The following is a 72,089-nucleotide window of genomic DNA, read 5'->3' on the forward strand; positions in this document are numbered from 1 at the left end:
CGCCTCTATTCATGTGAGAACTGACTGAATCTTCATAAGCAGACAGTGAGTCAGACCATAGAGTTAATGAATAAACCCAAGACAGTTATTCCAGCAGCAGTTAAATTAATTCAAGAAATCCAGATTGGAGGCTCCATGAACGCACCCCTTCATTGCAATATTGGTGTCGCATATAAAGACGATACTGCACAGGCCATTATTGTCCTGTAGTCATTCTGTATAAAACAGCATGATGATTTTCTCTAAGATAACTAGATATGCTAGAGAGGATATAAGTGCTCTATAGTTCACCGTTTAGCTTTTACACAGACACACACACACACACACACACACACACACACACACAGACAATACACATTCAATGTTTCTGCAGTATTTAGTACTAATCACTGCCTGTGTTTAAGGATTCAATGATATTTATTTGTCCTATTCAAGATATGTAATTGTAAACAGTACCCATATCTTGAATAGGACAAGTAAAGATAATTGAATCCTTGAACACAGGCAGTGGTTTGTACTGTGTGTGTGTGTGTGTGTTTAAATCTATCTGACTCAGATAATCCCATCCCATGCTGTATATATAATCCATGAATCCAGAAAGGTAAACTATGACTACAACTCACCATGCGGTACAGTATATCATCAGCAAAAAAGCCCAGCTAAATGGTGAACTATAGAGCACTGACTAAACTCTATAAGTATGATGTTCGCTATTTCAGTGTGACCCTTGCGGCTGGTGAATGACAAATCACACACACACCCAAAAAATTGTGCAGGCAAGAAAAGTGCCACACAGGCAGGTGAATGAAAGCAATGGAATGATGGATTGGATTGGAGGATCCCCGGTCTTGTAAACCTTTCTGCTCTCTCCAGCATGTGCAAGGTGTTGATAAGAGACATCATCCCACCGGCTCATTAATCAAGTGTGAACGCACAGGAAACCTGACGCTTTTTTACTCCTCTGCCCCCGACCCCCCCCCCCCCCCCCCACGCGCGCTTCTATATTGAAAGGAAACAAACTGGACTCCAGCAGCACTCTTTTAAAATCGCTCCTCCAGCACATTTCCGTTTTGAGACACACATACACACACACACACACACACACACACGCAAACAGACTCATACCCTCCCCTCCTCTCTCTCACTCACTCTCTCACTCTTTCTCTCTCTCTGCCTCCCCTTCAATCTCTCTCTCCCTTTCAATTACTTATGCTCATGCGGCGGTAACCTCTCTCTCTCTCTTTCTCAATCTCTCTCTCTACCTCCCCTTCAATTTCTCGCTCTGCCTTTCAATCACTTATGCTCATATACAGTGATAATCGTGTCATTTTGGCTTTCAGCACTCTCTGCCCTCCTCACCTCAAAGCGACTCTGCCCATGTTCCCTGCTGTCCTGCTGCTCTCATAACGTCCTCATGTGTGACTTGTGTCCCGCTTGCATTTCTTGACTGCACTCTCTGTATAGATTCCTCAGCATAAAGGATCCCAACCAGATGAGAACAGCTGACACCCGTCTCACACTCAGTGGCACTCCATGGAAAGGGAGGGTTGATCAGTTTATTTACATTCACTACATGTCAAAACTCTTAATTTATCACGCACATTTGAAGGCCTTTATAGGCGGGCCACAGCCAACATTGTGTGATCATTCATTACACTTCATGATGTCATCTGAAAACTCAGAAAGAAGCTGACCAATCACACAATGCAGATTAATTGGGGGTGGAGGGGGGGTGGGGGGTAGTGGGTGAGCCTGTGGCGCGAGCAGCAGCTATAAAGGAGTAACTCTCCCAGAGGACCACACCAACTAACTCAAACGATGAGGAAGAACTCTCCCGCTGTGAGCAGCTCTGCTGGGGAGGTGAGAGTGTTGACCGGAGAGCTCAAGTGAGTGTCACGCATTTATGTGGTCACACGCAGGTCACACACCTCTGCGCAGGTGTTCAGGCATAAACACACTCCAAATACCGCCAGTGTTTAATCCCAGTCCATCGTGTTCTTCAAGTATCTTGTGTCACAGAATAGTAAACATGGGAGGAACTGAATTAAGCGAGTTTGCTTTTACATGTACAAGTACTTGAAGCATTTATGTATGTTTTTCAGTGAACCAGATTGAGACTTAGGTAATGAGACATGTTATGAATTACCGGTAGTATACTCTGGGTAGCTATGGTCATGTGTATATTCACTGTACAAAGCACACTTTGATACCACACAGGTTATGACTTTTCAAGCGGATGGACTTAATTTAATCTCAGTATACATTCTTTTTAAATATGTTCAAACCTTTATAGGCAAATATAAACGCAGATAACGAAGGCTTTCCACCGTATTCCCTGGCAACTTCACTTTTAATACACAAAGTTGGCTTTGTCTTCGAACCGTGCACTGTCTGTGCTCACTTGAGAAACATCGCATCATCTCCAATTATGGTGCATTATACTGTAGGTAACATCGGCTCCAAGAGAGAAAAACAATGTTTATATACACAGACAGAACTATACACACGTGTGGGTGGATGTTTGACTCCCACCCACTACAGACAACAAAATATCTAATGAGAAGCACTTCACATCGTCACCTTGTATTCTTTACTGGTCCTACCGTATGTCTGCTGAAAAAATAGATCACCCAAATCAAAAGAGCTGTATATAATGGTCACTGTTACTATACCAACACATATACACTGAATAGTTTAGATTTACACTTTTGAGAGGACAGAGAGTAATACTTCATAATTCTGGACCACCCAGAAACAGAAACATAACATTCAAGGTCTGTCCATCGTTGAAGAGTAAGTCAAGAACTGTTTCAAGACGAAACAAGTGTGACAAACAACTGCACTCTCTCTCTTTTTCTCTCTTATTCTTTCATTCCTTCATCTTTCTCCCGCTTATTCTCTCTGTCTCTCCCCAGTATCACGGCATGGGAGTAGAAGTCTGTTTTCGCGATACCTTGGGGTCCTTCAGTTTTCTGTCTCTGTCAGTGTTGCTGTGGTGAAAAGACGTACGTGCACGTTCACAGCAACCGGCCTCTAAGCCTCCAGCAAGGCTCCTCACGAGGGTCCAATAAAGACATGTCCTCTGGTCCAAAATGAAACATCAAATAAATAAGGATGAGTTTATGTCTCCGGTTGTATATTTTTCTCCCCTCACTCCTTTGTAAATACCATGTTGATACTCAGATATGATGACAGAACAAGTGTGCCCTGACCCTCCTCTCTCTCCAGGACCAGCTTGTTGAAGGACAGCCTTCTCCCCGGGTGGTTTTATAGGCCGGGGTGAGCCAGCGCCAGGGTCAGGCTTGACACTAGGACCCAGAAGCTGGCGCACTTGCTGGCGGACCCGTCCTCCGGTCGACCCTCGGATCTGCTCTGGCCATCATAGCCGTCGCTGGGCTGCAGCATCACCTGCAAAGACAAAGGTGAAGAAAGCACTTAGGCGCGACTCGAGCTCTGTTCTGCTTTAGTCTGCTCTAATTCACCAAGATAGGACGGACACTCCTTCCTGGAGAGCACACTGGATGAAAACACTGGAGGTGTTGAAGCATCAAATGTTTTGATATGCAAAGTACTGTATTTTGTAAGTAAGTAAGTACTGTAAGTTGTAGCATTGGTGCACTGTATGTATACTCTGTTTTGACACAGTGTTAGCAGGGTAGCAGAAGATAGTTCCAGTGAATTTGTCCGCTGAAACATTTCATTCAACAAACATTTCCAAGACAAGCCTGGAAATAACTGCACAACGGTTGTCAGTTAGCATCTTTAATATTTCATAACTTAAAACAGGTAATGTGTACATAAAATGTGGCTTCTGGTCTGTCCCCTTTAATTTTTAGATAGGGCTGTTTGTGTCAAAAATGTTCTATTTCCTTTATTAGAAAGGACCATGTAGCCATTAAGCGTGGCAAACAGCAGACAGGTATATAATGTGCAGTGCATTACGGAGAGGAGCAGAGCTCGGGCATCATCATCTGGATACTGCAGGCTGCCCCCCAGAGAGAGAGCGTGGTTACATTCACAGTGAAATGGTCTTATTATGCCCTTTCCATAAAATTGTTAGCATTGAATGTTTGTTTTTCTATTTTCACTTATTCATGTAACACCTAGCAAGCCATTTGCCCACAAATAACTGCAGCCTCCTCAATTTGTGGAGGCACCGTTTTCCCAGCGCAGCAATATAGAGGACATCACCAGAAACACGAAGCATTCCCCGGGCCTTTCCTTACCTGATCTTTGCAAATGTAGCCTTTGGAGAGATCACACTTTGGTCCATTTACCTGTGCACAGAGAAAGCGTAGTAATATGTAATCTAGCAGCCTCTTATCTTCTTGTAACAGTATCTCCAACACAACCAAGCGAGCCACATCAACACAGAGCTAAATGCTGGAAGGAGAATACCGTGGTTTATCATATTGGCTGTGCTCAGATGTTTTTCTAGTGATTGTATGTATAGCAAAGCTTGCTTTCCAATGTGTGTCCAAAGACAGTAATGGTTAAATGACAGTTGCCAAAAAAGCAATCGGTTGCTTGACAATGCAGCAAACACATCCGCAACTAAAAGCCAATTAATTAGCAGGGGCAGTGATGTGTGGCGGCAGCCTGTTGACATGAGTCCTGATCTTTGTCCACAGCCAATATCCACGCTCGCGCACGCATGCACGCACGCACACACACACACACACACACACACACACACACACACACACACACACACACACACACATTATATATATATATATATAGTGTGTGTGTGTGTGTGTGTGTGTGTGTGTGTGTGTGTGTGTGTGTGTGCGTGCGTGCGTGTGTGCGCGTGGATATTGGCTGTGTGTGTGTGCCTGAACACACTGCTATATATAATATATATATATATATATAATACTATACATAACTATATAAGTATACATATACTGTATATACTTATTATATATATACTTATATATATTATATGTGATATATATATATATATATATATATATACTGTATACAGTATATATCACACACATATAATATATACAGTATATATATATACATATATACACACACACACACACACACACACAGCATATACTTACTGTAGCATGGCCTTAGTTAAAGCGTACAGTATAGACAGTGAAAACCTTTCACTATTGATCAGCGCTTGGCCAATCCTTAACATATAGCTGAGCCTCCCAGAGCTGATTATTGCGTAACCCAAGGTTTGCTGATTTTTGTCCACAATCAATTATATTCAATTGAGCTGAAAATCAACATGGGGTGCCGGTAGTCTAGAGTACTCAAGCACACACTGTGAAAGGGCAAGGATAATTCTCTCGCACAATAGCCTGCTTACATAATGCATGAACCAACATGCCACTGCATGAAAGCACAGTACACAGTGTTATTCCCCAGATTCTCAGAAATATGTAGTAGGATCAAAGGACAACGGCTTTATGAATTCAAATCAGATTTCTGCAGAAATAAAGACACAAAACAAAGCTATCTGTACTGTGAGCCCGACACTGGCCTAGCGAGTAAGTTCATAATTTCCTTAGGCACTTTTAAACAAGCAGACAACAACAATAGGTTTTTTACCTGCATATACAATCTACTAAACTGTCAGTAATATCGGTAATGTCAGACTAATGTTTTTATACTTCCAGTCATTACATGAGAACAAACGTAGCTGGTAGCTGAGGTGCAGGGAAATGGACTGGAATAGAAACTCAGCTGGAGCGTCCTCCTGCCAATCATTCTATCTGGAATAGAAACTCAGCTGGAGCGTCCTCCTGCCAATCATTCTATCTGCCCACGCGCCTCATTTATCAAGCGGCACTTTGGTTTACATATGAAGTCTGAGACAGTCTGTCTGTTCCCTCAGTAGCAAACCAGATACTCCCTATAAGATATCATCCCTGCTAACTGGACGCGTGTGTGGTCCTCAGTGGCTATCTGAGATTTACATGGCCAGACAGGCCAATCTTTTGCCAAGAGGACTCAGACCAGTACTCCTCCAATTAATCTACGATGGAAGTTTGACAAGTTTTAATTGCCAGCCATAGTTGCCAGAGAATGCGGGGCCGCCCAAAATGTCCCCACTGGCTCTGTCTCTAATTATAAACTTCCTGCTTGAGTAATCACACGTCTTATTGTTTCCTAATTACCATTTTTACAATAAATTAAGCATCTCGCTGCAGCGGAGAGCCACAGAGCGCAGCATCAATACTGACACACACACAGAACCTTGGAGAAAGCAATTCCGCCTCGGCCCCCGCACCCCCCCCCCTCTCTGCTATTGTTATCAGCCAAGCTTGTTCATTAATTCTCAGCCTCACACCATTTTAAGGTATTAATTTGCTGTCTTTACCACAAAGTGGGTCTGTGTACGGGCAGACAGTCGGCGCAGGGAGAGAGAGATGGCCACTTAATACGTTTGAAAGCTTGTCATTGCTCACTGTTCAACATGTTAATGTTGAACGGTGAGCAATACTGCCATAAGCAATACATATCATTTCATGCTATCAAAGCCTTGAATGAAACATGGCGACATGAATACCTCTACGATAATCAAGGCATCGACCAACACCAAGCCTGCTATCTGGTACAAGCGTAATGATGGACTGTTGTGCCTAATTCAGTCAAGCCTGATAACTGGGTCTCAGAGATAGGTCAAAAACACCATTAGTCTTGCACTGAAGCGAGGCACCTGTGGATTTATGTGTGTGCAACAGAGCAATGCCTTCAGTGGTGGGGAAAAAACTGTACCCCAACTGTAGCTAACAGAGTACCGAACTAGGATCACACAGGATAAAGTGCTTTTTTGTGGCAGAGGGTGTTCATAAAACATTTTTGCCTTTTTTGAGAAAATGCAACGGTGCCTTTCATTTCTAAAGAATCTGAAAGACAATATTTCAACCAAATGTTATAATCTATCTTGCATCGTGGAGTATGAGTGATCCCCATGACCAGAATGGATTGCTGTAGGGACTACAGATGGAAATTAGCAGCTTGCTATAATCTGGCGTATTTACGATCACACTTATGTTTTTGTCCATTAATATGCACTATCCCTATATTAAATAAAATATATATATATTTTTTTTTTTTTTTTTGAGGTTAGAGATTGTGGGTTCGTCCAGACACACCACATTCTTGTTATGCACAATCTGACACAGCAGAGATCGGGACAGGTTTGATTGGGGGTAAATGTTGTGAAACCTGTTGCACCCAGGGGATCTGAGGTGCTCCTCCAGCCTTCCCCTGGACCCCTGGCTGGACGTTGCTGGGGCTGTCGGAGGGCTCCGAGGTGCCCCGCGTCACCTCTGACCCAGGCTTTGTGGACGGGGTGGAGGGGACGGACTCAGGTTTGTGGAACATGCTGTCTGCTCCATATCCAAAGGCTTGAATGGCATTTCCTGTAGGGAATAAGGATATAATGTCATTTCCTGTAGGGAATAAGGATATATAAAGTCCTTTATTCTCAATGGTGCCGGGGGAGCTAGCTAGCCAACAGACAGCTCTAAGTCAATCTCTTGGTCCTCTGCCCAGATTCTGGTGTGTGATCTATCAGTGAATCTGTCTTTGCTTTGTTGGTTAGATCGCTCCTCCTCTCCAAACTAGTTCAAAGTAGATTTGTCAGTCGATGATATAACTTAGAGCTTGCCTATACTGTTTTCTGTAGCACTACTCTAAGCCCATCATACTGTACATCACCTGCATCTTAACGGAGCAGGGGCGGCTATGATTAAAACATTTTAAACAGGACCCAGATCACTAGGGGGGCACAATTTGAAATGGGCTCCCAAATCTATGCTTAAATCTCTCCTTAAATCTATGCCTGACTACGAGCTTAACAACGTTCGCTCTACCATCTATTGATTTATTACAGAAACTAGGCTTCTGCATCATCTTAGAGGTCCTATGAGGATGCAGTGAAGAATGCAGTAAACACTGTTTACCCACAAACAGTTTTGTCCTTGACTAAAAATGACCCTCGTAAAAACTTTTCATGCTGTGAAACACAGTTCTGCTCAATTTGCAGCAGCGGTTTTGACCAAATGGTGGCATAATATCTGCACTCAAGTTGATGAGGCCTATTTGTTTGCCAGTTACTCCACACCAGAGACACAACAGAGGGATGGAATCCTTTAAAAGCAAATAAATTAGCTCATGGAGAGAGAGAGAGAGGGAGGGAGAGAGAGGGAGTGACCTAGCGGAGAACTATAGGGAGAGAGGGGGAGCGAAGGGGGGTTAGAGTGGTTGCGGGAGATGGGTGACAAATCCATCTCTTGTCAGCTCTGCAGACGGGTGCGGGGTGAACCAGGAGGACAGAGTACATTTTCACTTCAACCGGTCGTCCATTTAAAACACTGTGCTTGTTGCTTTCTGTTCAGGCGGAAAGAAGGCATGTAATTGCTTGGCAACCACCTCCATTATGAGGTCACTGCGCAGAGATGACTTTGAATAGATTTATGTGACTGATCAGATTCAGACCACTCAAACAAAGGAGAAATGACATTGTACTTTCCCACCAATGACAAATGAGAGGGAGGAGAAATACACATGCATAATCACACACACACGCATAATGTTAGTCCTGCAGTTCAGATTCTTAGTTTCACTGGACACTCATGCATTGGTTACAGATGTAGGATGCATAATAATAATGTGAGGAATGTGAAGCTTGAATGAAAATGCTTTAATTTCCACACGTGAAATAAGGAAGGACTAGCGAGGCAGGGATGTAGTGATTTGCATCTGGTTGTTTGGGTGCTGGTATAGCCAACATCAACCAACGAATAAATCTCTAAAGTTGGCTAGAGGGCTCCAGCGGAACATACTTTACTGCACCCGGTGTGTTCCACTCCATGATTTAGCTCATTGCCGACAGCGATTCCATTTTTTAATGACTTCACATTTTAACCCATGGGCATATCCTATTGCTGTTACCTTCAGGGTAACCAGAATCTGATTTTGCCTTTCATAAAATCGAAGGTATACATTGTATTCCTATGGACTGTTGATATACTCCCCCATGCTATTAGAAGAAAAGCCCTATCTACAGCAGTTAATCTGCTGTTCCCCCTGACTGCAAAGAGGACAGGCTGCATTTTGTGTTATTTTTCAAGACGCCTCTTCAGCTACAAGCCTCATCCTTCATGTTGCGGACTCAGCTAAAAACTGCACTCCAGCAATCTATTGAAATAGTCGGAGAGCATTACCCACCGAATGGGAGCATGTTAAAGGCAATGGTGTCTTGTACCTCTGATGACACTGACTGCACGCTTCATGGCAATAGCGTGGTGGCGGCTGGTCTTTTTACTGCTAAATGGTGTGGGGATGTTTGAGTTTACCACCCTTTCATAATTCCCTTGTACTGAATCCGTCTTTGCGTGCCTTTGCTATATGAGTGGCATTAAACATACTACATCTAAAACTGAACAGGATTTTTTGTTTTAGATACAGTACCAGCCAAAAGGAGAGATATTGAGAAGGGATGAGAATTTCTAAGGTAATATCTAACATTAATTCAGACTTGATCTGTCGACAAGGAGGGTATCTTGCTTTGTGTTATCGTGCCTACTGTACACACTGATTTATGGGCTGTGAGGGGAATGAGAGGTTGAACCAACAGCACGGCTGAGATCACTACAAGATCAGCCGTTCAGCAGAATTGGCGCACTGCACTGCAATCTCTGCAAGGCGCCGGGGTCTGGCTTCAAAGGGAGAACATGCAGCGAGTTCTTCGGTAGCGGTGAGCAGCTACCACACCGTTGCATCACAGGACGCATTGTAAATATTGAACGACCGCCGGGCCCGAGTCATACACCGAAAACACATTTCAAACGCTCGCACAGCGCCTCCCCGCACGGCACTTACTCAGGCAGGTGTTGTCGGTGAAGTAGCGCAGGAAGCCCTCGCACTCCTCTTCCTGGTTGCCGCTGCCTTTGCAGGTGCACCACGGGGACACGGTCCAGTTGCTGTGGCTGCCGTCTGCGTAATTAGGGGTCATGTCCGTCCCTTCAGAAATGGGGGTTACAGACATGACACACAACAGTCTCAGGGCGCTAATGGAAAATAATGGACTACATTTACTATAAACAGCACACCTGCGCTGGCCTGCGGTCTTATTAAACTGCCCACGTGGGCCAGACTGAACCGTGGAGGCGCAGGGAGAGAGATGGACCTGCGGAGGGTGGTGCATTGCTGACTGATTATTTTAGATGTGAAGTATCCATTCTCATATGGGTATGGAACATAACAGAGAGACCTCGCATCATACAATATTTACAACGATCGAACATTTTCAGCAGGATTCAAGGACCGTCAGCTTTCACCGCGGAAAACCTGTCAGTCAGGGTAATTAGTAAAAGGCTCGTATTGGGGAGGATGCAACGCCCACATGCCTTGTGTGAAGGACTGCATTGTTCAAGTTGAATAAGACCTCCATCATGGTGTACATGACTACACAGTACACAAAGTACACAGAGTCCTTTAATGCTAGCTGTAACAGTGATATAAGACTGTGATCTAAGACTGTGAAATAACCACAGATGGTTATTATGTTTTAACTGAGTAAACCCAGTTTTTCTCCTCCATCACTGTAGTGCCGGTGCTGGTGGAGGCGTAGACGTGGGAGGTACAGTACACACCTCCCAAAGCCCCTCACTTCTGTTGTACTTACCTATCATACCAGCGTAGGAGGCCAGGCAGGCCTGGTAGTTGTCCTCGTTAGGGCAGCTGCTCACTGTGTGCTGAGTCACCAGGCAGTTCATGTGAAAATCAGCCAGTCTGGACCTACACAGCACATACACAACAAGCCACCAGAGTGGATCAGCACACAGACACGCATTTTTGGCAACTCTGTTTCTCTGACAAAGCTGTCAACTGTGGCCAGCATGCTAATTTTGTGGTTACGAGTACAGGTGTCTTGCATAGCAACCGACGTGGTAATGTCTGAAAAGTGCTCCGGCATTGTCTTTAGTTTTTTACTTCATAGCTTTTGAGATAGATTTATTCATTACATTTCTGTCAGGACCAAATGATTGCATCTCTCGTTTGGCAGCTGTATGTGCTTATACAGGCCAGCTTGAACATTACCCAACTCAGCTCCCATAGGAAGGAGCTGAAAAAAGTGATAGTGTTGTTGTTTATGTGTGTCTCTGATAAGCTTGATGAGCTTGAAGTCAGTGTTCCTATCCATGGGCTAGCATCAGGTGTGTGCAGAGTTCTGTTTTTATGTGTCACCACTGCCCACTAAGAGCGAACGGTTCACCCTCCCAAGAGAGACCAACACTCAGCTCTCTTGTGCTCTCTCCCTTCCGCCACGTCCGTGACTTACTCATACTGACCTTCCCTGACCCCCTGTGCCTAGACTGGAGGTCAGAGGCAACTGCCCTGAGTGAGCGTGCCTGTATGCTAATAGTGCCAAGTCTAGCAGCAGGGCTACAGGCATTTTAACTGACTGGAAGCGGTAGTTCCAGTAGCATAATCTTTGGGCAAATGTGATTTTGGGAAGGGAGACTTGGGAAGGGAGTTGAGATAAGCGAGGTGTTGTTTTGTAATGCAATGTGCCTCTCTCTCTCTGTTGCAGTGGCTCTGTCACCACAGAATGAACGATCTGAATAGAAGGCTGCTTGTTATCTTTCTCTGTCCCTTTCTGCCGGCTTCTGAACGAGGAGTCGCAGAGGCTAGGGATTTGTCTGAGGGAGAATGATGAGGTAACACTCTCTGCAGCACACCAGCTCCTAGTCTCAGCTTCTAGTCCCAGCTCCTAGTCCCAGTTCCTAATTACAGCTCTTAGCCCCATCTCCTAGTCCCAGTTCCTAATTATAGCTCTTAGCCCCAGCTCCTAGCCCCAGCTCCTAGCCCAAGCTCCTAGCCCCAGTTCCTAGCCCCAGCTCCTAGCCCCAGGTCCTAGTCCCAGTTTCTAGCCTCAGCTCCTAGTCCCAGCTCCTAGTCCCAGCTCCTAGCCTCAGCTCCTAGTCCCAGGTCCTAGCCTTAGCTCCTAGTCCCAGCTCCTAGTCCCAGCTCCTAGCCTCAGCTCCTAGTCCCAGCTCCTAGTCCCAGCTCCTAGCCTCAGCTCCTAGTCCCAGCTCCTAGCCTCAGCTCCTAGCCTCAGCTCCTAGTCCCAGCTCCTAGCCTCAGCTCCTAGTCCCAGCTCCTAGCCTCAGCTCCTAGTCCCAGCTCCTAGCATCAGCTCCTAGCCTTAGCTCCTAGCCTTAGCTCCTAGCCTTAGCTCCTAGCCTTAGCTCCTAGTCCCAGCTCCTAGCCCCAGCTCCTAGCATCAGCTCCTAGCCTTAGCTCCTAGCCTTAGCTCCTAGCCTTAGCTCCTAGCCTTAGCTCCTAGTCCCAGCTCCTAGCCTCAGCTCCTAGTGTCAGCTCCTAGTCCCAGCTCCTAGTCACAGCTCTTAGCCCCAGCTCCTAGTGTCAGCTCCTAGTCCCAGCTCCTAGCCTCAGCTCCTCGCCTCAGCTCCTCGCCTCAGCTCCTAGCCCCAGCTCCTGGCCTCAGCTCCTTGTCCCAGCTCCTAGCCTCAGCTCCTAGCCTCAGCTCCTAGTCCCAGCTCCTAGCCTTAGCTCCTAGCCTTAGCTCCTAGTCCCAGCTCCTTGTCCCAGCTCCTAGTCCCAGCTCCTAGTCCCAGCTCCTAGCCTCAGCTCCTAGTCCCAGCTCCTAGCCCCTGTGGAAACATTATACTTTAAAACTTTATTATCATAAAAATCACAATCATCCATATCTGTTCTCTGTTATAAACCAGGCAGGGCTTCATGTGGCAGTACTGTGTTAAAAGGGTAAATCTGTTGTTGAAAGTTTTAATTTACATTGACATTTACAATTGGAAACACGTAAGTCACAGTAAGTCCCTTACCTCTTTGGGCCAATAAATTCCCAAATATGGACATGGTGTCGCATGTTGTGCAACTATTTGTTGATTGGTTAGGAAGACCACTCATGGTCAGCTTCGCACCAAAATACCTACTATAGTATAAAGGAAATGTCTTGGTATCTAAGATTAAGTGAGTTCACCCTTTATTGAATGCATGACAAATAAAGGATTCAAAGACGAAAGGGTTTTTAAACAAAAGTAACCATTTGGCCACAACACCCCAGCCCCTAGCCCTGGATCCAAGTCCCGGCTCCTAGCCCCAGCTCCTCGCCTCAGCTCCTCGCCCCAGCTCCTAGCCTCAGCTCCTAGCCTCAGCTCCTAGCCTCAGCTCCTAGTCCCAGCTCCTAGCCTCAGCTCCTAGCCCCAGCTCCTAGTCCCAGCTCCTAGTCCCAGCTCCTAGCCTCAGCTCCTAGCCCCAGCTCCTAGCCTCAGCTCCTAGCCTCAGCTCCTAGTCCCAGCTCCTAGCCCCAGCTCCTCGCCTCAGCTCCTAGCCTCAGCTCCTAGCCTCAGCTCCTAGCCCCAGCTCCTAGCCTCAGCTCCTAGCCTCAGCTCCTAGCCCCAGCTCCTAGCCTCAGCTCCTAGCCTCAGCTCCTAGTCCCAGCTCCTAGCCTCAGCTCCTAGTCCCAGCTCCTAACCCCAGCTCTTCAGCTTCTAGCCCCAGCTCCTAGTCCCGGATCCTAGCCCCAGAGCCAGCTCTGGCAAAGCTCCACTCAAGCTCACTTCATTACTCCAGCTCCATCTCCATCTGTACACTAGACACACACACACATGCACACACACACACACACACACACACACACACACACACACACACACACACACACAAACAAACACACACCCTCTCTCTCTGCCTCTAGCTCTCCCCCCCACACACACACACACCTGGGAGGTAGAAAATGCATTTTCCCCTCCATCACTTGATGAGAGGATAATGGACAGAAAAGAAAGTCGAGGAGGTAAGGAAAGCAAGCTGCGCGTCTCTGTTCTAGGTTTGTCCTTCAGTCAAATCCCTGGGTCCACTTGTGCAAGGCCTGACACTTTGTACAAGAACATTTTCACTCAGTGTATAGCGACTGGACACATGGAGCGACCACGACCACCGAGTTTCTTTTCCCAGAAAGCCTCCCCGACAATGACAGTTTAAAAACAGTAATTTAAAGTTAAAGAGTTGTCCAGATTGTTTGGACAATAGTCTTCCAGCGTCAAGATGCAGCACGTTTCAAGACTTCCATTATCCCCAGGCGAGAAAGGGCTGGTGAAATTACAGGCTGTCGAGCACACAGAGTTGTATGGCCATTTCAGGCACTCTGGGCCCTGGAAGGGGGGGGGGGGCACGGAGCCCCCCAGCGAGGTACACTCCTTTCATAAGTCTGATGCTCTAAACACAGTGATTGGCCCGGGGTTGAGTGCCCGTCTGTTTCGCTCATAGAAAACTAATAGCTTTTACATGGGAATGTTCTTGCCCCCTGCGTACGACAAACCAATGGCTGTCAAGAAACCATTTCCTCGTGAAAGATAATGGGGAAATTCATCAGAGTTATCACACTTTTAAGTCATTTGCTGCAGCAATTGCCTCTCTGCATTAAAAAAATAAAACGTCTTAGACAAAATTATTTTTCATTAAAAACTTAATCTGTCCCTCCTTTCATCTTAGTACTGTATATAGGAGTTTATGAGTTCTTGGTTTTGGTAAAATTGGACATTGTTGCTGTTCTTTGAAATCATCCCTCAATATCAGAGAATCACTCATGAAATATATCAGACAGTGGAGCTCTTTAGCTTCCCTCCTAATCAGCAGAGCTGGGCCTAGAACAATCCACCATACAATGATTGGAAGTGACAATAGATAAAAACAAAAGACATTCCTACAGGGCGTTCTCTACAAATCGTCTCTAATTGTCATCGAAACGTCAAGAATTTCATTTTTGCAGTAATGGCCTTGTGGCGGCATGGAGCACACTTCTTTGTCCTTCTGTCAATTGATTGGTTTTAGAAGTTGAATCATATCATAGCCGTCAACAAAAGAGGGTTGGACAATAACTATCATTCACGCTGCATTCATCTGACATGGCACAGGCTACAACAGAATCTACTGTGCTATTATTAACTGCACAACCACAATCTTATAATGCTGACAACAGAACAAACTGTAAATGGATAAGTCAAAATAGGAAACCATGGATCTATAATGGAATGTGGGAGAGAAACAGACATCGTATTATGACTGCGCCCATATTTCATGCAGACCCTGAACCCCATGGCATCATATTTCTCAAATGTGCCTCATATTGGTGTTTCAAATATTACACATATTGTCACGTTGGTCACGTTTCTTGGGAGACAATGCTAAACAATGAAATCACAGGTGGAGGGCTCAAATCTTCCCTATTTGGCTGTTTTCCAGGAAGAGTTCAGGGTGCAGTCTAGCACATTCTACAGCAGCAGGCTTTTAGCTTCAAGATTAGTTCCGATACTTCTGGCTTAAAGCCTCTCTTTCTATTCAATCAAAGTAGCCTGACTACAGCTTGGGGCAACTGTCCTTTTGAAGGACCATCAAAAGGGCCCATTTATTTGGAAACACAAGGCTATTTCATTACAGAGTTGTTGAGATACTCACTCTGACCAAAAGGCCATATGGGTACATGGCATTCAATCAATAATGAGGCTGTATTTTGATCGTCTGTCTGCTCACTAAAACACTGTGACAAACTCTCACACTGAAGTAATGAGGCCAACCCTTTCAGTAATCTTCATTTAATTGATCCTTTTTAATTTGCCACTCCACTTCTTGACATTTGATTAAACATGACCTTGTTTGGTGACCAGGATATCAAAGGCAAATCAGTGTTTGCCCCTGTGATGGGAATTATTGAATTACTGGAGCAGACGACTGTTAATATACAAAGCTTGATTTCAATGACACTAGCTCCCGGTTGATTTGATCTCATGGGAACATTCTCTCTGGCCTTTACTCTCAGCTAGGTGAGAAAGGGTCTACAGCAGAGCATCCACATGGGGTAGAGGGGGTTACTCCCCCACCTCAGCTGTGTCGTCTGGTCCGAACGTTTATTGTAACTGCTTTCCCGAGGCTCCCCCTGTAACGCCCATTCCATGACATCAAATGGTGTTTTTAGCCTATCAGATTCAATGTCTGGTTTCCAGTCCGAGAGTTTGAATAAAATGGTGTGTTGAAGATACCCAGGTGTGCTTTGCTAGAAACCTGCGTGTTTCTCTCGAAAGACCCGTTTTGCAAATCGTATTGGAATAAAGAAACCAGTTTTTGTACTTTTTATAGGAGCCTTGGCACATTGGCTCGTTATTTCCTGTTTAGAATAGCAGATAAAAATATTGATAACACCCCCACCTCCCTCTCTCTCCCTCCATCTCTCTCTCCCCATTTTACACATCTATCACGCTCTCTCTCTCTCTCTCTCTCACACACACACACACACTTTCTCTCTTCATTATAGACATCTATTAGATGTTATGCCATTGCTGTGAAGGCGAAATCACCTGTCACACATTGCAGCAACATTATTTATTGAGGTTAATTAGATTATTCAGGGTTATCTAAACACCCTTAATACAGCATAAGAACTAAGGTGAACTGAGCTCCCAAGCTACAGTAGACTAAATCTAATAATCTGTACCTCATATACAGTACAACATAGACATACAAGAGATAAGGGATTGGCTATTACAGGTAATTAAAAAAATCCTTCAGCCGTGATACAACAGTGAAAGGAAACATCACGTCATGTCTTTCATGAGAGTCCTGAAGTAATCAGAGCCCAGCCTTAATCACTACATACGCCACAAGTGAACCACTGTTAAAAGTGTTTGTATTAACAATAGACGGCAGAGCTCCCCATGACATGACTGGGAGCTAGACAGGAAGACGGTGATCCAATGGATTGAAATGATCTGAGCAGCTTTCCCTCCAGATCTAGCTACCATTCCATTCATCCGTACCGCGCCTTTCTTTCAGCGGTGATCTGATTGGAGCAGGTAGCTACGGCATGCCGGGCTGGGCTTTGCCGGCATGGGTATGCGATAGTCCTCCGTTCAGGGGGAGGAGGAACCCTAGTTGGAGGCCTTTCTCCACGCCACTCATCTCGGGGGAAGGAGACAGCGTGACGCCGACCTGAGTCTCAGGAATAACAAAAGGCGCAGGTTTTTAACTTTTACTGTTATGCCGGGCTCACACTACAGAATATTTAAAATCCTAACCGATTTTGAAATTATGAGCATCACGCACATACCTGTAAGGAAAATCTTAACAGATGTTCTTCTCGCGAATCACAAACGCACGCACGACAAGATTTGAAAATAACAGGTCATCACACACTGCGGGATATTATCGTGCCCGAGGGAGCAAACCACTGGTCTCGCCATCTCACTTGTAAAGTAGTGGCGTAATAATCTTAAGGGGAGAAACTACAGTCAAAATGGTGTTTTTTCTTCAGAACTTACATTTTCAGATTTTCAGATATTCTTCTACTATAACATGTATACTATCACTACATTAACAGAGAAATGGCGAGACTTGTTGCACCTGTGAAATAAGCATATGAATGCATAATGCTTATCTTTATCGGCCATTTTCTGAAAATTACGTTTTTTCAGTACCTGACGTCACTCGGTTCCTGCTATCTCAACTTCCAGATCAGGTGCATTCACTAAACTTTACATACTGACTCTCAGATGTATTCTGCAACTATTTACAGCTGGAATTGTGAATATCTTGTTGTCTTTTCATTTTAGGTTGCATTTTGTGTCTAAAAATATGGCAATTTATTTTTTTATGGGAGTATGCTGTATTTTTTCAATATATCTTGAAAATAAGCTTGTATTCACAAACCCAGCTGTAAATATTTAAGTTTTTAGTATATTGTCAAAACAAAAGGAAAACTTTAAGCCTGACTTTATCCATTGTTTAGATAGTAGGTACCGAAATATATGCTAATTTACGCATATTTAATGAGTTATTGCCTAATTTGCATACCTAAACTTTTTTGGGGAGAGAAAGTGTAATACAAAAATATTTCTCTTGATGTGAAGATTAAACTGGTAAAAATTCATGAGGATATCTTTAAAGGAAAAATAAATCATATTCGACTGTAGTGTCTTCCCTTAAATATCAAACATGTTTGATATTCTCGGGGCGTCCCCGATGGGTCTGCGAGCTGAATGGAAGGTTTAAGATTGGATCTGTAAACCCCTCACAATACAATATCATCTGGGCCGAACATCAACCGACTAACGTTCCAGACCAGATTTCTCCTCCGATTGTTGAGAGGGGTGGATCGGGGATAAATTGGCTCAAAAATCCTGAAGTGTGAGCCCGGCCTTCGAGAAGCTGCACTGTGGCTGTCTGACGGGCTGGGGTGGGGGTGGGAGGGAGGGAGGGAGGGAGGGGCCGTGATGTGTGACGAAAGGAAGCAGTTTCTAGCACGTGCTCTTCTGAAGCCACAGTGAAATGGCATCCGGGCCGGTCATTCTCCTGCCCTGTGCTGTCCCCCACTGCAGTGCTGGCTGTTTTAGCTTGACGTACGGCAGGATGGGGGGCGGTATGGGATGGGGGGGGGGGGGGGGTGGCGGTGGTTGAGGGGAGGTGGTGGTGAAGTTTGCTGTAAGCAAAGCCCTGAGATATCCACCAAAATGGGTCAGGTTACCCGGGCGGTGATCGATAGCCTCTCGGCCCGCTCCTTTGAAACCCAGCGGCCAAAGAACTCAATCACAGGGGTGCGCAGTGACCGCCGGAGAGCAGAGGAAATAAATCAAAGATAGAAGTGTTGCATTGACTCTTTGGCCAATCGATACGGTACATATGAGACTCGCTGGACTCCGCGCGGACGGACGGACGGACGACTCCTAGAGCCCTGTGTGCTCAAAGCAGGCTGGCCGAGGCGCAGCTCAGCGCGGCTCAATACACGTCCAAATATAGCCCGTCCGCCCACCGGTGAGCAGACCGGTCAGTCCCTTGCGATGGTAAACATAGGGTTCGTCGGCACGGCAACGCGTTCTGGTAAGGAATGCAGTGTGTGTTTGGACAGGACGGTGGAAAAATATCAACGCGACACGACCCCAGCGGAAGTCGATGCAGCTGTTAGCTCTCATCCACCCCCCCTACACGTCTCACTCCCTGCCAGTTGGCAGTGAGCTCTGCCGGTGTGTCAGATGACCACGGCAGCCATGTGTGTGTGTGTGTGTGTGTGTGTGTGTGTGTGTGTGCGCGTGCGGAGATCCATAGCCCCCTTGACCAAAAACACTGACCTCTGCTGCGGCACTGTAGCTGTAGCCCGATCGATTCCTGATCCCTCCCCCCCATCCCTCCATCCCTCTATCACTCCACCCACTACCCCTCCCTCCCTCCCTCCCTCCCTCCCTCCCCCCCTCTCCGTCCTTCTGCTGTTGGAGGAAATGGGTTCTGACTGCATATCGGCCTGTTTGTGGAGTCAGGCATCTCTCGCATGGTTCGATGGTACCCTTCCGGATCTCGTCCACCTGTCTGCAGGCAGAGCGGACCCAGAGGACGGGCCCGGTCCACGTCAGGAGGACGAGGGGTGGGGAGGGAAATCGCTGTGCAGAACATTGCGCTCATCATTTAAAAACCAGACAGATCTGTGCATTGACAAGTCTATGAGAGAGAGATTTGTTGTGACGGGCAGCAGGTATGCCACTCCCAGACTACCTGAGAGAGTGACTGTGGACATCTCAGGCAGAAATAAGCAGGGGAACATTATTCAACACCGACCGCATGGGTCTCGGTGCAGTATAATTGGATCTTTAGTGGCATGCTCTTGCATGCAGCCTGGCACTGACTCGGGTGGGGTGGATGCCATGTCATTATCATAGTGTCATTCCAGCTGCCAGTGTGGGTATGCGTGTGTGCGTGTATGTGTGTGTGAGCATTTGCGTGTATCATATTACCCTGTTGACCTCACATTGCCATGCTGACCTCCACATGGCTTTTAGACTCGGAGGAGGCGCTGTAATGAAGCCTTTAACAGACTATATCATACGTCTTAATAAGGAAGTTCACAACAGACACCTGAGGGTGTCGAGGTCAAGGCAAGAAACTGCACCTGAAAACAGATTACACAAAGCAGACCGCAAGGTAATTATCAAGACAATCATAAATCGGTGGTAGAGGATGGCGTTTCCCACAGCAGCAACACACTGCATGGATTTAGTGCAGAGGAGGGGATTGGGTTTTAGCCATTATGACTGAGCCTTGGAGGCCACTAACCTCTATTCAAGTAGAATGAATGTGAACTGCCATTCTCAAAATTGGGCCCAGGGAATTGTTGGCTCATGTTGCTTAGTCTCCTGCTAAACACAGTCGTACAAAACGCTACGGTGAGACCGGTGTGGCAGGCCCACAGAACGCCTTTAGAACCTCTGAATAACTGGTGGATACGGCTAGTGAAAGACCTAGTTTAAGAGAAACTAATCCTGCAACTGCACGGTCTCCAGGTGGACTGACCGGTCTGTGGGTGAGTGTGTGGGATTAGGATACCAGAGCACATTGCGTAGCGTACACACTAAGAGTTTTCCGGCGGAGGAGTATGGAGGAGGAAGGAGATGTACTAGCCCATGGCTGCAGCCTCTGAAGGCAGAGAGAGAGAGAGAGAGAGAGAGAGAGAGAGAGAGAGAGAGAGAGAGGGGAGCTAGCTGTTGTTGTCCTGCTGCATGACTGTCAGATCGAGAGCCAGCAGTGGACCTGCATTCCGCCACTCACACCAACATGGCCGCTACGCTGTCACTGGACCGTCTCAGTCCTTTAACCATGCATGACGCAGGTTGCAGGGAAAAGTGTTCCAGCGTCTTCTGCTTTGCAATAACGTCCTATTCCGTTGGACTTTTAGGATGTCTTCAGCCTTTGCTCTTTGGTCTAACTTCATTTAGCTCATAAATATTTTTTTTTGTATGACTCAAATTATTCCAGTAGATCCATTTTAATGCGGTGTTAACAGACTAATGTACCAATTTCCTCAGTTTAGATAACCTACTGACACACACGGCTTGGGGACAGAACGGCTGCTCGGTGACCGAACCTCTGCTCCCCAGCAAGGGAACAAGTAACGGCCGAGCAGGTGAATTGAATCTGGACGCTTGAATCCAATAGAAGCCTCCAGCCAAAGTGATCCACTAATGTTTCGTTCAGCCTAATTGAGTGTTGTCCCTTCAACTCAGTCTCATATCTTCATCCTGCCTCTAATAGCTAGGCTTTCCTGAGTATCTGTAATTACTTTTCTGGCAAAGTTACAAATCTGAAATTTAAAACTGTAGGATGTGGTGAGAGAAGTAACATTACAGTCAAACATTCTCTACAGGGCACGTTCAATTTTCTTATCTTATTTGGCATGACTATGAATATGATAATGAATTTCAACTACAGTATGTCTGTATATGGCAAGAGTGTATTTGAATCTCTACACACACACAGACAGAAACAAATACTCAAGATGCTCATGAATAAAAATGCTGAAAAAAACTAAACAAAGCATAGGTCTAAAGACAGTTACTGTATGCCTGTATATGGCAAAAGTGCATTTTAATCTCCTCTACACACACACACACACACACACACACACACATACACACACACACACAGAAACAAATACTCAGATACGAGAATACAAATGCTGAAAAAAAAACAGCATATGCCTACAGACAGCACAGAATATGATAATGAATTTCAGCTATTGTATCTCTGTATATGGCAAAGAGTGTATATTAATCTCGTCTAAACACACAGACAGAAACAAATGCTCAAGAATACAAATGATGAAATGCTGGGAAAAACAGCATACAGTATGCATACACACAGCCCTCATCCTATACCGCTCCATACATGTAACACAGACCTGTGTACTGTATATCCACAAACACACACACACACACACACACACACACACCTACCCCACAACGCGAGGTGGTTTTACCTGCAGAGGGGATCCTGACGGCATGTCTTCCGGAGCTCCAGGCAGTTGGGTTTGACCTTGTCCTCGAAGGAGCAGTGGGGCACTATGGTCTGCCGGCGCCGCTGGGCGCAGCCCTCGTCCTGGCACGGGCAGAAGAGGAGTCGGTGGCTGAACTCGGCCGGCACCCGGTCCAGGAACTGCCGCAGGGCCTTGTGGCAGCGCTTGCGGTTGCACGGCTCCCCCTTGTTGCACTTGGCGATGTACTCGGAGCGCTGCTTCTTGCAGGCGTTGTTCAGGTTGCAGGCCTTGGCTGCGTCCAAGCAGGGGTTACACACCTTACTGGGGTCCGCACACTGGAAGGCTTTGGGGGCAACCGTATGCATCGCTAGAACGAGAGAAAGGGAGGCGATTAAGTAAAGGGTGATCTGACGGTCTTTTGTGAAGCTGATGTCACGGTTGAGGATGAAATGATCTAACAGACACTATTTGAGGTGGTCTGCTCTTTGATCACTTCAGTGTAGTTTTAATGACTAGTAGAGGTGGGGGTTCATGGAAAGTGTTAGTGCTCCCTGAGCACCAAAGGTTTATTTAGTATCATCTGTCTGTCCACCTACTGCGGGTCACCGGAGACTCCAGGAGCTAGCCCATATCCACCCTTACTGAATTATTGATTTACTGAGGCCTTGAGTGAAATGTGAATGAATAAGGTATGGATTCCAATTGGAAGCATATTTCTAAAGTATTCATCTTCGTATTGGATGTTCAGTCTTGCATTTGCTGTATGAGTGTAAAGCAAGTTACAGTAATGTCCTTCACCTTGATGCCTGATATCCTATGAGGACCACCGAAGTCTATCACATGCCACAAAGCACCATGGCAGAAACCTTGCAAATAAACCAATGTAGATGTTTTCTAAGATGTATATGTATTGCGAGCTTATTGACAAATGCAAATTGTTTGAATGGTAAACATTGTCCACCACCCCCAACAACTCAAGGACACTCTCTCTGTGCTGTGTGCAGCGTTTGCTGAGTCACTGCCCGTTGGACAGTTTAAGAGTGAGACCAGCCTCTTCCTTTCACTCTTGGTGATCACAAACTGCGTCGTCACAATTACCCCTCTGGCTACACATATTTTTTTTTTGTGGAAAACATATTATGTCATTAGGTGTGTGTGTGTGTGTGTACATCCTCTGAAAGATGTGACGTCGGTAAATTCCCACCTGTTTCTGAGATACCAGTAATATGATACCATAGCTGTTTCCTTCCCCTGCGTCTCCCTTGTATTCAGGGTATATTAGAAAAGTTAACCTCCTTCCCCTGTAGATAATGATATTTCAGAGGGCAGGCGGTGTCTGTGACACCCAGAGAGATTCATCTCTTATTCAACAAAACCAATCTCACTCTGTGTCTATCAGCCGGCACAGAGAGGAGGACCACCATTTATTATTTCAGATGGTCTGTGAGCAACTGTATTGTTTCTAAGTGGCGCATCGCACATTATCAGAAATGGAATACAACTGACACATACCTGGCAAAAAAAAGAAAAAGAAAGATGATTTTTTGGGTCTGTTTTAGTTTTCCAATGTGCCACACAGCAAAACCACTGCGACTTGCAGTCCATAAAAAAATGTAATAGGTCGATTCCAGACGAATAATTTCCCTCTCTGTGTTCTCTGTCAAAGCACAGATTGATCCGGGGTCTCCTATGTGAAAGACCTGCAAACTCAGTGAGCTAAACTCATGGTAGAGTTGACGATGCAAGTCTTCACACAGTTACTTATAAGGTCATCGAATCACTTCTGTTGCAAGATCAGAACCTTTCTTGGCAGTGTTCAGTTGGCACGATTTCCATGGAATATTCAGGAAGGAGGTGAGCTATGGGGAGGGATTCCTGTAAAGGCCCTGGTGATTTGTGTTTTAAGTATGTAAGTACTTAACAGTATGGTCTGCCAATTGGAGATGACCCTGCACTTTTAGCCTTGCACTTCACAGGCTGAGAGGACAGAACAAACAACACAGTTTGGGGGGGGGGGGGCGGCTGTATACTGGATGATCTGTGATCAGAATTAAAAGGAGAGCTGACATTAGCCATGGGAAGGTGAGACCAAAGTGGGCCAAGCCTGGGCCGAAGCAGTGCCAGAACCAGGCCAGTCCAGCTGGAGGGGAGGCTGGCGGTGCTGTCCAGCGGCCCCAACATATAACAGTGATGGATTGCAGCTCCTAAATCTCCCCTGGCCATCTGCAGCCTCTAATGTGGGCCACCGGGGGGTCCGGGATGAAAAGAATATAAGAGAGGGATGAGCTACAAAGATTTATCTGACCGAGCAGCGTTGCGGCCTGGGCTTTTTACTAGTTCTGATTGGGGAGCAAAGATTGAATTCGGTGCTCAACCCAGAGAGATGCCCCGAGGCGCAGATGAGACATGAAGCCCGGCGCTGGTTCAGAGAGGGGATGTGCTGAGAGGACATATCCACATTCAGGAGCGTTAGGACTGCAGGAGATGACACTTCACAAACGTGTTCTCAGTGGTGTTCCCTATACAAAAGCAAAGTGTTACTTAGGGCGCACTTACAAATTCATTATCAAAGTCAAAGTCGAAGTCAAAATCAATTGTATATAACACATGTTCATACAAATAAATTTAGCACACAGTGCTTTACAGAATAAATAAAAGCATAGTATATTAGTAGATGGTATAAAAAAAAATAAAAAAAACAGGACGGATCATATATGGTAAAAGAGAATAGAAAATAAGAAACAGTAAAACAATTTAAATGAGAATAAATCAAAAAAATTAAAGCACAGGAAAACTACATGATAAAACCGAGATTACAAAGGTATGTTTTAAGATCTCGCTTAAATGTTCCCACAGTTTCATTCTTAGGTTTTCTGGCACGGTATTCCAGAGGCGGTATAAAAATTGAAGGATGCCTCCTTACAGTCACTTGGTCCTGATCCAGGAACCGTTCAAAGTTCAGTGCCAGAGGATCTCAGGGACCTACTTGGTGTATATCGTAAAATCATGCCTGACATGTATCCAGGTGCATAACTATGGAGTTCTTTATAAACCAATAAAATAATCTTAAAATCTATTCTAAAACTGGCCAGTAACCAGTGTAGTGATTATATGACTGGTGTGATGTGAGCCCTCCTTCTGGACCTGAGGACACGTGTTGCAGCATTTTGTATCATTTGAAGTTGACTAATAGCTTTCTTTGGTAGACCAGATAGGAGAGCGTTACAGTAATCCAACCTGCTGCTGATAAAAGCATGCATTCGTCTTTCAGTGTCAGCCTGGGAGAGAAAAGGCTTCACCTCAGTAATGTTTCTCAGGTGATAAAAAGTTGCCACATTCTGTAATTTTTCTCAGACGATAAAACGATTTTCACATTCTTAATATGGGCCTCAAAATCAGATCAGAATCAAACATGACACCCAGGTTTCTGGCATGGCATTGTGTGTTCAGGGTCTGTGTTTTTAAGTGCCCATATACTGTAGCCTCTCCCTTTCAGCTTTGTCACCAATGATGAAAGTGTTTTGTCCTGGTATAACTGTAAGAAATTCGGTGACATCCATGCATTTAAATGCATGCATCAATGCATTTTATCAAGTGGTGAACTGAGCTGTAGTCATCGGGTGTGACAGAAATATAGAGCTGTCATCTGCATAGCATCTGTCGGGTGTAATCTGCATAGCTATGGTAGCTATTATTGTGCCTCATGTAGGGGTAGCATATACAGTCCTTGTGGGAACCCATGTCATTGAAGTGCTTTTTGAGCTGTGACCACCAAAGGCGACAAAAAACTCCCAGCCAATTAGGTAGGTCCTGAACCAGTCAGGGACTGGGCCGGAGAGGCCAACCCAGTTCTCAAGTCTTCTAATAAGGATGTCATGATCTACAGTGTCAAAAGCTGCACTCAGGTCCAGAAGGACAAGGACAGAGAGCTTTTTGGCTTCAGTGTTGATTCTGAGGTCATTTACAACCTTGACCAGGGCTGTTGAAAAGTATCAAGGATAGAGTTTGCATCTAGAAAGTAATTTTACTGTTTGAATACAATTTTCTCTAGTGTTGTACTTAAAAATGGGAGGTTGGATATCGGTCTAAAATTACTGAGGACTGAGGGGTCTAGGTCATTTTTCTTCAGAAGGGGTTTTACCAGGGCAGTTTTAAGAGCCGATAGGCCTGTACTGAGAGAGCAGTTAACAATAGCTAAAGTGTCCTCATACACAGAGTTAAAAATAGTCTTGAAAAACTTAGTCAGAATAGGATCGAGAGGGCATGTAGATGACTTAAGTTGTGACACCACTTTGCTCAGTATCTGTGTGCAAACAAGCTCATAATGTACCACTGCTCCGTGGAGGAGGGTCAGCAAGAAAAACATTTGTTCTTGCCTGGGGAATATTCATCCTAATGCCAGTTATCTTATCTCTAAATTATGCTACAATTCCTTACACTTGGAAGTAGAGAACATGTTGAATCTGAATTATCAAGCAAAAGCCTGTCTGAATTTTGCACAAATCTAATATGGTTAGGTTAGGGTTAGTAGTAGATAGGTTTATAATTAGGGTTAGGGTTAGTAGTAGACAAAAAAGCATCAGTGGACGGCTATGGATATGGTAAGCAGAACTGAAATGGATTGAAGAACGGTAGCACAGCTGTGTTTGAACCAGAGGCGTCATGACTATAGAGGCATGTGCCCCCTCAGATTTCTTTTTTTTTTTTTAAACATTTCTGTTATTGTTTGTTTACCATTACATTTTACAATGCAGAGCTATAATTATTTTCTCTATTGAGCTGAATGTATTATTTTAATTATGTAGACCACCTCGAAAAGCCACCATAACCTCTTTCAAAAAGACAAACACCATATTTCCCGGTGGATTTGGTTTCTTCCAAATTAACACTGGACCTGGAAGCCTCGTCTCAGATAAACACGTTTTCATGGTCTGCTTGCATACATTTAGATTAAGGTTGTCCTTAACTGATGAACAGGTCCTCCACATATTAGGCTATTCAGTATATCAGATTCAATATACTTCATACCTCAGTATACTGTATATCATTCGGACCAATGCCAAGTGAGTGAAAAAAGTAGATTTGTTTTCCCTTACTTTTATTTTGAAAGTCCTTGAAAGAACGCTACCGGTAAGTTTAATTTCACACCGCTTGAGTGGAAACTGGTAGTGTGCTGTGTCCTGAAAAAAACACTAACAATTTGCGCGCGCTAGTAACGCCTCGCTATCTCGTGCCCCCTCGGTTTTTGGGGTTGTATGACGCCCCTGGTTTGAACCCATGTATAACAAGCCACACACCTTTATGCCCTATGCCAAACCTATTATTATACAAAGCATAACCTAAGAAAATCTTTCCAACAGTGTTAAATACATACAGTAACACCTACAAACGCATTTGCATAGTTGAGCTCTCCATTATACAGGCATTTCCTAAGTACACTTACATAGAGAATGGGATGGACGGGTTAGGAGAAGGACAAGGAGAGAGGAGATGGATGGATGATAACAGGTAGATAGATAGATAGATAGATAGATAGATAGATAGATAGATAGATAGATAGATAGATAGATAGATAGATAGATAGATAGATAGATAGATAGATAGATAGATAGATAGATAGATGGGGCATAAGCTATATTGTGTTATGGAGGCATGATTGATTTCCCAAGTGCATGATAAGAGGTTTCTTTCCAAACACGTTTCAGTAATGCCAGAGCCAAGATAGAGATAGAGAGAGAGAGAGAGAGAGAAAGAGGGGGAAGGGGATTGTGTCATCTCCTGCCAACAGATTGGACGGCCTCTTATGTATGCACGCTCAAGAGTTTTCAATTAGCCTGGGCAAACAGCACATTCAGACATTCAATCAGGGGCTCTCACCATCACACATGTGGCACCACACAGATAACCACTGTTTGTCCCTAGGTGGAACTGCACACCATAACTTGGTCCCAAGACTACTTCAAATACTGTGCTTGCATTCCTCTGGTCTGGTACAATGACCAGTGAGCTGTTCTCTTTTCACACTGCAAATTTTTCTGTACTTGCCAAGATTTAAAATCTTAGATTTGGAAATATTTGATAAATTATCTGGTTTTAAAAGTTATTTACTAGTTTCTATCTTATTTCTAGACTCAAACCATCTTATTTTTTACCAGATTGTTTGCTGCATGAAGAGATAATTTCACTAGTGTTAAGTAATTTCTCCTCAAATTCTGTATTTATTTATTGTATTTTAACTAATGTTTTTTGTGGTGCAGATATGCAAACTCCACCTGTTTGACACTCTTGGCAGACTCAAGCAAATGCTAATGTAATTGAAAGTATTTAAAAAGGTATTTTCGACCCAGGTCTCCTGCATACCACAAGTACAGCTAGTCACCACACCACCCTGATGATTCTGGTGTAGCCAACACTGTGGGACAATAGTAGCCTGGCTCCAGCACCTGAATCTGAGCTTTCAAATCTTCGAAATGCGATTTAGGGTCTGCAAAGGCTCTAGGCCAGAATGATTTCTCGGTTGGAATTCCAACCAGGCCAATCAGCGTCCTTTGAATTTGATGACGGAATAACACTGTGTGACGTGATTGGTTAGGGGATAAACTAATCGCTGAGGACTCCTTCGGCAACGCCCATCGCGGAACATGGCAGCAATTGGAGCTTGTTCAAACTAAATAATGAAGTGAAACAAAATGGCAATTCAGTCTGAGAGTCAGACTAGGACAATAGCTAACTAGAGCTGCATGCTCTTGTGCAAACCTATACTCAGAGGGGAAAACAACAACAAAACAAAACAATGTTTTTTTCTGTAGCTCAATTGTTTTGCAGGAAAATTACAGTGTTGGGATTTGTTTATTTTGCAGTGCGTTGCAGCACATGTATTGTTTTAATTGGGCTTGGGAACAAAGTACATAATTCCAAATAACAAGACAAAAGGAGGGTTGATGTTTCTTCATACCTGTCTTGTGCCAGGAAACTGAGGTTTCTGAGCAACTGTACAAACGAAACCCTTTACAATGTAAACAAGAGTAAAGGCATCTTTCACGGTAATTATGCTTTTTGTCTTCAGTTTAAACAGGATTTTAAAATGGGTCTCCTCCATGGATGTCATAAATTAGAACCGTGTGATAGCCATCCTACTGCAAAAAACATTTTCATTACAGAGATGGGAGGTGCACATTGAGGCAAGGATCTGGATTTAGGCATTTTCCAGAGTAAGGGATCTTGCTTCCCCAGTAATTGCTCTCCCTCTGCCTTATTTGAATCCTGCATTTCATATATCATCTTGAACTCCAGGGACGGGAAGGCGAGGGGGGGGGGGGTTCAGCCCAGGTTACACGGAGCTCTTGGCTCCGGGTTTGTTCACAGTAATTAGGACGGGTGCCAAAGTTTGGATTTAATATAGCCCTGGTGAATGTGCGAGAGCTTGTTAGAAAGTCTTTAGTTAGTCCCACTAGGAGCATGTCAAGCCTTTCTGTGTCAAAGGGTTCATCAGTCATTAGCTCATGTCTGTGTCACAGTGGGAGGAGAGAGTTGAGAGGGCCACCAGCAGAAAAACATGCCACCTATCTATGCCTGATTGTGCCTATTGGGGATCAAGATATTTTATTAGTGGGGTGGTTGACTTTGGCTAAGCTGTTTCTATGGGTTCAAATGAATCTGCATCAGAGTTCCAGAACATTTCAGTACATCATAAAAGTCATGAAACTGGAAATGGAGTATTGTTGGGTTTGTGTCTATGTGTATGTTTGAAGGGTGGTGGTGGTGGGGGGGGGAGACGGGACAGGACGGGGGCTTTGTTGCATTCATGTTAACATTTTGCCAAATACTTGAGTTGCTTATGAACAGCTACTGCTGTCTTCCCAAGCCCCATTTTGCTGCGCTTCAGTAGTAGTAGTTGTCATAATATTAATAATAATAACAATAATAATAATAATAATAATAAACTTTATTTTAGCAACTTTTCATACAAAAAATGCAGCTCAAAGTGCTTTTCGACAAACAAATTACATGCACAGAGTGCTTCATATAAAAACAGGGAAATAAGGTGGAAGATAAAATTCTTAAGGGAATCCCTTCGCCGCCTTCACCTTTAATATAATTAGTTACACAAGGCAGCTGGCAACTCCCTTCGTCTCCTTTAGTATAATTTCATTAGTGTAATCGATAGTTTGACATTGACATATTTATTGACAGAATCAAACATAAAAAGTATGTAATTGGCAAAATGATAAAACACAATAAAGCCTGGGAGCTTATTTCTATTGTGGTCCTTAGGTGGGTGTGTGTGTGGTATCTTAACAGGCTAGGTTTTAGGTGGTAAGCTAACTAGCTAACTAGCTCGACAACAGTAGTTAATTTATGGAAACAATAATGACAGTCCCAAACCAATTAACATTTCCTATCATGCACAATTCCTGTTAGGAAGCTATCTAGCTAGTTAGTTAGTTATTAATTTAACTTTAGCTATAGCTAGGGCATGCTAGAGTTTTAATTTAGCCTGTCTAGTCTCATTTCAAGGTGGTGCTTTTTGTGGATGTTTTCATTGTGATCAATGATAAACTTGTAGAACTAGACTGGAGGTATGAATCCTATAATGCATTGAATAGCAGCTTTGGGTTTAAAATTAACACCCTCTCATCTCAAGACCTTTGTTCAGCAGCTACACTGCTTCAGAAGAAATACCACTCAGATTTACAGGAGGACTTTGTTGATGAGATAGAGCAGTTCAAAGCATTCATCATAAACAAAGAACATAAAAGTGCACTGGCTTTGCTTAAACTAATAAGGAAGATGGACCCGTCATCTGTTTTTAGCCTTCAGGATTTACTTAACTCTCCCTGTAACCAATGCCTCTGTTGAGTGCTCCTTTTCAAAACGTGGACTGACGTCATAACTGTGGGACCGTGGGCAGGAAGGCCAGCAGGGAAGAGTAGTTCTTATTGTACACTGTTGTACTACAACGTTGTACCTTTTACGTATCATCGATAAGTCGTGCTGCTAATGCTATATTTTGTGAGTAATATATAACACAATTATGAGACGCCAAATAGGTGGCTGGTTCCCGACTTCTAACTTAAGTTATCACTTGTTGAAGATTTCCCCATTAATTTCCCCATAGACAAATCGGCGGGAAAACGATGGGCGTGGCTTGTGACGTATTTGACTTACAAGCTCTATAGCCTACTAATAACGATTTTGACCTGTCGACAGGTGATCCACTGGTTGTTAGCATCTCACTCTCACAGCTAGATAGCATCCGATGGACACAAGTCACGTTTATTAGATACATGTGGCACATTTCATAGGACAGGTGTAGATTACTGTGCAATGTACATACTGTAGATCATACTTTGTTGAGACAGAAATGGGGGCAGAGGTGGCAGCAGGGGGGGGGGGGGGGGGGGGGGGGGGGCTGTAGCCCCGGGGCCCATGGTACGTTAATCTGGCCCTGGCCATAAACTCCCCTGCCCTCTCCCTACTCTCTTCACGTGAATTGAAACTGATATCTGGTTGCTCTAGACTCCGCTCTGTGCTGTGTGTGTCCGCGGAGGGGCAGATCACAGACACTTGTTTGAGTTCGATGAGTGAGCGCTGATATACAAAAATTAACTAAATAGGTAAAACGACTGTGGGGGCGGAAAACACCGGTGTGTCGGTGTTAAAGTAATGACTCTGTGAATACACAGTTTATGCCTGAACACAGAGCAGCGCCGTTGTTTAGCGGTGAAAGGTGATGATGATTATAAGGGCCCACAAGCAAGCAGGGCCCACAAAAAAACAAGAGGTCCCTCTTTCTATGACGAAATTATTCTGCTTTGAAATTGATAGTTTAACATGTTTTTTGAATGATTTTTCACGGTGCCCACCCACATCCATTGTATGACCAAAACAGTGGTAGAGCAATTATCAGACTTTCTCAAAAGTGCTAGTTTTGTCAACTTTTTGATCTGAACCATTGTATATGATCATAAGTAACCTTAAAACAGGGCTAAGCATGATTTTTCCCTTAACTACTCCTTTAACTACAGTAGACAGCTAATAGGCCTAGCTACAGTGCTAGCAACCAGCCAACTACTGTTCTGGTAAGCTAGCTGCTAGATAACGTTAGCTACCATTAACTAGACAGCTACTACAGTTCTAGTAAGCTAGCTTTCGCTAGCCAGCCTCAACCACTGCACTGTTCTAGTGAGGTGGCTAATGTTAGCTAGCTTCCCAGCTACTTCCTGTCCAAATAAATAGGGGAGACCGGGGGCAATTGTAACAATTTTTGGTTTTGATGTCATTACTCAAAAACCTCTTGAACTATTTGGATACAATTTGTATGTAGGTAAGTTGTATCTGTGTTCTACCTGTTAACAGTCAACAAATGTTTTTACAAGCAATGCTAGAGTCACAATATTGATTGACACACTAGAAGTCAAATGTTACATTTGCCGCCATGTCCAGGGGCGATTGTAACAGCATATGGGTGTTTATTAGCCAATCAACAGCCACCTAGCCAGCTTCCTGTAAACTCTACAGTGCTACATAGATTTATTCCCAAATCTTAAGAAGATACTGTTCTGTTCTTACAGTCTACAGAGCCAGGTCCTAGCCAGTTAGAAACAGAGAGTGAAGGGAGTGAAGAGGCTCATAGTAGTTCCAGTCATGAAACTGCTACAGACAGGGACAGTCCAAGCACAGGAAGTACACAAGTAAATGTCTATGGAGAGGTTAATCGGAAAAAGAACATGGAGAAACAGAAAAATAATTACAAAATTATACATAATATTAAAAAAAAGGCTAGAAAAAAGTGGTGACGAAAAGTCGGAGGGGTAGGGGACAGGGCTGAAAATTAACAACTTCCACCGGCCAAATGCAGGTAACATTTCCAATTGGCGACTAGATTTCGGAAGGCTCTCTGAAAAAAAAAAGAAATACTTGGCCGGTAGATTTTTTCATCTACAGTCCCCTTGGAAGGTGACTCACTGTGAGCCAAAAAGTTAATTTTCACCCCTGGTAGGGGCCCACACCATTATTCTTTAAGGGGGGCCAGAATTCTTGGCAATGGCCCTGATACAGAGTAACACCAGCAACACCGACAACTGTGACACAAGCCTAGAATGGATGAGGTGTTGCTGCCTATTCTCACTACCTTTGGTCTCTCTGCAAGAAAGTCTAGGGTTCAGTTGCATAAGGAGCTGCTCAGGCCTACACCTCTGAGCTTCATGACCAGGTTGATGGGGCGTATGGTGTTGAAGGCAGAACTGTAGTCAAAGAATAGCATCCTGACGTTGGTGTTTTTCTTGTCCAAGTGCTCCAGCGCGAAGTGTAGGGCCAGTGAAATGTCATCATCCACAGACCTGTTGGCTCTGTACTGTAATGAACTGGTGTGGGTCTAGTGAGTCTGGTATATCTTCTTGATTTATAAATGATGGACCATCGTACTTTAGCTAAGGTGTAAAAAATGTTTTCATCACCTTGTTAACATGGGATATGAAGCTTAGATCTGAATCTAACACTGAGACTTGTAACAAAACAAGTCTGAAACAACATTTCTCTTTTTGATTTAGAGCCAACTAGTAGGATTTCAGTTTTGTCCTCGTTTAACTAAAATTATTGCTCATTCTATTTATTGCCAAAAGACAGGTAGTAATGGAGTTTATAGCTGCAGCATCATTTGGTTCAGCAGAGATGTACAGTATGTGTCATGGAAACATACATTGTACTCTCTAATGATGTCCCCAAGAGGCAGCATGTATCCTAGTGACAATAAATAATGGACCGAGGCAGCTCCCTTGTGCAACCACGAAGCATGTCATGTTTCTCAGACACATGATCTCCAAGCCTGAGGTAAAACTTGCTGCCTTTGATGGATGTTCTGAACCAGTTTAATACACAGTCAGAGAGACCAACCGACCTTTCCAGACAACTGACAACATACTGTAAGCTGTCATCAAAAAACACAATGATGGTCAAAAATAGGTGATTCAACTACTGAAACATTATTAATGCTTAACCCAGTTGTTGTTAATATAGAGTGTTACCAATGAGTGGCTCCATTTAAATGTTGGGTAATACGAACGTTCAGTCCAGTAGATTCATAAGCTGCATAGCTTTGGAGTCATCCTTCTTATTAACATGAATATTCAGGTCTCCATTCAAGATTAATCTATCATATCTAGTGACACCAAGTGAGATCAGTTCTGAGAATTCCTGTAGAAATAGTGATAAATATCTTGGTGGCCGATATGCTGTAATAATGAGCACTGATAATTCTGCTTGAGCTCAAGAGCAAGGTATTCAAATGATGTAAATCCACCCAGGTCAAAGTCATTACACTCAAACTGTGTAGAGAAAATGGCTGCAATCTGTTTTTGCATACAACTTCATTGTTATGACCTTGTTGGTTTTAGACTCACAACTCGAGAGGCAGAGGACAGGAGCAAAGCCCAGCAAGTGGTTTAATGGAGAAAAACAGTGCAAAACGCAAGGTGCAGGAAAACAAAGGTGAGAGACATCAGCAGGCATGCAGACTCCGCAGGGTTCCGGGATTCTGAAGGCAAAAAGAAGCTACTACGATACCTTACCACATGAGGTTGGTGACTTGTTGCCCCTTGAGGCCCCTGCGGTCGATCAACACGGTCATGGCTCTTATCTGTCCTGGCCCCGCAGTGGTGGAACAAACTGCCCACTGATGTCAGGCCAGCAGAGTCACTGCCCATCTTTCGTCACAGGCTCAAAACGCATCTCTTCAAGAAGTACTACATCGATCCTCCCTCTTGAGCGCCTATTGTATTTTCGATTGCTATTCTTACACTTTGCCTTCAGCACTAAATTATGCTCTTAGTCACTAGTTTTAGAAAGGAGATGCACTTGTGAGTTCTGGCAAGTAGTAGTACATTGGCTTTTCCTACGTTAAATGCAATTCGCTTTGGATAAAAGTGTATACTAAATAACTTGTATTAATTGTATTACTGTAATGTAATGTAATATGAATTAACTTGTCGCCAGGGAAGGGGTTTTGCAATATCCTAGTCCAAGTTCGTTGCTGGCGAGTGGCAAGTTAGTGTAGCAAGGCAAGCCACGGAAACATCTAGCTACTGTATACTGTAGGCTAGGTAATATTGACAAACAAAAAATCAAAAATCTATCCTATCATGAAAATATAGACCTATATTTTTAACAATGAAACAGCTGTTGCACAAGGCATTCAGTCAGTCTTATTTGCAAGTGCATTGTAGGCTATCCTTGGCATCTACAGTAAGACCCCACTTATCCGAACCCAACAGGACCGAAGGGCGTTCATATGTCTGAAATGTCGGGATGACTGAAACTTATGTTAAAATGCACCAAATTCAATAAGTGTTATACTTGTTTCATATAGACTCATAATAGACCGATAAATACCCTTAATTACTTGTGAAAATGCATCAAAATTGTAATCAAATAGCCAACAACTCATATAGCCTAGCCTATAATAGGCCTACAGTTGCCTAGAATAAAATAAACAAATTTCCACTTGAGTGTGTGCTTTGATCAAATACAGTACTTTATTCTCAAATGAGGCCTACGCTGCATCGATAGGCTACTGTATTCACTGTATTTAAGCCTGTCCTGTAGACCAGGAGGTTCGGATCTCTGAAGTTCGGATGAGTGGGCTCCTACTGTATTCATTTTCTAAAGGCAATTGTTTACAAAACCTTGTTGCCCCGAATGGTACCAATAAATGTCTGCACTGTGAATGCTCCAGTTTTAATCCATGTTATAATCGTAATTTAATGCATTTGAATAATTCCAGGCCTTAATACACAAAGAATCTAAATATATAATAATATAATCTAAATTAATTAAGGGGAGACACTACAGTTGAATAGGATTTGTTTTTTCCTTTAAAGATATACTCAAGAATTTTTACCAGTTTATTCTTCACATCAAGAGAAATGTTTTTTGTATTACACTTTCTCTAAAAAAAAAGTTATAGGTATGCAAATTAGGCAATAACTCATTAAATATGCGTACATTCGCATATATTTCGGTACCTACTATCTAAACAATGGATAACGTCAGGATTAAAGTTTTACTTTTGTTTTGACAATATACTAAAAACTTCAATATATTCAGCTGGGTTTGTGAATACAAGCTTATTTTCAAGAGATATTGAAAAAAAACTGCATACACCCATTAAAAATAAATGTTGACATATTTTTAGACAGGAAACGCAACCTAAAATGAAAAGACAACAAGATATTCACAATTCCAGCTGTAAATATTTGCAGAATACATCTGAGAATCAGTATGTAAAGTTTAGTGAATGCACCTGATCTGGAAGTTGAGATAGCAGGAACCGAGTGACGTCAGGTACTGAAAAAACGTAATTTTAAGAAAATGGCCGATAAAGAAAAGCATTATGAATTCATATGCTTATTTCACAGGTACAACAATTGTAAAAAAAAATAATAATCAAGTCTCCCCATTTCATTGTTAATGTAGTGATAGTATACATGTTATAGTACAAGAATCGAAAACACCATTTTGACTGTAGTGTCTCCCCTTAAATCATACATATACAGTATCTGAGACCAATTTGGTTAGTGGGCTATGTGACCTCATATCAGTGTTGCTCGAATATCGGATTATCAAAAATATTTAATAATAATTGCCCCACATGTATGCGGTTCATAAAACTGTATGTTCATAATTAACAGGGGTTATGGTTATGTGTAGACTGGTGGGTTATGCGCAACTGGATTACACACTCTTTTCAAAGGCTGAGAAATATCAGAGTGAAACAGACATGCGCTTTACTCCGCTGTTTTCATACATACAACGGGATATTAATCAATCTCTCCTTGCGCATCTCCTCCACGTTTTGTACGTGTTCACACCCACCTTTCCCTCGACCCTCCCATGAATGCATATGCATGAGTAGGAAAGCGCAACTTGCCCTTCTGTGGCCCTGCATCAGGCAGAATGCGGTTTGACCCATGTGCAGTCTGTTCGTACATACCTCGCCATGTTGTCAGTCGCATGGTGCGATTAAATAACGCCAAAAACAGGCGCTGACATGTTAGTACATCTGCCCCTAAGAGTCTAGACTAAGACTTCTGTTGCCAAAGGCTTGATGATATGGATCTCAGAAATTGATTTAAACTCTACGCTGTCCATTTCATGAAAAGCAGTCTGGTAGTTTTTGTGTAATACTAGTCCAAAAAATGGCCGTCCGGGCCATGTTTGTGTGGCTTGTGATTCACTGGAGCGGAGTTAAAAATGACTGGAGGTGAATGGGTGGCTGTATTTGGCCGGCTCTGTGGCGCCCCCCTCGGGTCACAGCCAGCGGGGGCCAGTGCAGTGCACTCCGGGCTCACCCCCCGCACACCCTAGTCCAAACCCTGTGTATCTAGCTCCCTCACACAGGTAGCCGGCTTCGTTCTAAGTTTTCGTTCGTGGATCCGGCCCGTGATTCGGAGTTAAGTTGTAAGTTGGCCTATGCTACAACCCTCAACCGAATTTCATGAAAATCGGTCAGGTAGTTTTTGTGTAATCATGGTTCAAAAAATTAATGGAGGTGAATGGCCGGCCATGTTTTGGCTGCCCGTGGACCCTCCCCGTACTTTGGATCTGCTCCGAAATGTAATGAGTTCTAAGTTGGACCATGCTACACCCTTTTACCGAGCTTTGTGAAAATCGGTCCAGTAGTTTTTGCGTAATCCTGCTAACAGACAGACACACTGACGCACGCCATCCAAAACATGCGCTGTCGCTGGGGCTGAGGTAATGAATCATGAAAGCAATGTCGGAGACTGCGGGGAAACCTGATTGGTTGTGCATTCCAGGTAGAGGCAGGTATGCAAATGAGAACAGGGAGATTCTGGGGGGAGCTAGGCTGGATTTCTTGTTTCATGAATAACAACTAGTAAGTGGTTGTTGTGGGTTTTGGTCATTAATGACATAATTTAATGTATTAAATTGCACGCTGGTCTACATGATCAGGTTTCCTACTGTAGGTTGAGGCCTTTTCTTTTCTTGTTTCTGCTAAGGCTGTAAGTTTGGTTGTATTTTGTCCTATTTAGCTGGACGCTTTAGCCAACTTCTCTCTTGATTTAGGCTCGCTGTGACTGTTCATGACAATTTCCAGTAATCCAAACAGTTGTGCACCCCTCTGGTTGTCCAGTCACACTGTATTAATATGTTCTTATCTAAATATTTATGTGTGATATTCATCATAGCTTCAATTGACTGCAGTTGACCCAGGATGAATGTGTTGGTTGATGGTTTGTCAATAAAACACCAAGTCTCGTAACAGCAAATTTATCATCTGCCTGATCGGTTCTCACTGCCTGAAAATCCCCTACACGGTCTCTGGCTAAAACAAAGCTGTCATCGGATGAGCATCACATGGCTTAGCTACCAATCAAGAGAGATCACATCACATTCGACTGGTTTAAACACACATGCTGCAGGCCTGTACAGAGTCTCTCTGAGCTTCAGCGTGCCGGCTATAAGTAGCTCTCTGATAGGTGAGTGTGGTTGGGGGTGGGTAGGGGGGGGGTGTTGTTTGGTCCCTCGCTGGGACAGAGAAATCCTCTGAATGCCTTGGGTGATGTGGAGCATGATGTAGGTTGGCAACAAGCAGTCTGGATCCAGTGATGTTTGCATGAGCCCCATTGGGTCTGAAATGTGCAGTTCCAAAAGATATTGGAATTGAAAGATACTTTATCCCCTGGGTGAGGCATGCCAATGTCAGCCATATATTCAGGCCAAGAAGTCTCCTAAAAGACTTGATTCCTTTCCCCAAAGTTGGAATGGGGCCTGAGATGAATATAAAATGACAGTTGCTCATTTTATCCAGTAGCAGGGAAAGGTCTATTTTTCCCATCGTTGCACAGCACCGTAGGCATCACCAGCCAAATTCAGGTCAGGCAGGCAGGCAGGCACGCTTCGGAGTACACTTCGTCACATGGCCTCTAGAGAGCGTCTTTGACTAAGAGTCTAGACTCCTGTTGCCAAAGACTTGACGATATGGATCTCACAAATTGATTTCAACTCTACGCTGTCCATTTGAGTCCAGGGGAGGGTCATACAAATTTTAATCGATCAGCTATATTGAGTTCGTCAACAACTCCCCTCCACAACTATTTCTCTAGTTCCTGGCAAAACTCTATCATTACTCGCTACAAAATCAAATCATTAAAAAATGAACCATGAATGCAACATTGGAGACGTTGGGGAAACCTGATTGGTTTTGCAGTCTAGGCAGATGCAGGTATGCAAAGAAGAACAGGTGGATTCTGGGGTGATTGGATTTCTTGTTTCATGAATAACAACTAGTTAACGGCCTTTGGCTAAAACAAAGCTGTCATCGGATGAGCTGCAAAGCAGTTCGCATGGCTTAGCTACTAATCAAGAGAGATCACATTACATTCAACTGGTTCAACACACGCTTCGGGTCTGTGCATGATCAGGATCTCAGAGCCAGTTTCAGTGGTTTTTGTGCGTAAGCCAGCCCACCATGGAGAGCAAATGTCGGGTTGTCCCTCTCTGTCCCTTCTCTTGTTGATCTGCAGTTCTATGTTGCTACCACAAGAGGCAGTGGTCCCAGAACAAGGGCTCTGGTGGCCTAGTGGTTAAGGAGCTCGTCTCCCATGCTGAACGTTGCGAGTTCAAAACCCGCAAAACTTGTGGTGTGGATAGTTTTTTGTCACTGGATGTTATAGAATCTATGTAAAAATGTGGTTACCTGTTGGTTCTATATCTGTTATTGAATTTATGTGCAGTAATTGAACATATGAAATACTCCTGTTTTGAAATTATACCTACAATATGTGTCTCAGTAATTACCCATTATAGGCTATACTTTGCATGTATTTACCAGGGAAGAGACGGGAGAGATCCCATGGGAACAAAACGTTTTTTTTTTTTCATCTTTAAAGAAATGTACAGTCTGTTCTGCTGATGAATTAACTGTGTAAAACTGATTGTGCCACCACAAGACGAAGAACATCAAAGTCCCAGAACATCAAAGACTATAGCTGTTTTTCCACTGTCGGGCCGAACGGTTACTAGGCAGTTTCGTTTGACTCCATTCTGTCCCAGACTCGTGAGAACCGTTACCATCTGTTTTTCCACTGTCGGGCCGCTAACAGTATGGAGGAGGATTTGGTTTATTTTGGACTATTTCTGGTTTTTCTTTTATTTCTTATTGTGCTGGATTAGCATTGGAAGCATTGGAACTGATGTGTCCAGGCGACAAGACCTATCTTAAGTTATCAGACATTATTTCATGTAATTTCGATTCACAGCTATTTCAGTGGCATGACTAGCTTTCGTCCTACCAGTCCTGAACAGAAACAAGTCAGCCACGCACATAAGCCAGGCTAGACCTGTCCTGGTTTAGAGTGTGGCCCTTTACGTTTAATATTCTGATTGCAATTGACAATTTCAGCCGTCATGCAATATAATTCTCTCAAATATCAATCATGTTTGACAACCATGTGTATCAAATCTGATACAAGTACCATAGCAGCGGAGCATGCATGCGAGCCTCTATAAATCTGCGTATATCAAGATGCTGGCAACGCTACACATATTCCCAAAACGTCCCAGAAGAATCCCTAATTGTGCCAACAAAATGAACTAATTGCCAGGCCCATGTATGGAGGATTATTCAGTATTCAGTTTAATGCCACCTTGTTAGAATAACGCTGACAGCAACAAAGGATTTGCCTAATATGGGCACACTAACTCTCATTATCAGTCCATGGAGACAACAAGGAAGCAACATTAACTTAATTGTGAATTATAAACTGGCTATAAAGCACATGTAGTAAGTACAGTGTGGTTAACACACACACACATGCACACAGACCACACAACAGGGTCGCGGTGTACCATCGAATGGAACAGTCATTTTTATGAAAGCAAGGTAAAAATGTCCTGTGTTGTACTGCATGCTGAGCACGGCTGGTGCACTGGTGCTTTTTTCCCAGGTGTAGAAATAGGTTTCTACATTTAATTGGACGGTGGGCACGCACTGCGGAGGTGAGAGGCTTAGCGTGCAGTGTTAGGAGGTCTAACTAAGGGGGTGTCAAACTGAATTCCTATAGGGACGGGCCACATTGTTGTTTTTTTAGCCTGGCTTCTGCTCTCAATAAGTTAATTAGCTCAACACTGGGTCAAAGGGACAGAATTCGTTTTGGGTAAAATATAATAGAAATTACAGTCTATGATAACTTTAGTAATTTCACATCTGGCAGAGCCTTGTAATTCTATGAACAGTAACCCTCATGAGTGTAGGACTACTGAGCGATGCTACTGACGACTACAGTAACTAGCTACACACTAAAGAAAGAAAATGGTCATCTATGCAGACTCTCTTCTCGCCGTCAGCTTTATTACTTTGGTATGCACCAGAGGCATCTATCGTGCCGCCCTTATCTCTCTGACTAAAAACCAAAGTTGTGGAGATTATTTTTCAATTTTCCGACCTTCCTCCTGGAGAGGGAGAAAGAGAGTTCCACTGTGCCCATGAACACAGTGAGATATCACACTCCCTGAGCCTCAGTTCAGTTTGCTGTTCTTAAAGTGATTAAGCATACTTGTGTGTGAGGTTGGAATAAGAAGTATTTCCAGAGAACAACGATGTAATTACTTATCTGTTCGCCTGTGGGCTTCTCTCACCATGATCAATTATTCTGTCCTCAGAAATTATAAATAATGAGTGAAGCTCGGGGCTAAATAGATTTAGGAGAGCAAGTGAGATATTTCTCCCTGAGAGATGGGAGGAACCAGCTGTAGTTAAATGGACATATTAATGAGTCCCAGATGTAGACTGATATTCTTCAGGTATATCATATACCAGGAGTGCACCTTGCATTACTAGTACACCTTTAATAGTGAGAGAGTTCACCCCAGAAACAATGCTTCTCTAAGGTTCCTTCTATGCAGGCTGCATGGTCTCCTGTATTCTATGTAATGTTCAGTGGACACGTTAAAAAATTTCAAAATGTAACAACTTGCAATACTAAAAGTGCATAATGGCTTCTCTGGTATGGGATATGCAGTTAAATCAGGGATTTTCTTTTACAACCCCAAACTCCAAAATAATCAAAGTGTCTCTGCCTGTTTCAATTTTGCCAGCTGCTCTGCCTTTTCCCTTTATCAAAACCCTGTTTATGTTGAAAAAAACAAGAATGTCGGTGATTTTAAACTAAAGGGATTATGCAAAAAGCGTGTCTTTCTTGTACCTCCAAGACATAAAACATCCAAGACATAAAACAAAGAGAGAGGCATCGGCCAAGTGAAAGAAGACACCGTGGCTCGTCTGCCATTCAGCCCACTGCTGTTGGTAAATGAGGCTGCAACTTCTTCCTCCGGCAATTTCTGTCAGAACTGGATGAAAGGAAGCGATTGAATTTCCAAACAACTATCGCCCATACTGCCCATACTGTAGATGTGGCAATGACTCTGAGGCTGTCCTATCTCACGATTTTTTCCATTTTTTTTCCTGATAGTCTCCCAACCAGTTTATTGTAGCTGTGTTTTATAATAAGGTCTGCATTGATTAGTAATGCCTTGTTGGTAATAACCAGTAAATTAAACATGATCAATAGTTCCCCTGCTGAGTACTTGTTTAATTAGCAAACAAAATAGGAAATCAAACTGAAGGGAAAATCAATAGCTGGCAAATACGGATACGTATATGATTTAACTCAACGACAGATTTTTTGAGGCTCCAAGGCATATGAAGAGACATCCTCTCTTCCCAACTCTTCACTTCGTATGTACTGTACATCAAGCAAAAGGTTGTAATATCTGCTAAATGGAAATGGAAATAGGAGATCCCATGGTGTTTACCTGAGATGATAGAAGCCAGGCGGAGTGCATCAGGGGGACGAATGGGCATGACAGGCTCATAGGGGGACGTGTCATAGAACTCTCCACCTGTGAAAACAGACACGGTGACAAGTTGTTAATGACATAAGATACCTTGTTGTGATGTCCATATCTTGACAATTCACACAGGTGCAGAGCATTATCATTTATCATATAAGAAACAGAGAAACAACACCCACATGCTGCACCATTAGCCCTTAAAAGTGTTTAATGTACTGGGCAGATTTTGACCATGACATATGGAGGCACGTAGACACACTACTGTATATATTTACAGTTAGGTACTGTATCTATCTTTTATCCTGGTTGTCAATACTGGCTCTGAGTGAAGGTTGAATTCTACAGCAGTCCTTAACTAAAGTACTACTTCCTAAGTGGTCTGTCTGAAATCAACCAGTTGGCTAATTCCATGATATGCAAAACAGATCGTTTGCCATGGTCTGATAATTTCGTTTTGGGATGAACATTTGTTTCTGGTGTGCTGTGAATTGGGTTTAAAGCTGAATAGCCAGGGTGTATGTTGGTAAAAAAATTCAAATTAGCACTCAACCGACTGAGCGGCTCCCCCGTGTCTCCCTCTCAGAAGACTCTAATCCTGCTTTTAAAATTCACAGCCATCCGGTGTGGTTGCAAACCTCCAGCGTGTCATAGCTTTGCATTCTGATCCTACCAGGATCACAGCAGCAAGGTAGCCCAGGGACTGGACGAAGGCCCACACCGCAGCAAATGAAAAACACCCACAAGCTGTGGGGAAACGACGATGCTGGCCGGATAACCATCCAATCAATAGATATGCCCATTTTTTGTTTATCATCCCGCTAAGCTGCTTTTGAAAAGATGTGTGCCGATAAACCGCTCTTCATCCAGCTGGAAATGGGACGAGGAGGGAGGAGGGACGAGGGACGAGGGGGTGGGGGCAGCAAAATAGAAGGCAGCGGGGATGTTCAATTGTCTGTTTTCTGGTCTACCTCATGCATATTTGATAATCAGGCTGCCTGTTGATTAAGGGAAAATAGTACAGCTGAGAATAATATCTCTTTAATCACAGTTTGATGCGAGTTCACCATAAGTTTGTTGAGACCCAAAGACAAGTAATGACTGTTAATAATGTGTAACCTCAGCCAGGTCGGAGGGAGGGGGGGGGGGGGGTCACTAATAAATGTAGAGGAACTTCCCAGCGGAGACCATCAGGAAGGCAGACAACAACACCAGACGAGCACAAAGGACCAGGTGCTGGAGCTCCAGAACACCTGGCGGCAGGGTAAGAAAGGCTCTCAGAGCCCGGGCATGCGAGCCCCCGCTACACAGCATCCTGATGGCTAATGTCCAGTCCTTGTATGATGAGAAACAGGACGACCTACACATGCTGTTCGCACATGAACGGGACATCAGGAACTGTATCCTACTGACAGAAACGTGGCTAGATCTCTACAAAACAGATCAGGCCATTAATCCACAAACTCTGTCTGTTGTGGCATCCTCCCGACCACCCAGCGACACCATGCCGGGCACAAACACGCCCAGACCGGTGAGCAAGCGCCGCATCTCACTTCAGCACCATGGACAGCGAGGCCGGATGGTAAATGGCGTCTACCGGGCATTCCTGGTTCCCATGGCAACACTGCTCGGCGGGTCCTCAAGGCGTGTGCCGACCAACTGGCTCCTGTGTTCACGGTGATATTCAACCTGTCCCTGGCCCAGTCCATCATCCCCACATACTTCAAGAAGTCCTCCATCATCCCCGTACCGAAGAAGCCAAGACCAGCCTGCCTCAATGACTGCCACCCGGTAGCTCTCACCTCCGTGGTCATGAAGTGCTTTGAGAAGCTGGTCAAGGAACACATCTGCTCCTCACTGCCCAACACTAGACCTCCTACAGTCTGCATACAGACCCAACAGATCCACAGAAGATGCAATAGACCACATCCTCCACACTACCCTATCCCACCTAGACAAGAGCAAGGGGAAGGTGTCGGGTTACAGTATTTGAGGCTGCTGTTCATTGACTACAGTTCAGCTTTCAACACTATAACCCCACCCAGACTCGACACCAAGCTCAGGATCCTGGGGCAAAGCGACGCCCTCTGCAAGTGGATCCTGGACTTCCTGTCAGACAGACCCCAGGTGGTGAAGTTAGGCATCCACACCTCAACCTCTCTCACACTCAACACGGGCGCCCCCCAGGGCTGTGTGCCCACTACTGTACTCTCTTTACACGCACAACTGTACAGCCACCTTCGACTCCAATTCCATGGTCAAGTTTGCTGATGACACAGCAGTGATAGGCCTGATCACAACATGATGAGAAGGCCGGCCTGGAGGAGGTGAGGCTCCTGACCCAGTGGTGTCAGGAAAACAACCTCCATCTGAATGTCAGCAAGACAAAGGCCCAGTCCCAATGTCCCCCTAAACTCTCAAGCCCTGAACCCTCACAGACTTATTGACATCACCTGGTAAAGTGATAAAGAGTGTGAGAGGCTGCAAGGACTCGGAATGATATAAAAAGGAATGGGACAGGACTTGCAACATCACATTACGTTGACACCAAAACATATTTCTTCCTATCATGGGTTTGGGACTACTTTATTTTACGTTTCAATTTCATGTTATGTTTTTCTTGTAAGGTTAGGCCTACATGTAAATTAATTTTGGGCTGAGTCAAATCCCCTTTACACTTTCACAACCCTGTGTTACCCTCAAACATTTCTGTTCAACTTGTTGAAATCATTTTATTTTGTGGTCATAAGATCACTACATTATTGTCTGTGATTCTGATTAATCCAAAGTACAGTATTTACTCAAGAATGACAACATGCATGTTCATGTTGGAAATCTCAATTCAAAGAACACTGCACCGAGATGGATGATTAATGTCATGCAACTTTTAACAGGGAAATCATATGATTTATGGCAACAGAAATCTATTTAATTTATAACCATAGCCTACATATTTTCAAACAAATCAAATTATACAAAATCATAGGATTGATGACCTATACCTCAAGATATTGAAACCAAAATAAGTATAAGGCTACTTGTGCAGGTAAGCAAGTCCAGCTGAAAAAATGAAAACATTTTGTTTTGTAATATGAAAGGTAGGGTTGGTTGATCTGTCCATGCTTGTTTATTGGCCGTTCTTCAGGTAACCCCATGTTTCAAGTCACAACTAAAGGAACTGTGGGTAATTCCCTTAGGCAAAGTCTGCAGAAGTGCAGACTTATGGTAAGGGGGCATAAGGGCTCAAAATTTTCTGCCAGAGAGCCCTCATGCACCTGACGATTTGACAATGGGACAGCCCTAAACCCTCAAAAGTCGGAGCAGGAGAGGAACTACACCCCTTAAATCATCACGGGACCCCTGTAGAGAGAGTGGACGGCTTCAAGTACCTTGGCGTCGAGATTAGGACCTGACATGGTCATCAACACACATAGACACTGTGGTGAGGAAAGCACGTCAGAGTGTGTACCACCTCAGACAACTGAGGAAATTCAAGGCGTCCCACCAGATCCGACAGAGCTTCTACTCATCCACGCTCGAGAGCATCCTGACTGGGAATATCACCACCTGGTCTGGGAACAGCAGCTCTCAGGATCACGAGGCCCTACAGAGAGTGGTACAGTCAGCTGAACGTATATTGGGCGGGGGGGGGGGGGGGGGGGGGGGGGGGGGCACTCCCCCACCTTGAAGGCCAACAGGATCCCCAAGGCCAACAGGATCCTTAGAGACCCCTGCCACCCAGGCAATGGACCGTTCTCTCTGCTATGGTCAGGGAAAAGATACCGCACACACATGGCACATGGAGAGACTCAGGAAGAGCTACAATATAGTATCACTATACCCAGAGGATCCGGATATCCAGTGTATTTAACTTAACCACTTACAATGAAAAAGCCCCCCCCCCCCCCCCCCCAGGTTATTTATTTATTTTTAATGTATTAATTTATTCATATCCATATAAAGCATGTACATAATCCATCCAGACCTTTATCTACCCGATCCTAGCTTAATCTTACTGTATAGAAAGCATACTTAGTGTAATTTGTGTTCATTTGTAAATGTGTAACGTAAATTTATAATTTGGAAATTGAGTATTAGAGTTTATCTGTAGCACAGTAGATGTGACAAATAAAATAAATCTTGAATAATGTCAGTAAGAATCTAAAACAATGCTGAGTGGTCTACTCTTAGCAGAGTAGTATACTGTACTTCGTATTTATCCCTTTGTTATTCTCCCTCTTAAGAAAGACTACTGAAGAACGAAGTCCATCCATAGCCTACTGTAGCTAACTGACGCCTGACATATGAACAAATCTGTGCCAGTGAGATGTGCATCTCTGGATAAAGACATGTGGCTCTGCTTTACCTTCATTCTTTCATAGGCTATTGACAATCATCACAGCATGCCACAGCTCTGCTGGCCTCTTTCCGAGAAAGGCTATTGACAGGAACCATGCTGGTGGGGGCGGTGTGTGTGTGTGTGTGTGTGTGTGTGTGTGTGTGTGTGTGTGTGTGTGTGTGGGCGCGTGCGTCACTCTTTCTCCCCGTCCACATATCTTTGTTCATGTCACTCTTCACATGTCTGTTGTGAGTGGGCTCAGACAGGTGTGTGTTTGGGAGTAATTGTCCCAGCAAGCTAAAGTACAACAATTACCTTATTGTCTGTGCTTCAGAAACTTCTTAGAAGCCATGGCTATTACTGAGAGCACAGTTTGTTTACCAACCATGCTGGAGATGTTGTGCACTTCAGCCTGAAGCTGAAAACTCTTAGTTCGACGGGTCACATGGGATGTTCTGTTCATTGCGATGGGCAGAGAGGAACCTTCACTTCTCCATCTTTCAGCAATGTGAAAATATTACAATATCGCTTCAATACAGATTTTAGCTTCAAAACATCAGTTTTCTGTGCTACACATGATAGACATATTTATATTAATTTTTTAAATCAAAGAACATTAGTGGTTGATAACATTATCCCCCCAAAAAGAGTAGGCCTATTGTGAAATACAAATAAACAATACACATGCCAGCTAAGGCTGAAAAGATTCACAGCATTCTACATTTTCCAGGAACAGTGCTACTTGACATTCACCATGACCAATTATGCATTCATTCACAGAGTAATAAAAATGCTTCCCAGCTGTTTAGTGGTTTGATGGTTTTGCTGGGGGGCAACAACTTGTGGTAATTAACACTCCGTTTGACATCATTTGCTCTGACAGTGCTGCACATAGCCAGAGCCGTGCAGACAATCGGGTCGTCTTACAGCTGGGATAATGTTCTTAAGTGGATTCAGGGACAACTGCCGGAGGGGCTCTAAGAGCTTTGTAGTATCCCGGTGATCCATCACATATTCATTATCAATGAGAGAGACTTCCTCAGGTGAAGGGACCTATGGATTTTCCGCCCGTCTTGGCATACAGCTTATAGGTTGATGCAAAGTCAATTTTAATAGCCGTCACTCACCTCATCTGTGTAAAGGTGCCCTGTGGTCTAATTGCATGGGGTTATGAATATTGATTCAATATTTCTTAATCATCGAGGAAGTGGAAAATCGTGCTGGCTTTGATGGTAGAACTGAAGTGAACTTAATAATGCCATTCAGTCATCTTTGAATTAATCCTGACTCCCATATCGTGGTGGTATTCATAAAGCAAAATGGACTGTCACTTTAGAAGTCTAAGAATTGAAAACTTTTTGAATACAGTCTACGATGGAGCTGGAATTCAATCAAACTACACTGCAGAACGTACACAGAGGCTCTTTTTGTATTGGTCAAATAAAGGTAGCTACTGTAGTCTCCTCAGTCCTCACAGGCTCCACTTTGATGCTCTGTCGTGTGTGTCCATGGTACTGTAGCACGTTGTTAATAAGTTCTGCTGAAGAACAAATATTAACTTAGAGGAATGGCTAGGGCACTGCACTACATACACTCTGCCAGTTCAATGTGCCCACACTGTTTCAAGCTTTGTCTCTGTCTCTCGCGCTTTAGGAACCACAGCTCCAGTCTGGAAGCTACAAGCTACAGTATTATGCCTGAATGGAACATTTTATTGCTCACTGCCGTCTTCATGTTCTGACAGTGGAGGTGGAGGCTGGCAAGAGTCAAAGACAACTGTCTAAGAAACAAAAGTTCAAAACTATTCAAAATCCACCAGACCTTTAGCCTTGCAGTCTATGTTGGGGCACAGATCAGGATCTAGTGGGATTACATCAGTGGTCACTGGTACCTGGACCAGAACACAGTGTTTACACTTTAGATGTCATTCTTCAGGGCTCTGTCTGTGCAATGCTGTGGGATAGCAGACCTTTTGTGTGATGGGGGCTAACATTCATTTTTGTGACTTATTTCACAAAATGCTATGATACCAGGTTTCAGCCGTGACAGGACTAGCAGACACAAACAATGTATTACTCCATTCTGTATTGTAATGTGTTTTGTAAGGACCACACAAGACTGTTGAAACACAAAGATGCGTTCAAAACATATTTACAAGCTGTCTAGATATTCCTGAGCAAATACATTTTATCTGAGTATGTAACTTGAGTGCACATTTTGAATGCCTGATCCCATAATTCTGTAGTATTATGAACAAAAATAAAATGGTGTCAAATACTTTATCCTCATCCTGTGAATGAAACATGAAACACAATTTGTTTTGTGTAAACCCCGGAAGCAGCAGACTGCAATGTACCATAAACTTTGAAGGCAGAAAAATAGGCAAAATGTGGTGGAACCACACATGTATTTACAAAAATATAAGGAATGGCTTATTCAAGAAAAGCCAAAACAGTGTAATGTGTAACAAATAAAAGTAACCTGAAGGCACATGTCCTGACAGTTATTGTGCTTAATTCGGAAACGTGATTTCAACATTTCTTACCTGACAGGATGTGCTACACATGAATTAAGCACAATAAAATGGGTCGTAGGACATTCTGATATACATGTTCTACCTGACAGGATGCCCTACCCATGAATTAAACATAATATAATGGGTGGTAGGTCATCCTGAGGAGGTAGGACAACTTTTCAGAACAGCAGTCGCCTCGTAATTCTCTATGCAGGAAAAACCCTGTACTTGTATCACATCATTCTTATGAGGCATGATGATAATCAACCACTTGTAGAAGCACTCTTCACTCGGTGACAAACCACTCTGATTCTATAAAATGCTTGCCATGTATGTCTGTTTAAGCGTTAGCAAAATTAAACTATCTCCATGCACACAAATGTTCAAGATGTCATCACAAAACAGGACATCACTGAAAACACCAGTGAAATATTTACTCAGGCTGTCTCGTCCACACCTGCCCTCTCCCTCTCTTGGGTCTCAGTCAATGAGCTTGTAGATAATTTCAATTCTAAAATTACAAATATTATTGATGCCATTGCGCCCACTAAGGTGAAGATGGTCTCTGGTAAGAAACGATCTCCATGGAGAAACGCCACGCTGGTCAGAATAGAAAAAAGAGTGTAAAAAAGATGAACGCAGGTGGCGAAAAACGTATCTCCATGTTCATTATGACATCTATAAAGAGAGACTCTGCATTTATAATTTGGAGCTGAGAAATGCACGGCGGTCCTTCTTTTCTGATGTCATCACCAAAAACAATAATAATGCACGTGCTTTGTTTGCCACTGTCGACAGGCTAACAAACCCTCCTGTGTCAGTAGCCTCTGAACTTCTATCCACCAGGGCCTGCAATTAATTTGCCTCATTCTTCACTGACAAAATTCAGAAAATAAGGAGGACATTATACAATATCTGAAATCCTCCTCCTGTTGCCTTGATATTCTGCCTACAGCCTTTTTCAATAATGTATCTATCTGCATGGTCTCTAATTTACTACCAATTGTAAACACATCTCTTCTTTCAGGTGTGTTCCCACAAACCCTGAAAACTGTCAGGCAGTCGTCAAGCCACTTTTAAAAAAGAATAATCTAGACACCTCACAAATGAACAATTATAGGCCCACATCAAACCTCCCGTTTTTAAGTAAAATCATTGAAAAAGCAGTTTTTCAACAGCTGAACAAATTCCTGGCACTAAATAATTGTTTTTCAGTCAGGATTTCGACCACAGCACTGAGACTGCTCACACAGACAATGGCAGAATTTAAGTCTTAGTATTACTGGATCTCAGCGCTGCATTCGACACAGTTGACCACAACATAATACTAGGCCGACTGGAAAACTGGCAGGGAATTTCTGGCACAGTGCCAGACTGGTTTGAATCCTACTTGAAGGACAGGGACTATTTGTGTCTATAGGCAATTACAAATCTGAGCGGACAAAAATGACCTGTGGAGGGCCTCTTCTGTTCAATATTTACATGCTCCCACTAGCTCAAATTATGGAAAACAACAAAATATGCTACCATAGCTACGCAGACGACACACAAATTTATATCACCGTATCACCAGGGGACTGTAATCCAGTTGCGGCTGGTGACTCAAAAAACTGAGGAGGACAGGAGGAAGAAAGGCAAACCGGCGCTGGGGGGCACTTTCCCTCAGTCAGTTATTATTTGAAATATCAGCTTTAAAGTGGATTTACAGTCAATTTTAGCATATGAAAAACTGAATAACACTTTCTTTAACTACATGCAGCATTTATTTATCATATTTATGATAAAATATTACAAAACAACAATAAAACATTGTAAGCAATAGTTGTTGTAATGGATTGTACTCTTCTCTAAAGAGAGAAAATAATTGATATTGGTGAGGTGCTGGAGAGGTTAGGTGATATATGAAAAATGTTTTTGATTAGGGGACACTGAGGTGTGCTGGCTCTCAAACAGTTTGTTGGCAAATAGATTTGACAACTGGACAATGGAATACGTTGCACAGCAAATGCAGTATCCAACAGTTCGCTCATGGCTAGCTAGCAATTGTACAGCTATGGGATTAGCTCATTTGGGTTGCTGTCAAAGCTGCCACTCTACTGTTGCTATAGCCTACAATTATCAGAACAATATGAACATTCAGTTGAAAGTTTTCCATCCACCCATCCATCACTGGATGAGGAATAAGCACCGCAAAGCGATCAATTCTCACGCAAGCAGGAGCCAGGCTGAGGATTTCTCCGATCCGGTGTTGCGACCCAGTCTCTAGAAATGTTTTGGACGAGTTGCCGACAATTTGCGCCTCCAGCCAATCAGCGCGCCTGCCTATGCCGTAGCCTGACTCCAGCCAATCAGCGCGCCTGCCTATGCCGTAGCCTGACGTGCACCTCGTAGCTAACGTTACCGGCTATATAGTGGAACTGTGGAACTGTCATGTTCAGACGGCTCTAGCTCAAGTATTTATGTAAGCTTAGATATTTAGATGGCTAGAATCAAGACAAATAGACGAACAGTTTGATGTATAATATGTCCCTTAATACTTTCGGATGTATTATATTATGGAGCTACGAACACACAAAAAGTCTCCAATGGCACAGGGAAGAGAAACACAGACATCAACGCCTTCACTGTGGTAAATCTGGAATCTGGAATGTGATTGGACTAACAAAATGTCAATATCTGAATCCTGTTCAGACAGGGCCGGAGTAGGCCTACTGTCCTCTGTAATTTTTCAGCGTTTTGGCCAATCACAAATTAGCAAGACAAAAGGCATTACATTGATTTTAGAGAAAAGAACCCGCCCTAAGGGAGGCTAGCCTCCCTTCCATAGATATCTATGGGTCCTCCAGCTGCATGTTATAGATGTCACTGTTGGAGCTTTAGAATTTCAATAATGGGTTTTTATCCATAGGGAAAACCTGCTTTATGAACAAAACTGAGATAATATTAATTATGAATAAATACATTCATATATTTATATTTTAATCCCTCTCTTCTCTCCAAAAACTGAGGAGGACTGTCCTCCCCTGCCTCGCCTCAATGGACAAGCCTCCACTGCTGTAATCCCATACAAGCGCTGAGTAAGTGCATTGAACAAATCAACGATAGGATGTGTCAGAACTTTCTTCCACTAAACAAAAATAAAACTGAAGTAATTGTCTGTGGAGCCAAAGAAGAACGATTAAAAGTCAGCGCTCAGCTCCAATTAGTAATGCTAAAAACCACAAACGAAGCCAGAAATCATGGTGTAATCATGGACTCTGACCTGAATTTCAACAGTCATATTAAGTCAATTACAAAGTCAGCCTACTATCACCTGAAGACTATATCAAGGATTAAAGGATTTATGTCTCAGCAGGATCTGGAAAAATGTGTCCATGCGTTTATCTTCAGTAGACTCGACTACTGTAATGGTGTGTTTCCAGGTCTCTCTAAAAAATCGATCAGACAGCTGCAGCTGATTCAGAATTCTGCTGCTCCAGTCCTCACTAAGACTAAGAAAGTGGATCACATCACACCAGTTCTGAGGTCCTTACACTGGCTTCCTGTCTGTCAAAGAATTGACTTTAAAATACTGCTGTTGGTTTATAAAGCAATGAATAGTTTAAGGCCAAAATATATTTCTTCTCTGCTGCTACGTTATGAACCATCCAAACCTCTCAGGTCAGGTCTCTCTGGCACAGGCCTGCTTTCTGTCCCCAGAGTTAAAACAAAAAATGGAGAAGCAGCTTTCAGTTTTTATGGAACAAACTTCCAGAAAACTGCAGGTCTTCTGCAACTCTCAGTTCTTTTAAATCAAGAATGAAGACTTTTCCTTTCGCCGCTGCTTTTTATTAAATCAAATAACTATTTATTCGTACACTGCACTGTAACTTTTATTCCCGTATTTTATTTTTCCTGTTTTAAATGTCGTTTTTTGCATTTAGTTTTATATCACCTTTTATTTGTTTCTTGTACTTTGTCTTGATGCTTTTAATGTCTCATATAAAGTGAATTGCCTTGTTGCTGAAATGTGCTATACAAATAAACTTGCCTTGCTTTGCCTAGTGATACAACATTGGGGCCAGTAACTTTGAGTGTATGTGAAAGATACACATTGGAGACATATTCACTGTTTGTAAGACCACTGGTTTCCAAGAATACTGTCCAGAAGTCAAAATAAATGATATATGCAGGAATCAGGGTTTTGTCATTTTATATGGGGGCAGGTGTGTTTATAGAGTGATCACTATCATTAAGCTACAAGATAGGAAGGGTTATCATACCAAAATATAAACTAGAGACATATACGAAGACACATTGTCACAAGCTAAAGAAAAGGGTCCTATTAACTTTCATTGTAGTGAGAGGTGCTTTATCTCTGTTCTATGTCATACTGGCTGGATTTCTGCTGACGTTCTTGGCCAGAGCTCTAGACACACTTGCTACCAAAAACCCTGGGAACTGATAGTTAAAGTTGTCCAGAGAACCGGACAAGCTGAGGATTCAGGGCGAGTTCGATTGAAAGGATTAACCAACTATTCTCCATGGGTCTCTGATACGGAGTCTACACTGCTGAGCAGGTCTGAATGAGCCCCAGCCTGGGTGTCTGTTCCACCCCTTTGGAACCTACTCTGTTGGGCCTTCAGTTACAGTATACTGTATAGGAAATCATTGCAGGAATTTACAAGGACATACAGCACCAGTCCTGTCATCATATTTCACTGATCCTTTTCACATTTTAGGAAGGGACCTGAAAAGTCGCATTGATCGCAACCCGAAGTATTGACAGATCCCTTCCTCAGATGATGAAACCACCACCCAGCCGGCGTGTCGAAGCGACACGGGTGGAGGAGAGGAGAGGTGAAGGGAGGGAAAGCAGGAGAGGATGTATTCAGCATGCAGAGGGGCCAGCCACCGTCGCTGAGCTAGCTTGCAGGAGAAATGCTCTCCTTATGACAGTGGATGGCTCAGGTAATGGCCGGTGACTGCTACCATTGCTCATAGTAATGAAGGTTTCACTGAGGAATGCTGTGTACCATTGCAGCCCCATGTATCCCCGCCTCCCCTGACTCTGCCCGGGTCTCTGGTATACGAAGGCCTGACATGACCAAGTAGCTTCACCAGACACAATAGGGCTCCTAGCTCCCGCATTAGCAGTCAGCTAGCTATATTAGCACCAAACACCGACATATTCAGACGCTGACCTTTAGAGCAAAGGCGCTCATGAAAATGAAGGAAGATAAATCATTTCAGAAAATGTGCTAATTCTAGTTATTTCATGTAAGAGCTCATAAAGGACAGAGGTGACCCCCCCCCTCCTCTAAACCGTCTCAATAATTAAACTACAATACAATGAAAGATCATTGAACAAAAGCCTTCAGTTCCCTTTGCATTATGCTCAATTCGGCAAACCCTGTTTCACAAACCTACTGTATGAAGGAACCTGTGTGGAAATGGTCCTTATTTGGAACTGAGCAGTAAAAAACCACAGCAAGCCCAAGAGCTCCACGCGTGTTGGCTAGGCCAGAGTCCCAGAGAGCAGACTACAGCCGATGCAAATGTGTTACAGAGTGAAGCAAACACTAGGTTGGTTTCCCACATAGTAATTATTCCCTCTATAGATTCCCAACCTTAAAGCTGTGTAGTCTGATAATGAGACAGACCCTTTCAAAGCCCAACTATTATCTGTCAGGGAGGGCCTGTACTGACATTGAATTCAGCCGGTGGGCCTTGCTCTATCTATCACATGAATAGACACTGGAGCACAAGGACAACCTGTATTGTACATGTACGGACCATTTAAATGAGACTCTGCAAGCAGCTACTATGAACCAAAAGAACCACAGAGTATTTTGTGAACAGCACAGCACCACATCACCAGACCAGAGGACGGTACAATGGCTACTGTGGCCATATTGCCTTAGAGATCCACCCACCGTCTATCTAAAATGACTTTGGAGCACTAGAAAGTGACCGTCCTTGCAAAGTGCCCACTACACAAAGTGACTTAAATCTAACACTCTAGTCAACAGCAACTCAGGGATCTTCAGACCATACTTATCAGTGAAACAGAAAGACCTCTCCCGCTCCCAATCTATCTGCCGAGGAAGAAAAAACATAAGACGCCCACTCAAAGCTCTCTGTGCTCTTCACTATGACATAGGCAACAAAGTTTCCTGGTTTGTCCTAAAACGATTTTTTAAGTGGCTTCGCGGCATATGAGAGTGTCTGTTGGGAATAGCTCCATCGTGTTTGTTTCCAGAGAACGATGTTATACATGAATTGTTTCCAGTTAACAAAAGCCTGGTTGACTGCACAATGGATCATGATTAGATTAAAGCTTCACTGTAAGAGCTTTGGCCTGCATTAAGGCCTGTTTGTATCTCCCTGGACATGACCAAAATCGGAATCGGAACACTTGTGTGCCCGGTGAAGGGCATATTGAGGAGGTCTCTATTTTTTGGTACAAGCTCTTTCAATGCCTCAAAAAACCCGCCTGAGTAAAGTGAGGTGGTTCCGTTTCCTTTGAACTCAGACGCCCTTCGCTGCCATCTGCCTGGTCGAGTGTAACTGGTGCCATGAGCAGTCAGCATGGTAAATCAACTCACGGATCACCGCACAAAACACAAGAACGTTCTTGGAAGGTGACTTGGCAATGCTTGAATAGCGGCACGATGTGCCATTTGACATCAAAAGCTGACATCTTCAGATGTTCATCATTCTGCGCTTATGACGACCATGCAAAGCAGGCTGTAAAATATCTGGAGAGCCCGAGAAGCACCAACTTATGCACTTGCATAAGTGGACAGCTCAGGGCCATTGAACAGTGGGATTGTAACCTAATAATATGGTAATATGGAACACTTTAGGTGAAAACCAATAGTGGCTCCCATAACAGGTCTGCTTGATGTAATTCCATTATTGCTCCATTATGTCACAGGCAGAGAAAAGCATACATTTTTCATCAGGGGTTTCCGGGGACCACTATCATGTAGCAGGTGGAGTACTACAATGAGCTTATCTTCTTTTCCAACTCTCAGCGTTTTACATTCTGTAAAGTGGTTGTTCGTCTATCAAATAACACGATTAGATTTTATCGGCCGATGGATTATGAACGCAGAAGGTGAAGAACAGCCCATTTACACATAAATCATATGAATACAGATCACTGCATCTTCCCTTCGACAACACTTATTTTCCTAGAACGCTAACGTGTGTGTTCCGTTCCTCTCCTGTGTGTTCCAGATCCCCTCCTCTGTCCCCAAAGAGGGTGAGAGCCTCTGTCCAACCTCTAACTAACTGGGAATGACTGGGCATGATGTGTGCATCTGATCAGTGAATGCCAGTCGATAAGGGCATGTGGGAAGGACCAGCTGTCTGGAATGGAACACACATGCCAGGAGTGGTCACCCCGCTGGTGGAGAGCGGAACACACATGCCAGGAGTGGTCACCCCGCCGGTGGAGAGCGCCTCACCTTCCGTCAGGCCCATGTGGATGGTCCAGTAGCTCTGCAGACACTGCAGCTCCTTCTTCATGGCTCTCTTACAGCGGCAGTCGTACAGGGGGCTGCCAAGCAGCACCTCCAGGGCCTCCTGGCAGTCCCGGTTGGCCAACATGTCTCTCTCCCTTCCCACCAGGCACTGGCGCATCACCCGGTAGCGCACACTGCACTGGGGGCTCTGGGTGCACATGTCACTGGCCTGCACACAGTCCACCCACTCGTGGCCTCCGGTCCCGGGCCCAGACCCAGCCAGGGCTAGGGCCGAGGAAGAGGAGCCGCCCCAGGAAGAGACTACCTCATCTAGGGGAGAGGGAGGCAAGAGGAGAGAGGTCTCTCATTGGTCATGTTTAGTGGAGAGTAACAGTATGAAATAAGGTGTGCACTATTTCATGGCATTTTTTGTACATATGATCAGATTTAGGGACATTTTGGCATATTATGCCTCTTTGCTTTTGATGCATTTGCCTTGACTATCATACTGTTGATTTGTACAGTATGATAGTCAAGTTCATGGCAAACAGATTTTGGATTGAAAGCTTAATGGAATCTCTTTTGAAAGGAGACCAAGGTTAAGGAACCGTAGCGACACACAATGACAAGAGAGACACCTTCAGGTTGTACTAAACCTGCAGATGTCAGAGTAGGCTGGCTACACCTTACCTGGCTCTGCAACTACTCTATTAACATAAGAGAAAATAGCGGTCTTCTATGGAATATCAGTTGTAGCCTACTGTTATTGAGTTATTTATGTTAAATACACTGCCTGGGAAATGTAGATCTCCATGTATCACAATTTAGGATGAGGAAGATGTTAGTCCTCATTGTCTTTCACTACGCCAACCTCACCCATAGCCTATGATATTAGCAGACAGGGGTCTGCTTAGTTGAAGTAATTGCGGTGCAAATGAGCTCTAATAAGCACTCACTGGATGCTTATATGTGAATAATGTCAATATGATTGATTTAGAGGCAATGATCAGAGCTTAAATTAGATTTGATAGGCTAATGGATGTCGATTGAAATATAATCCAATGAAAAAGCACGTGAAAACATTTCCCAGTGATGACCCATACATGCCATGCAATAGAAGTATGAATGCACGGCACTATAATGCGTCAACAGAATGAAGCAAGTGTGCGCAGTGATTCACTTCTAATCTAAAGAAGATGTTTTTTGTGTGTGTTTTTTTACTATAGAAATCTGGTATGATTTAGCATACTTTCACAATCTCTTACTGCAGGCTATAACAGATGTGCATATTGACGAAAACTTCTCACCTAATAGAAACAGGGTGATGAAAAAGCAAATCCACATGATGAATTAGCGGCAGACTCAGTGACTTGGAGCTGAAAAGACAGGAGATCCGATTTTACTTTTAATTCCCCAGTAAAAGTGTCGTATCCTTTCGTTTACTCCGCTTTGACCAACGTGGGAATTTCCTTGTAAAACTCCAACTATTACTGAACCCTGCTTCAGATCCCGCGATTGAATAATCCAACAATTTGAAATAAAAAGATTTCTAAATCTTCGTAGGGCAAAGCAGTTCAATCCATCTGAGTAGTTATTTCAGTGGGGCCGTATAGATTGTGAACACATCAGTTGAACTGTAGGTTACCATCTCTCCTCATAAATTGGGTCTAATCCGCTCCGGGGCTCCAGTTTTGAGAAGGAATAATGCTCAAATTAAATTTGTCAGCAAATGATTGATGTTAGAAAACTTCCAACCTCGGTGAATTCACAGCTGAAGCAAACGAACTAGTCCGCAACTAGCGCACAGCAGGGGACCGCAGGTGGGCTGTGTTCCGACTCCTTTCTCCAGAAGACTCCGGTCCGAGTGGCTGCTCTTCTTTTAGTGTTGAGGAATCACACGATTTAACAAGAGGCGCTCCAGCAATCCAGTAGAGGGCGATGCTGACTCAATGTTTTGATGAAAAACTATGGTCGCAATATTGACTTTCTCTCACAAGTGCCCATAATATTCCGGTTGGCACCTAATAGGCTACACCATGGTTGGCACAGTATAATTACTGTCATTATAATGTTCTAACATTCTATTGTTCTGGTTCCTTAATATAGCCTTCTAGACATGTAGGTAAGGTGATGGCTGCACATTTAAAAAATATAATTTAATAGGCTTATATGAACATATGAATTACATTAGGACCCAATCAACATTAGGTAAAGTTTGAGGCCAGTGCTGCACACAGACTGCAGACTTGACTACAGGGGCTTCATTCATTTCAGCTAAAGCATTAGGCTCAACTTCATATGGCATTAGTAAGCCTGACGTGGTCTCCTCAAACTGCAGCATGAAGGGACACAAAGCATTGTATTGTATCTGTGCCAAGGGTGCCATGAAGTCAATGGTGAGGCACAAACAAGCACAATTTTTCACAATGTGCTGAAGTCTCTCACATTACTAAATGGCTGGGTTGTGCATCACTTGGCCACTTAAGCCTCGGCCATCATAAATCTTTACAAATCTTGAAAACAAAGTCTCCATTTAGAGACAGGGACAATGATGAACTGCCTGGCCACTGCCTCACAATGACAGTTGGCTGTCAGACCGGCTTCTATCCCCAGGAAAAATAGATGTGTGTGTAATCAGAAAATCAGGCAGGCTGGTCTTCCCCAAGAGTTTTACGTCTCTATTCAAATGAATAAGGGCCATGGCCAATCATGTGGCACAGCTTCAGAGAGAGGAGGCAGTATAGCCACCAGCAGCGCAAAAAGGAAAATTAGTCATTGCAGTGTGCATTCTCTTTCTTCACAAATTATCAATTTCCATGACAATGACGTACACATGGATCTGACCCAATTCAGCTCTCTGTCAGACTATCAGCGTTCTTGGTGGGAGTTGATCCTTGTTGACGTGGCACACCGTGGCTAGCTCCATGGGTATTTAATTGCTGTACTGTGACTCAATAAAGCAGTATTTAGCATGGACAATCAGAGAGGCCTTGTTTGCCAGTTCTGTTCTCTGAAAGGTGAATGGAGTACAGGAAGCACTGATGACATATACAGTGGGGAGAACAAGTATTTGATAACAAAGAATGTAGAGGTCTGTCATTTTTACCATAGGTACACTTCAACTGTGAGAGACGGAATCTCAATCCAGAAAATCACATTGTATGATTTTTAAGTAATTAATTTGCAAACAGAACTTGCAACTACAGAGATCAGACGTTTCCTGTAGTTGGTAAATGGACTGCACTTATAAAGCGCTTTTTATCCAAAGCACTTTACAATGGCCTCTCATTCACCCATTCACACACACATTCACACACCAATGGCGGCAGCTGCCATGCAAGGTTCATTGGGAGCAATTTGGGGTTCAGTGTCTTGCCCAAGGACACTTCGACATGTGGACAGGAGGAGGGGGGATTCAAACCGCTGACCCTATAATCATTGGACGACCCGCTCTACCACTGAGCCACAGCCGCCCCAGTAGTTCTTGACCAGGTTAACACACACTGCAGAAGGGATTTTGGCCCACTCCTCCATACAGATCTTCTCCCCAAACCTGCAAAATCGGCAGTGTATCAAATACTTGTTCGCCCCACTGTACGTGAAGTGTGCAATAATGTACAGGTAATCTCATTGGTGAAGGATGTTCAATGTTCTGCATTCTGAAAATGGCTGTGTTTATTGGCACAATTGATGAGTGTTCATGGCATCTCACAGAGCTTAAACACAAGTTATTCAGGGTCAGGAGGTTCCTGGTACCCCCCCACCCACACACACACACCAATGCCCAGACCTGTTGGGGGGACTAATAATTAATTAGAGTTAGGGAGTACACAGAGAAGTTAAGCATGACTGATTAGACCAGGAATTACTGACTAATTAAGGTGAACCAGGGCGAGGCGTGGCCTGAATAGAGAATATAGGGATCAGTGTTTACCACTGGGCCTTGCTCTTTCAGCCTCACTGAGCTCTCTAGGATGTGGTGAAACAAATGCATTACGTCCACTTTAGTGACCAAGCAGAGACTAAACTCTGATGTTAATGATACTCATGAAAAACTGAATTATAGTTATGATGAATCTCCCCCTCAATCTATGGAATAGGATGTTTAAGTACTGATGACCTCAAAAAGTATGTCTTTCCCTGCATCATGCCAGCTGTCTTAGGTCTAGGCCCACCCTGCCACAACTGTGTTTGGTCTAGGCCCACCATGCTTTAGACATGTGACCTCCACTGGGCTCGGCCAGGACACTATCGAGCTATTTAACCTATTTGTTTTCTGGGCATTTCAGCCCATTTTCTATCACATTACATTGACTGAAATTCAATTTCCTGTGTTGCATTTTCATGTGCTGTAAGTGCAGTTTGCTGCATGGGGAGTATAGAATTTCAAATGCTCTGGTGTTATGAAACACTTCAAAAGATCTGAAATAAAACAAGTGGAACTGATTTTGTCTGGAGTGTTGGGACACATTCTGTTTTAATATACCATGGTGTAGATGGCACACAAATCCCACAAATTATTTGAAGACACTATTTTCACTGCTTTGCGTTGTTCTGTCGAATGTTTGTTTTGTGAGATTTGAGAGCAAGAAATCTAGGCTCAGTCATTAAGATCAATGTGTCAGTTATGATTTGTAACTGTGTACAAGTGTCCTCAGATTGTCCTGTCTTTTTTTTATTTTTATAAATTGTTTATTTCAGAACAGTACACAAATCATTGCAAACCATTACAATTTCAAACAGTCTTTTGAGGAGGAAGAGGAAGGAGGACACAAATGACAAATACATGAGAGTCTCTGCCCGGACCCTACTTATTTACAACTTCTTAAATTAAAAATATCTTTAAAATCATGTGTCTGAAATCCAAAGAAGGATGTTTATTCTGCATCACCTGGGATTTGAACTCACAACCATAGGCTGACTGTGATGGTTTTTTTTTTTTAAAGGAAATGTACAGTCTGTTTTGCAGATGAATTAACTGTGTCAAACTGATTGCAGGAATTGGGGGACCAATTAAGTGACCAGTTACAAGTCCCATTGATATACTTGTGCTTACTGTTATGTTTCTGTGTGTATGCAACTCTGTGTTTTCTTTTCTGCTCCTCCTGTTCTCGGTCCCACTCCCAGATTCCTGATTGGATCCAGTTAGAATTCATATAATTCAAAGCATTTTAATAAATATGAGCATTGTGATTTGTCATTTGTTTTTGTCACTGGATGTTATAGAAGTTATGTAAATATGTGGTTACCTGGTGGTGCTATGTCAGTTATTGAATTAATATGCAGTAATTGAACATTTGAAATACTCCTGTTTTGAAATTATACCAGTATAGGTGTCTCAGTAATTACCCATTATATATTAGGCTATACTTTGCATGTATTTACCAGGTAAATGTTTAGTAATTGGGGGACTATGAAAGGAAGGGTTACCAAAAAAATGTTCAGAGTAAGTTAATTTAGCAATAGAAATCCATACGTCTAGGGCCAATGGGCCTAGGATATAGACAATACACTACCAGTGGAATAGTGGTAGAGCAATAGCAGGAGCATTTCGGATTACTAGCGGACCGCTGTCCTTGACGCTAATAATCCGCCAGAGGTCCACTTGCCATTCGATGTGCAAATGGACAGGAACCCGCCAGCGGATTTGGCCGGAGGTCCGCCAGCACGTCCATCGGGGTCTCGCTGTAGGTCTGCTAGCCTTGTGTTATATTCCGCTGGAGATCCGCCAACTCATCCATTGGGGACCTGCTGCTAGCCTTGTGTTATCTGGGTTTATACTTTATCCAGAAACAGAAGTTGAACCAATTGCAGCAAAATAGCTAACATTACAGGAATCATCAGTGTAACTGCTTTAGCCACTGACCGCTACCATTAATGTTATGGAAGTTGCTGCTAGTTGTTGTGAGCCCATGAGTTTACTGGCTATCCCGCTCTCATTGTGCTGGATTACCATTGGAAGCATTGGAACTGATGTGTCCAGGCGACAATACCTATTTTAATTTATATTATTTCATGTTATTTCAATTCACAGCTATTTCAGTGGCATGACTAGCTTCCGTCCTACCAGTCCTGAACAGAAACAAGCCAGCCACGCACATAAGCCAGGCTGGACCTGGCCTGGTTTCTTTTATGTGCATGTAGATATATTTGCACAGCGAAGTGTTTGTTGTCTTCCTAATATTGTGACACGTAAAACACATTACTTCCACTTCCGCCACAATATTTCCCACCAGTGTACTTGCCAGTACACTGAAATCTTATTATAATAAAATTCACGATTTCACAAAAGATTTTTGGGCCAATTCATAGACTAATAGCAAGTAAAGGTGAATATTGAACTCTAAAAAATTATCTAATTATGCTTTAACAGAAGAAGGTTTTTCAAAAGGCAAACTGAAATGATAATCCGTGGCGGGGTTGGTTTTCCCAGGGCTTTGGGCACACCTTATGCACAGGTGTTCCCCTCTGGCTCCTACAGGCGACAGGGAAACAAACATTAAGCACGGCACCAAAAATTAGTGTTAGAGGCAGCAAAGCATATGTCCGCTACTCACTGAGTCCAAAGACCACTGAGAGATTCTCCAGGCTGGCCTTTAGCTGCTTGCAGGCTCATTAGAACAAGTGGGTGCAGCTGGTGTGAGATTCTTCCCGGCCTGTTTGGGGAATGGGGAGCAGCGTTGCCCGGGCAACCAGGAACTGCCTGTACATGCCGTCGACGACCTGGCCGTGCTGGCCAAGGTGCTGACGGGGCCTGGGCTGTCGGGTCGCTGGGCTGTCCATGGTGCTGAACTGGCCTTTTACCCAGGTTTGAGTGCGGTCACATTCGTGGCCCGTGCCCTTGTGACAGCCTCCCGCCGGCCATTCCCAGAGAGGATGTCACAATGTATGTATGTATGCATGTATGTATGATGTATCTGCTTCATGCATGACAAACCCGGCTGGGGTGTGAAACGTTTTTTGGCTTGTCTTCCCAATTGCAGAGTAATTGCGGCTGTGCTCAATCAGTGGCCAATCAATCTGGCCAGATGTACTGGAGTCCAAGGTGGGGAATGGGTGGGGTTGCCAACAGCAATGTCTCTGATTGGTGGAGGGGGACAGGATGACGAAAGAATTCAAAATACAATTTGACAGTATTGGAGATCATGGGAGCCTAGTTATAGTTGAAAGTGGGGGTGCAGAGTTGGAGAGTGGGGAACATGTTTTTGTGCACAGAGCGAATTTTGGGGCAGGAATTTCCCCTGTAGTTATCCTACACATTAAGCTGACTGATATTTCCATTACCTGTAACTCTTGGGTCCCTTGCTCTTGTCTGCTGCCTCCTCTCTCTGTATACTGTCACTTCATTCTACATTAAGGAGAGTAATACACTCATGAATACACTGAACTGGTCTGGATACACAATCTTTATACTACTCTGTAAAGAAGGGGTGGGAAATAGGATACAAGTATTTTTGGGTTATCCTACACATTAAGCTGACTGATATTTCCATTATCTGTAACTCTTGGGTCCCTTGCTCATGTCTGCTGCCTCCTCTCTCTGTGTACTGTCACTTCATCATCAATATACTTATGAATAGGTTACACTGAACTGTTTTGGACACAATCTGTATGCTTCTCTGTAAATAACGAGCTAATTAAGGTGAATCAAGGGTATTGATAGACTGGACTGTAGGCTACTGGTTTGGCACTTTTAGTCCCCAACTTATTATGTAATGTTATTGAAATTAGATACACAGCTTCTCAATTCAAATCCTACCTAAACAGTAGCCTATTTCAATAAACAACATTAGCTTGCGCACCAACAAGACCTGAGGTTATAACCGTGGCTAACAATTCAAGCAAGCTAACGTTAGCTAAACAATGTGCAAGCTAGTTAGCGACCAGACCGTCTTTCTAGCTTCAATCCAGTAAGCCTATATCAATTCACTTAGCAATATCAATTCACTTAGCATGCATCAACACCAGACCTGATGTTATAACTTTAATAAGTTGTTATATATTGCCTCGGTTATTACAGAATGCGGTTATTGCACTTTTTATGAAGAAAATGTAATAATTTGGTGCATTATGTAATAAACCACTAAAATTGATGTATCTATTAGAAGAAAAAAAACTAACACCAGAACAACATTGATTTTAAGCATCCCAGCATGAATCATAACTAGGGATTAATTTATAAAAAATAAAAATAAAATCTAATAGGATGTTTCATTGGTCAAAATTAAAGCAATACATAGCGTTTTCTCCGGTTTTCTCGGAACTGCGCCCCCACAGGCTCTGCGAGTAAGTGCACTGTCGTACTGTCTTAAGTTATCAGATTGTCTTTTTCTTTTTCTGGCTTCCTCTTTGATGTTTCGCTTTGGTTTTCTCACCTCCGCCATGATATCATTGAACTAAAAAACGCATGATATCCATAGACGCCGGAATAGTTAGCTACTACTGTGTTGTTTAAGCACAACATTGCGCATGCACACTTCTACTGAATGCTGCGTCCCGGGGGCGCGAGTTTTAAAAGGTAATAAATGCCAATGTATTATCTTTCTGAGTAGACTTTTTGCACGATTCAGCTTACGTTTAGTAAATCTAATTGGATAATTAGCACCAGACATGTTTGTAAAGGTCCAAATATCGCGATGTATTGCTTTAAATCAAATAGCCTAGACTAAACTGTATTCATTATGATAGAGAATGTTTGAAAGCTCATAGAGACACGAACATGGGTCTTATTTTGTTTGTCTGACTGGCATAGATTACAGTGGTAGGCCTATCTGCCTCGCCAGGCTATCTTGTTTGTTCAGTTTTAAATAATGAATTAATCAGTAGGCTATTGCCCATATGTGATTTCGTTTTCGTAACTGTAGCCTATAGGCACACTCAATGGATGAGATTAAAGATCAGCCTACAAGTGAATGAACCCATGTAATGAACTGACATTTTGTCATCTTTCTTTGATAACCTACACATGTCTAAAGTTTAGTTTTTAATGTCCTAAACAACTAAACATGAGGCCTATATACTGTAGAAGTGATGCACAACTCACAGCGTGAAGTGACAAGACTCTGGCACCGCGTTGTGCCAAAAAACATCTGGAGTTGTTGCACATGTAGACTATTAACAGATTTCACAAGAAAGCAGATGTATTTTTGTGTGTTGGCTGTAAGCCGACACGAGGGAATCCTATTTGTCGCTCCCTGGCCCTTTCTCTGCCAGTTGTTGACCTGCAGTTCTATGTTAATACCACAAGAGGCAGTGGTCCCAGAACATCAAAACAAAAAGACTCCACAGATTTCCATGGTCAGCGGTGGCCGAGTGGATAGTGCGCTGACTATCACCGCGAAGGTTGTGAGTTTAATCCTTGGTGTAGACATAACAAGGTACCATGACATATTTTGTCACTGAATGTTATAGAAGTTATGTAACAAGCGTGGGTCATATTTGTTAATTATAGACCTTTTTACAGCCTAGTCAGCACAAGTATGCGCACGCATTCTTGAAACAGTAGCAGAGGAAGACAGACGAAATCGGCATTATTAAGCGTACGGACTGGACTGAAGAAAATCATCAGAAATGCCTGCGTTTGCGGTGCCCATTTTATATCCGGTAAGTTATTTTGACTACCTGGTTTCACTGGAATGTCTGGTTGAAATGTAGCCCTTCTCAGTCCCGTTGGCGCATTCCGCTCGCTCATGCCAGACAACAGTCATTTGCTGGTCCATTCATTTTGCCTTCAAAATAAATCGGTGTCGGCCTAGTTAGGAGAGGCGCTCATATTTACAAGTGTCAGATAAACATGAAACTTCACTTACCTAATGCAAAGCAAAACTTGCAAACAGGCCACTGGGGAAAGCTATAGAATGTAAAAAGAAGGCTCACAGTAAAATTGACTAAAGACTAGGAGTGAAAGGGCTGTATTTTAGTGACTGAGCCATAAGAAATTCCCTGAATGACTGTAGACAAACTGATAATTTAGTGCGTTTTTGCGAGGAATATGCTGCTTCTCCACACCGGAGTGAAAGAGAAGAGGCGGCCTGTGTGCCTGGTGCGGCTGTAAATTACCAGCAGTGTCAGGGGCGGGGATCGTCTATGTGGGTGCGCAAAGAGCGGCATGTCCCTTTTCTAATCATTCAGAAAGTTGAGAGAATGAGTCATAAAAGAGACAGGACTATCTCAAGGAAAGATGTTACGCTTTGTGTGCTTGTGACCAGAATAACTGTTGTCTGAAAAAAGGGCCAATAATATACGTGAAGGCCATACTGCTTGTGAAGAGTGAACGAGTGAGGAACGCTTGCTTCTCGAATGAATAGAATAGAGACAGGGCTCAACAATAATGGTTGCCTGATGGCCTGATTTTTCAATGCTCAGCGTGTTTTCAAAAAAAAAAAAACGTGTACACATCGTAGTTTACTTTGAACATAAAAAGGTTTTTTGCCTGATTTGATTTGAATGTGCCATTCCGCCAATCAAGATTGAGTAGCGCCTACAGAGTATGTGACGTGTAGTGGTGACAGTCTTTCTTACAGAGTCAGACAACATGCCAACATGGAGGAGAATGCAACGGGCCACTAAAAAATGACTTTGGGCCAGTAGATTTCTGACCCACTTGCCCGACCGGGCAAGTGAAAAAATAACCTTAGCGTTGAGCCCTGAGAGACAATGCCGTTCTCTTAAAAATCAAAAAATTAGTAAAACTGGGCCATTAAGTGATCGTGGCCATCTTCCCTGTGTTTGAAATTGTATAACAGTTGTGAATGACAAGGATTCATGGGTTTTCTTTTGTTTGAAAAACACAAAAAACAGAAAAGCAAATGATAATACGGTGAATTAGGGAGGGGGATTGGGCACCCCTGAACCTAGTTCACAACAGACTGCGGCGGAATTGCAAAGTTCCAAGGGCATGTTAAAGACGGTATATAATGCTGGAGAGAAGACTCAAGGCCTCTGTGTCTGATGAAACATGAATTAACATGCTGCTGTGGACCGTCTAGTCAGCACCGCGTCACTGGTAAGGTTGTTGGCACGGTGTAGTACGTGCACGACAGTCCACACCTAGCAGAGGAGCATAGTAAACACCCTCTGTGAATAGTCAAGGCTGGTCAAAACGGTCAAAGTTCCTATACCCATAGCAAAGTGGGGTAGGGATCAGACTGTTGATTCCTAACTGGGTGGCTGGTAATCACTACGGGATCTGGGATCGCTATCGACTGGGTCACCGGCCGGCCGGGTCGCATATGGCAGTAATAGATATCCTGATCAGATCCACGGGATCGGTATTGGGCCGATACTGGCCCAGAACGCTGGATCGGGATCAGGAAAAATAAAAAAGGTCCAATCCGCGCTCCAATACACACGTCACAGTTGCGCGCCGCGCATTCATCTTCTAATCAACTGTGTGGGGGAAAAAAAGTAGGCTAACGTTACTTAGCAGCGTTACTAGCCAGTTGTGTCAATGGGGGATATTTGCAGGTCGCGTGCAAAACTGTGGAAAGAAAAATGTCAGCAGTGTGGGAATATTTCACTATGTCAGAAGAAAAAAGAGTAACAGCTGAATGCAAAACTTGCAAGATTGAATGCCGTTTCAGTACTTTACTGTTACTTGAATAAAGGATTTTGAATATAAAAATATGGTGTAATGTATTTTGATGTTATAATGGCTAGGCCCGAACAGAGAAAAGATTAGTAACTAATGATCATATACACAGAACGTCATGTAAAGGCCAACAAATATTGTTTCAAGTGGAAACGTTGAGCTAGAAAGAGGGAATTGATCAAGAGGATAGTCTGTGTCTCTGGTGTGTGATGCAACTCAAGACTTAAAGTTGGTGCCAAATACACACTCAAGTGACTCTCACACACACTGCATGCTTATTCATACACAGACACAGGCTGAGGTCGCACACAGTAGAAATATGAATAATAATAATGCATTGTTTTCTGCAGTAAAATCTTTTGCAGATGGCTCCTGTTATGAAGCAGATAAGCTCAAGGCTGGCTATGCCATTGTGCGATGACTACAGGACCAGCCGACGGAGCTTGAGGCTGCAGAATGCCCTCAGCTGTGTTCAGCACAGGTACCTGAGCTAATAGCCCTGCTAGGGCCGGACCTTGGCCACAGACCAGACCATAACCATCTACAGTGATTCAGCGTACGCTCATGGTGTGTGTTACCTATTTGGATCAGTGTGAAAGGCTAGGGATTTAAGAAGATAGAGGACTACCCCATACAACATCACAGTCTGGTCATCACCCTTATTGAGGCTACAGTATGATGCTCTTAAAAGAGATAGAGAGCCAGTTAGCTCATGAGCTCACAACAACTAGCAGCAGCTTCCATAACATTCATGGTAGCGGTCACTGGCTAAAGCAGTTACACTGATGATTCCTGTAACGTTAGCTATTTTGCTGCAATTGGTTCAACTTCTGTTTCTGAACAAAGGTAAGATAACCCAGATAACACAAGGCTAGCGGACCTACAGCGGGTCCCTAATGGACATCCTCAAGCTCAATCTGGACAAGACTGAGCTGCTGTTCCTCCCGGGGAAGGGCTGTCCGCACCGGGACCTGGCCATCACCATTGAAGACACAGTGGTGACCCCGACTCGGACTGCGAGGAATCTGGGTGTGGCCCTGGATGACCAACTGTCATTTTCCTCACATGTCACATCCGTCACACGTTCCTGCAGATTCATGCTCTACAACATCAGGAGGATTCGCCCTTTCCTCACTAATGAAACGGCGCAGGTGCTCATCCAGGCCCTGGTCATCTCCTGCCTGGACTACTGCAACTCCCTCCTCGCGGGGGCACCGGCGTCAGCCATTAAACCTCTGGAACTTGTCCAGAAAGCTGCTGCTCGCCTGGTGTTCAACCACCCCAAATTCTCCCACACAACTTCCCTCCTCTGTTCCCTACACTGGCTCCCTGTAGCGGCTCGCATCCAGTTTAAAACTCTGGCGCTAACCTACAGGGCAATGAAAGGAACAGCCCCCTCCTACCTCCAGGCCATGGTCAAACCCTACATCCCCTCCCGACCACTACGCTCTGCTACCTCAGGGCGACTGGTTGCCCCGTCACTCCGAGGCTCCTGCGGTCGATCGACACGGTCACGGCTCTTCTCTGTTCTGGCCCCGCAGTGGTGGAATGAACTGCCCACTGATGTCAGGACAGCAGAGTCGCTGCCCATCTTTCGTCGCAGGCTCAAAACTCATCTCTTCAAAAAGTACTACAACAATCCTCCCACCTAAGCACTTATTATATTATATTGCACTGTACTTTAGATTGTGATTCTTGCACTTTGCCTTCAGCACTAGATTATGCTCTTAGTCACTTGTTTGTTTTAGAAAGAAGATGCACTTGTGAGTTCTGGCAAGTAGTAGTACATTGGCTCTTCCTACGTTAAATGCAATTATTGTTAGTCGCTTTGGATAAAAGCGTCTGCTAAGTGACTGTAATGTAATGTAAATGTAATGTAATGTTGGTGGACATCTGGGGGAATATAACACAAGGCTAGCAGACCTACAGCGAGACCCCGAAGGACGAGCTGGCGGACCTCCGGCGGATTCCGCTGGCGGGTTCCTGGCCATTTGCACATCGAATGGCAAGTGGACCTCTGGCGGATTATTAGCGTCAAGGTCAGCGGTCCACTAGTAATCCGAAATGCTCAGGCTATTGCTCCAACACCATATCACCGGTAGTTTATTGTCTATATCCGAGGCCCATTGGCCCTAGGCTTATGGATTTCTATTGCTAAATTAACTTACTCTGAACATTTTTTGGTTAACCCTTCCTTTCATAGTCCCCCAATTACTAAACATTTACCTGGTAAATACATGCAAAGTATAGCCTAATATATAATGGGTAATTACTGAGACACCTATACTGGTATAATTTCAAAACAGGAGTATTTCAAATGTTCAATTACTGCACATCAATTCAATAACTGATATAGCACTACCAGGTTACCACATTTTTACATAGCTTCTATAACATCCAGTGACAAAAGAAAATCATCCACACCGGGGCTTGAACCCCTGACCTTCTGCATGGGAGTCAGGCGCTTTATCTACTACACCACCGAGGACCTGGAAAGTGCATGATGTCATAGCTGGGACCACTGTGGTGGCAACATAGAAATGCAGGTCAACAACGGGACGGAGGGATTGACAATCCAACATTTGATATGGTCCATTGCCATGCCCAAAAATAAACAAAAAAAACAGTCAAACTAACCCAAACTGATGTGGGCCCCACTTTTTGAGTGCCCTGCAAGGTTATAATAGTTTTACCTTTCAATTAGTTTTATTTTTATATTGTTCCAACATTTGTTTGTTTTGTTTGTTTTCTATTTCAGTCTAATCAATTAAATTAGTTAAATTAGTTCTTAAAGCGGGACTGCTAGTTCAGTCTAGTTTTATTTTTTGAAAGTGTTAAGTTTCAGTTTAGTTTTTTAAGGTTAAGTAGAAATGAAATAAAAGGAATAATACTGTTATGGAACTCTGAGTACTCCATCTGTGTACTCATTGACACTTGCACCTCAATTAGGTGATCAGGCTGATGGGGAACAGGTGTGAACGCTGCCAGCTAGTGGCTCACGCTCTGACATGGACTCTTGATAAGCAGTAGAGCCGGGAGTGTGGGGCGCGCTGGGCTGGGAGGTTACTGGGGTGTACTCTATATGTCCGTTTGGATCTGGCTGTATTTGCTGTAGGCACTCGTGTATTTTGGTGGGGGGTGTGCCCACGGCTGGTTAGGGCTCTGGGCACCGAAGATAGGTAGCCAGGGGGCTGGGCCATTAGTGTAGCCAGGGGGGATACATCATAGTATAGCCTTGTTCTCCCTCGACTAAGTTTGAGGCGCTGTTTTGTCTTGGCCGACCCTGACTGCCGCTGCTGATCCGGGGCCAACCAGAACGGACCTCGCCATGATCTGCAGCCAGGTCGAGCCAAACGTACCCCAGCGAAGGCGCTCAACTTTCCCCCCCAAGGGGAGGGTGTCGACACTGGTCGGAGTGAAGTGTTGTTTTAATCCTGATATTTCATTGTCTTCTTGTCTTTGTATTGGATGTTATTACACGTGTATTTTAAGTATAGCAATTTGGTCTTCCGTGC

The 72,089-nt window shown here is 43.7% G+C and overlaps 1 protein-coding gene across 2 annotated transcripts; it reads right to left on the reverse strand.

The window, feature by feature from the left end:
* Positions 1 to 1,314: 1,314 nt before the first annotated feature.
* LOC311324952 (GDNF family receptor alpha-2-like) lies at positions 1,315 to 58,857 on the reverse strand. 2 transcript variants are annotated; one of them, XM_084457564.1, is made up of 10 exons: positions 58,740 to 58,857; positions 58,292 to 58,360; positions 56,988 to 57,314; positions 42,644 to 42,730; positions 21,812 to 22,175; positions 10,661 to 10,773; positions 9,856 to 9,996; positions 7,195 to 7,391; positions 4,227 to 4,277; positions 1,315 to 3,408 (listed from the first exon to the last, which is right to left on the reverse strand). In XM_084457564.1, the coding sequence occupies exons 2-10, from the start codon at positions 58,326 to 58,328 to the stop codon at positions 3,268 to 3,270; spliced, it is 1,458 nt and encodes a 485-aa protein (XP_084313690.1). In that variant the 5' UTR covers positions 58,329 to 58,360; positions 58,740 to 58,857; the 3' UTR covers positions 1,315 to 3,267. The 2 variants fall into 2 exon arrangements, with proteins under 2 accessions (XP_084313690.1, XP_084313691.1); XM_084457565.1 differs by having other exon boundaries at positions 58,292 to 58,832.
* Positions 58,858 to 72,089: the final 13,232 nt, after the last annotated feature.

Source organism: Borostomias antarcticus (genome assembly GCF_949987555.1).
Source record: "Borostomias antarcticus genome assembly, chromosome: 23".
Lineage (NCBI taxonomy): Eukaryota > Metazoa > Chordata > Actinopteri > Stomiiformes > Stomiidae > Borostomias > Borostomias antarcticus.

Bases quoted from the DNA above. Each gene is read 5' to 3' on its own strand.
- LOC311324952 (XM_084457564.1), bottom strand. From the start codon at position 58,328: ATGTGGATTTGCTTTTTCATCACCCTGTTTCTATTAG. The intron at 22,176-42,643 runs GTAAACACCATG...CTCTCGTTCTAG, and splicing joins CCTGGCTTCTATCATCTCAG to CGATGCATACGGTTGCCCCC. The intron at 7,392-9,855 runs GTAAGTGCCGTG...TATTCCCTACAG, and splicing joins CACCGACAACACCTGCCTGA to GAAATGCCATTCAAGCCTTT.